The 68,174-nt window shown below is 59.9% G+C and overlaps 2 protein-coding genes across 5 annotated transcripts; one reads left to right on the top strand and one right to left on the bottom strand.

Annotated features, from left to right (window-relative positions):
- Window positions 1–38,773: 38,773 nt before the first annotated feature.
- On the top strand, window positions 38,774–54,366 carry SLC7A10 (solute carrier family 7 member 10). Of its 2 annotated transcripts, XM_033844658.2 has the most exons (11): window positions 38,774–39,108; window positions 48,011–48,215; window positions 50,315–50,466; window positions 50,727–50,852; window positions 50,942–51,095; window positions 51,850–51,973; window positions 52,056–52,159; window positions 52,516–52,612; window positions 52,814–52,963; window positions 53,567–53,744; window positions 53,987–54,366. In XM_033844658.2, the coding sequence occupies exons 1-11, from the start codon at window positions 38,958–38,960 to the stop codon at window positions 54,118–54,120; spliced, it is 1,575 nt and encodes a 524-aa protein (XP_033700549.1). In that variant the 5' UTR covers window positions 38,774–38,957; the 3' UTR covers window positions 54,121–54,366. The 2 variants fall into 2 exon arrangements, with proteins under 2 accessions (XP_033700549.1, XP_073651863.1); XM_073795762.1 differs by lacking the exon at window positions 52,056–52,159 and having other exon boundaries at window positions 38,838–39,108.
- A 1,054-nt stretch (window positions 54,367–55,420) lies between these two features.
- Window positions 55,421–67,796, bottom strand: LRP3 (LDL receptor related protein 3). Of its 3 annotated transcripts, none has more exons than XM_033844655.2 (7): window positions 67,241–67,794; window positions 65,291–65,338; window positions 59,828–60,002; window positions 58,268–58,482; window positions 56,692–57,808; window positions 56,315–56,447; window positions 55,421–56,076 (listed from the first exon to the last, which is right to left on the bottom strand). In XM_033844655.2, the coding sequence occupies exons 1-7, from the start codon at window positions 67,311–67,313 to the stop codon at window positions 55,492–55,494; spliced, it is 2,346 nt and encodes a 781-aa protein (XP_033700546.1). In that variant the 5' UTR covers window positions 67,314–67,794; the 3' UTR covers window positions 55,421–55,491. The 3 variants fall into 3 exon arrangements, with proteins under 3 accessions (XP_033700546.1, XP_033700547.1, XP_033700548.1); XM_033844656.2 differs by having other exon boundaries at window positions 59,828–59,966; window positions 67,241–67,793; XM_033844657.2 differs by having other exon boundaries at window positions 55,653–56,095; window positions 67,241–67,796.
- Between the last annotated feature and the right edge of the window lie 378 nt (window positions 67,797–68,174).

Genomic DNA, 68,174 nt, shown 5'->3' with positions numbered 1-68,174 from the left:
CTGTCCACGAGTGATGACCTGGGGCAGGGTGGGGCATGCACTGTTCCAGCCTTAGGTCTCCCTCCAAGACAGAATGCAGTCTAAAATCCTGGAGCTGGCAAGCCTTGGATTTCTGTGCCATTTCTTGCAGTGCACATGGGGAAACTGAGGCCCAGAGGGTCAGGGTCACACAGCGCAAAGCTGGAACTAGAACAGCAGCCTTTGGACAGCTGATCCTGACCGTCTACACGGGGGTGTTCAATGCAGCCCAAGCTGCATGTTGCCCGCCTGGGAGATTCTGATTTACCGGCCTGTGATGTCCATCCCAGACCAACCGGTCAGACCTGGGATGCAGGTCCCAAACGTCAGTGTCCACACGAATCACATCACAGAAGGTCAGCATTGATGGGCTGGAGGCTGTGCTGGGGGCTCTGGGCCCAACAGGTCCTAGCAGTGCTGATGCAGGGGCTGAGACACTCCATCAGCAAACCCTAGTCCAAGAAGAGGCCCTCACCTCAAAGGCCAGGGGCGTGGGGGGGACATGTGCAAAGCGCTGGGGCAGGAGAAGGTAGCAGGCCGATCTGGGGTGGGGGTCAGAGAGGCCCAGGCATCCAGACCACTGGCTGCTGCTCTAGCTTGCAGCTGAAGAGGGCAGGGGGGGCCTGGCCCATGAGGTCAGAAGAGGTCAAGGGGTGGAGAGGCCATGAGGGGCCCAGCGGGCTCCAGCAGGCTGAGGACGCTTGGCCAGAAAGGCCTGTTTACTCAGAGGCCCACGAGGTCAAGGCCCAGGCCCAGGGTTAATTATTAACGGCCACCCGGCTCGTGGCTGCCCGGTGTGGTAGAGGCCGGAGACGGGAGCCCAGGCACCACCACCGCCCCCCAGCCCCCTGCTGCCACCCTGTGCAAGGGGGGCCCTGGAGCGTTCCCCGCCCCTCAGCCTCAAAAGGCACTGCCTCTGCAGCCTCCGGCAACTCTGACACCCTCCTCCCCAGCTCAGGCCAGAGTGAAGCCTGTTTTTCTTGCAGGGGACAGATTTGGTGGCAGTATCTGAGGGGGAAGGGCACCCGAGGACTGAGCTGGAGGTTCTCCTGGACCGTCGCTTGTGTTGACCCTGCGCAGGGACAGCTGAGTTCCTAGTATCAGTGTCCCAAATGAGCCAGGGCAGGTGGCTCCCTGTGCCCTGGGGACGCTTCTTCCCTCTCCAGGGAGCAGGTGCTGACAGAGGAGCCATAGCCGAATTCGCAGCTTTCGAGCCACGAATCCCCACTTTGTCCCCACTTAGGCCCTCGCACGGGGCGTGGAGAAGGGAGTGAGCGCAGGGGCAGGGCTGGCTGCCCACCTCTCTGGCTCCAGCCAGGCCTCCCAGAGCCCCACCCTCTCAGCCTCCTGGCCCCGGGCGGCCTTGCCCTCATCCCACCCAAGAGACAGGTCTCACCAGGGGGACTGGGGTGACAGGGCCGGGTCACCACCCAATGCTTCTCTTGCAAGGTGACAGCAGCACCTGGAGGGAAGCCTGTTGAAGCCCAGGGGCTGACTCAGCAGGTCCGCAGCCCAGGACTCTGCATTTCTCAGGAGCTTCCAGCGGGGCCGAAGCTCCTGGAGCCCCTGAGAGCGGCAATGCTTCAGAGAGGCCCCCGCACGGCAGAGCTCTCCTGGGGCTTTCCACTCACTCTTAGACGGAGACAATCCGCCTCAGAAGTTTTTCATTTTTATGAAAAATGAATGAGCCTTTGGCGGATGGGGCCAGCGGAGGGATAAATGGGCCAGGGAACCAGATATCCTGGCCCAGTCTGGCGGGGCACCTAGGACAGCCAGAGCCTGGGGGTGTTGGAGGTACCCTTCGCTCACACTGTGCCATCCTCCCCTGCAGGCTGTAAAGGGGGCATCCAGGCCCAGAGCCCACAGCCTCCCCATGCACCCGCGGAGCATTGGGAAGGGTTTTAGGGCAAGTCCTACAGGTCCACTCAGGGGCGAAGCGTTTCTATAGCTGCCTCTGGAAACCCAGTCCAGGAGGGTGTGCGGCCTTGGGCCCCACGGAGCACTGCACAGCCCAAACCCTTCAGCATCCACTTCGGGATACAATTGTTCCCTTTTCAAGACACCACTTCTGCCCAACCAGGAAATCCTGAACTAAGGCTGCCGTTCCCTCCCTGAGTCAACACTTGCTGAGAAGGAGGGCGGGGGAGAAGGAAAACAGGCCTCGGGACGCGGCTTGAGCCACACCAGCCCCAGGAGTGCAGACCACACACACACACACACACACACACACACTGACACTCACAAAGATATGCACACGGGTGCACACAGACCCTCCTCATGAGCTCACAGTCACACGTATACACGAAGACGCCATGCACACTCGTAGCCCCCGCACCACTTATAGTCTCACACGCACACACAAACAGACACACACGCGCACACAGATACACAGATACAGAAGCACCTGTGCATCCTCACCATTCACCTGCACGCACACGCATACCCTCAGAGTCACACGTGTACACACAGACACACGCACACACGGGCCTTCCTGCCCCCAAACCCGTGCACACACACACAGACGCAGACCCACACACAGCACTCTGCCCTGCTTGCCCGGTGGCCTCCACACCGTTTGGTGCCCTCCCTTGAAGACACCAGCCACCCGGTGCCCAGGAGCCCACGCCTGGCAGCCTAGGAAGTTTGAGACCAGGACTGAGTACCTGAACCTCACACAGGGCTCTGTCTTTGGGGCCAGATGCTGTCCTGGATGTCCTGGCACCACTGGCGAAATGCGGACTGGGAGAAGGAGAGGCAGCAGCTGACGCCCCTCAGCTGGTACTGGGCTGGGGTTGGAGGTGCCCAAGACCCTGCTGTGGGAGAGGGCACCCATCAGACCAGACGCTCACTTCCTGCAGGTCTGCCTGGCTAGACAGATCCTGGGATGGGGCTGTGTCTGGTGCACAGTGGGCCCTTGTTACGGAGTGGTTGGACAGATGGACAACAGCCTGGTGAGGGTGCAGGAGATCTAGGTCCTCTGGGCTGGCTTCCGGCCCAGGGAGGCCTCTGCTGCCCTGCCACGCGCCTCACTCCGCAGTGCTGAGAGCCTGCCCAAGGCTCCTGTCTCCGGGGTGGCAGGCGGGCAGCCCTGGGACGTGCCCGTACACGGCTCCCTGGCTGCGGCACGCCAACCCAACGCCAGAGCCAGGCCAAGAGCGGAGTCTCAGGGCCTGCCCACCGCCCACGTCTCGCCCAGCCTTCTGTGCCTGCTCCGGCACGAGACCAGCCCTTGACTCCACTGTAGGACCCAGACTCCCGTCCACACACCAGCCTCCCAGCACACTTGGGGACAGGTGTCCTGTCCGCAGTTCCCACCCTCAGATCTTTGCAAATGTCAGTCTGATCATGTTCCTGGCCTGGCTTCCCCAAAGCTCTCCAGGCTCTTATATCTGCTGCCCTCCCCACAGTGTCCCGTAAGGTCCTGCGTGGCCAGGCCACCTCTCTGTCCCACGCCTGTCACTCTGCCCCTCCTTCTGGGCTCTCCCCCAAGCAGCTTGCTCCTGTCCTGGACTTTGTGCTGTGGTTCCTTCTGGGTCTTTGCTTGGCTGGCCCTTTTCCTCAATCGGGTTTGGGATCTACTGCCCCCGCCCCAGGGAAGCCCTCCTGAAGCAGGCCCCAGTCACTGCCCAGTAACATTGTCCTGCTATGCTGTACTCCCAGTTCCTCGTGCTCTTAGAAATGGCCCTGTTCTTGGCCTTACTTGCTTGTCCATTATCTGTCTTCCTGCTGGAATGTCAGTCCCATGAAACAAAGACCTTGTCTGTATCTTTTGAATCCCGAAGGGGGTCTGTCCGGCAGGTAGTCGGTGGGAGGCGCACCAATGTTTGCTGAGTGAATAAATGACCGAGACGGGGCAATACTGAACCCAAACTCATGAGTCTGAAATAGAAAGGGTCATGTGTCAGGTGTGGGGACAGGTCTACAACAAGCATGTTGGGTCTCCTGGGGGGGCCTCCTGGTTCACTCACACCACATGGGCAGACCCAGCCGAGTGGGTCAGGGCTAGGACTGGGATTGGGGCCCACGCCCTAGGCCCCTGATGGGACTAGGCTCTGCCCTGGCTGCTCCCAGCCCTGTACAGAGAGGATCAACTCCCCTGGATTTACTATGGCTCATGCATTCTGACAGCTCTTACCCCTGGAACCTTTGTCTGGAGTGTGTCCTCTGCCTGCCCGGACAACACTGCCCTACCCCCAGGGTACAGCCAAACCCCGTCTCAGCCCCAAAGCCCTCTCCCCACCACACAGAGCCACCCTGAGCTCCTCTGCCAGGCGGCACCCTTAGCCTGGCAGCGGTGAGTGCCCGTTAGAAGTTCCTGGGCACTTCCTAGGCTTCTCTTCACCACCTCGGGCAGCTTGAAGGTTGACGACAGGCCTGGCCAGAGGGCAGAAAGATGGCGGTTGGGCAAGAGGAGAGTGGGATAGGTCAGGGGACAAGGGATCAGTCAGGTCTAGAGAAGCCCAGAGATGAGAAGGGGGTTACTCTGAGCCCAGGAGATAAGGGCTTCGTTAACCGGTTAGTTGGTTAGTTAGCTCTCTCATTCGTTTGTTCCCTCCATTTGTTGAGCACATACCGTGTTTGAATGGGGGCCCCAAGGGACCACTGACCAGGCCGGGCTCAGAGAGGGCAGAGTTTTGTTCTCACCCTGGACCAAGGATCAGTCAACCACAGCCCCCAGCCTGAATCAGGCTTGCCGCCAGTTTTTACACAGCCTGTGAGCAAATGATTTTTTACATTTTTTAATGGCTAGAAAAAAATCAACAGAAGAATCACATTTCGTTACACATGAAAATGATATGAAATCCGTAAATAAAGTTTTACTGACGCACAGACACGCCCTTTCGCGTGTGCCCCGTCTGTGGCTGCTGTTACCCTGCGGTGGCAGCAGAAAAGTTGCCACTGCAACCCAGGGGCCCACAAAGCCCAAAAAATGTGCTGCCTGGCCTTTTGCAAAGAAAGTTCGCTGCTCGCTGCCCTAGACTCTCCACCCACCATCCGACTGGCTGCGGGCAAATCACCTCTGCTCCCAGCTCTCAGCTTCCCTCTCTGTACCGTGGCACGAAGGCTCTTCCGTCAGAGAACGGCCGTGAGGACTCCAGGGTTTACAGTCTGTCACTGGGTGACACGGCTGCCCCCTGCTCACTCTTCTTTTTATTTTTTCCCTTTAAGAAACTAAGCACTTAGTTAGCTGGCCTGACACCCAAGACCTGCCCTCAAGGGACACATACCCGGGGGTGTGGAGACCGACCGTTTAGCCGGGAGTGGATACAGAGGAGGGTCAGGGAACCTGGCCTGGAGTGCAGAGAAGGCTCCCGGGGGAGTGATGCCCAGGCTACGTCCTAAAATATAAGTCGACATTTGCTAGGGGAAAAGGAACAGGGAAAAGCCTTCTGGGTGGAAGGAACAGCTTTAGCAAAGGTGCAGAGGCTGAGAGAGGGGCAGGCCGAGACCTGATGGAGGTGGCACGGAGCCAGGTAATGCAGGGCTTTGGTCCATCAGAGGTCACCCCTCATCGCCAGTCCCGCCCCACCCCCACCTGGGTTTGGCTCCAGGCTGGCAGCAGTGCCCACCAAAGGCGGATGTCAGGATGTGGCAGGGTGAGGTGGGGCCTTGAGGGCAGGGGAGGGGCATCCTCAGGACCCCACACCTGGGGCCCTGCCCACAGCCAGCGGTGCCAGTGGGAAAGGAGGAGCCAGCTGGTGGTCGGGGCCGAGGGGCTCCGCCCAGCAGGTTGTGGGCTGCCAGGGCTGGGGCCGCCTGGTCCTTCCCCTGGCCAGAGTCCAGGGACCAGGCAGGCTGCCACAAGAGGGGAGCTGGCAACAAAAGCCTATTCTTCGCGGTTTAAAAAAGTCTTCCAACCCGTCCAACTTTCCTTCACTAGATGCTCGGGGATGTTTCCCTTTCGGAGGCTGTACCTGGCCGATAAAGGCCTGATCCTTGGAGTCTTAATTATGGCCTGGAGGCCTCAGTGTAAACAGTCATTGAGTGTTTGCTCTATGCCTCCTTTCAGTTTTCAGGGGAACACAAGCCAGGTGCCGAGGAGTGGAACCGGGTGACCCTGGGCTCTTGAGTTCCCCTTGCTCCCTCCCTGTGGAGCCGTCCCCAGGGAGGGAGGTGGCCAGGCCCTGAGTTTGGTGTGTATCCCTGTAGTGTGGTCACCAGCTTTGGGTCCTGGAGCCCCAGCCTCCTGACCACACGGCCTCAGCCTGCTCATCTGTAAGTGACAGTACTGGTCGTCAGACAGTGAAGGGGACCCCTGGCCTGTAGCTAGTGCTCAGGAAATGCCGGAGCAGAAGCTCTGGTGGAGTGGCACTGTCCTGACCTTGACCCCTGCCCCAGCCCCTGGGAGGAAGCATTTGAATCCTCCGCTCCATCCCCGGTCAGCTGGATGATCAGGGAAGTGGACGCTAGCCCGGCCTCTCAGCAGCGCTGCCCACGTTCACCCCGACGCCCCACCCCCGGCCCAGGGTGCTCACAGGTGAGCGTGATCTCACACCCTCAGTGGGTCAGGGTGGTCCCAAGGTGGCAACTTGAGGACTGCCCTGGGCACCCTCCCTGTGCAGGACCACGCCCCACCCCTCACCTTAGGCACACCCAAGGACTCCCTGGGGGAGGCAAGCCCACTGCCTCGCCCTGTGCCTCCCGAGGGTGAGCTCAGGGACTTGGCAGGACACAGCTCAGCTTTACGTGGCGGGGAGGCTACGCCCCCAGCATGCAGGATGCGGCTGGGAAGAGACGGTGCCCCCCAAACCTGCTCACCCAGAGAGACCCACACACGCATACACACGTGCACACCCCACTGGATCCTCCGCACACACTCACCAAGGCATGCGCACACAAGACCAGCCCCCAGGCCAGGCCTCAGCATCCAGGAGGCTGCAGCTCTGCTCCTGGTGGGGCCACAAGCATGCGTGTGTGAGTACGTGTGCCTGTGTGCGCACCGTGGGCCAGCGTGGTGCCGCCCCTGAGAGCCTGTGTCAAGTACGAGTGTGCCTGGGAGGAAGCAGGAAGAAGGGTAGGGTAAGAAACCCTCTGGGTCCTCTGTCTGAGGCAGGAAGGGGCCACAGTGACTGTGCAAGGTCACGCCAGCGGGGTCCAGCCACCTTGGCCTCAAGCCGTGCTCACAGCAGAAGCCCCGAGGAGCTGGGGCAGCCTTGTCAGGGGCTCCAGCTGCAGTGCTGTGGGAAGGACCACATCTCGGTGGGCCCCGCCACCTCCCGGGGACGCATAGCCACCCTCTCCCTCCCTCTGCTGATGTCCCTTGGTCTGGGGTGACCAGCCTCACACTGGGCCTCCGGCTGAGAGCAGCAAGCCATTTTGAACCGTGATGAGAAGAGGAAGTTCCTTCGGCCCCAAAACAGAAACAGGAAGCTGGGAGGGGGTGTATGGATAGGGAACGGGAAGGGGGACACAGGCACCCAGCAGATGCACCTAGAGAGCCCCAGCCTTCCTGGGTCCGGCGCGGCAGCCGTGTCTGGGTGTCTCTGCCTGACCCCGATGCCGTTGGGTCAGCCGCCCAGCTACACCCACCCAAAGGGCACACTCCCTGAGGGGTTCTCAGATGCTGGCTCACTGTCCACCTGGCTGTGTTCAATCACCCAGGCTTATCTGGTCCTGATCCAGAGGTCTCCGTGGGTCTGCTCGAATCTTCCTGTGCGCCCAGACCCTTGGGTCTGGCCACGCCACCTCTCCCTGGCCCCTGCGCGGGGTCATGTGGGACTCTCCACCAGGCTGGCCTGGCTCTCTCCGACCCACCCTGTCTATGTGGCCACCTGACCACTCCCCGGACCAAGCATGCGACCAGCCGTCTCCCTGGCCATGACTGATGACTCCCAGCCCCAGCTCTGTTTTCCCGGCTGCCCTGCGGGACGTGGCAAGCCTCCAGTCACACCCTTACTTGGTAACTGGACTCAGGACTGTCCTGGTCCCCTCAGCGGAGGCGGGAAGACAGGCCTCTGCCCCACACATACCACAGCCTCAGCCCGTGTCCTGGGGCAGGACGTGCTGGTGCCTCAGTCTCCCCTCTGCTGCTTGGGGTGGGAGATGGAATGTCTGAGAACACTGTGCCCTGAGCAGAGGTGCGGCAGCGCACAGAATCACGCGCCAACCTCCAGAACCAGGGAGTTGTCCGGCTCACGCAGGGCCCGGGCCGGGGGGTGGGGGGGAGTGGGGGGGGAACACAGCAGGGCGGCACTCACTCGGGGAGAGCCAGACCTGCTGTCGCTCCCGGCTTTGGAGGCTCCTGCAGAAAGACTCTGGGGCGAGTGGGCGGGGGCCGGAGCCAAGGGGCCAGAAAGGCAGATGTCACCAATTTCAGTTCTGCCCTGGCCGGCCTGAGGCAGCTTGGGACTTCCCAGAGTGGAAGGACAGGCTGGGGGGCCAGGCCACTTGGAGGCAGGGGCTGGGGGCAATGGAAGTTCTGGGGATGCAGGGTGGGCTGGGTGTGCCTCCCTGGGGTCCCCACTCTCTCCCTGAACCACCTGTACCCCATGCTAGTCAGCCCCAGCCCAGGATCCTGGCAACAGAAGAAATTATTGGCCTTCTTGTCTCCTCAAATGAAGGCTGCCCCCGAGGCATCTAGAAAGATTTCCAGGATGGGACAGAAGGGTGCCAAGCGGACGTCTCTTCCCCTGGCAAAGGGTGAGGCAGAGGCCACAAGAACCCCCCAACTGGCTCCATCGTCTCAGCACCTTGCGCTCATCCCCAGAGGGGGAAAGTGGGGAACGGACGGGGTGGGCGGGCGAAGCCCCCCGCCTCAGCCTCAGCGCTCCCCTCGCGACCCAGCCAGGCGGGCGGTCAGCACCAGAGCCAGCAGGGAAATGGGCCCCCCGGCGGGGAGCACATCTGACTGGACCGTGTTCTTGGGAGATCAGTTGTGAAACTTGCTTCAAACCCCCAAACCACAAAAACGGCCGATTTTCCCAGCCCTGTTCTCACGTTTCTCAGATCAGCCTAGGAGTCTTCAGTATTTCCAGCCGAGAGACGCCAGGCCCGCCACCAACCCCCCGGGGGACAAGGAAACGGTGCGCGAGGGACTTGGGTGCTGCGGAAACCCCTCCTGCCTCCCCCAGAGCGCACCATTCCCGCCAATACATCTGGAAGCATGGGGTCTGGGGAAGGGCAAGGCCTGGGCCTGAGGGAGGAAACTGGAAGTCGGGATAGAGAGACCTAGAAGCTGTTAGGCTGCCTGGGGAGGAGAATTCAAGAGTACCCTTCTCGGGCAGGGGAAGGTAGTGTCTGGCTGGCAGAGGGTCAGATGGGGGGCAACTGGGAAGATGCCCTTCGATTTGAAAGAAGATCCCAGCAGCTGTGCCCTGGGGTCTCTCCCCCACCAGGGGCCCAGCGCACATGGTACTAGTTCTTTCTCGTTCAGGGCTGGTGACAACCGAGAAGCAGGCTCTCACCGGGCAAGGACTGACGTGGGGACCCTCAGAGGTGAGCGGAACCCCAAGGAGGCCTCACTGCTTTTCTCAGCTGGGTGGCGATGATGACAAAAGCCACCTTAGGGACAGAGACGCTGCCTGGAGGTGCTTCGGATGACGAGTTGCCTCAACGCCTCAAGACCCCATTCCCTGCTGCAGGGATGAAAGCCCGTCTCTGCCCCTCACCTCTTCTGGCTTCCTGGGGCCAGATGCCCCATCCGCCCCGGCCCCCCGCCGAAGCCAACTGAGGCCCTCCCCGCTCCACGCCACCGTCTCTGGGCCCTGCCTGCTGCCCTCCTGCCATCTGTCTTCACCACCCACCTCTGCCTGAGGGCCTGCCCTCTCCTCGACCTGCCACCCCTCACCCCCGTCTGCCACCACGACTGCCTGTTTCCAGCTGCAACCTCCTTGAGCCTGGGACAGAAACCCTAACCCGGTTAACTTCAGCGGTGATTCCAAAAGCAAAACGTTGCTGAGAAAAACACCAAGCTTCAGCTTCGTGTGTGCTGCTCCAATCCTCTCCCTGGACTGTCACCTTTCTTTAAAATGCTATGTAAGGGCTTCCCTGGTGGCGCAGTGGTTGAGAGTCCGCCTGCCGATGCAGGGGACACGGGTTCGTGCCCCGGTCCGGGAAGATCCCACATGCCGCGGAGTGGCTGGGCCCGTGAGCCATGGCCGCTGCACCTGTGCGTCCGGAGCCTGTGCTCCGCAACGGGAGAGGCCACGTCAGTGAGAGGCCCGCGTACCGCAAAAAGAAAAGAAAAAAAAATGCTATGTAAGAGGTTAGCTGATGCTGTACTCCCGCTGTTAACCCCTCATGCTGGTTCATACTGGCTATGGGACTATGCGTAGGGCCTGAAAGCGACCTGTTGTAAGAACTAATATTTCTCAGCCAGGGCCCAGAGAATCCTGCTGGGGAGGCTGTGACCTGGGTTCGCTGAAGCCAAGGCCAGGGCAACAGAATCCAGGAGGACCCCACAGACAGGGGGTCCCACCTGAGGGGCAGGGTTGGGACCGCCCATAAGCCAGGCCACCCTGGCTGATGAGAAGCACAGGGGACAGTGGGGACATGTGCGTGTCTCGGTCTCTCTGTGTCTCTCTGTGTACGTAGGTTTGCAAGCCCATGTCTGTGAGTCTGGCTGGGTGTCCGTGAATGTGAGTTCCCGTGGTTTGCCCGTGGATGTGTTTGTGTGTTTCTCTGTGTGTGCACCTGCAAATGTCCATGTCTCTGTTCATTCAACAGCTGTCTAGTGTACCAGGTCCCGGGCCAGGTCCTGGACGGGTGGTGGAGGGCTCGGTCCCAGCCTCATCCCAGTCTGGTGAGAGGTGGGCGGTACACAAGGAATCACCCCTGAAACGCGTAGCTCAGTGGTGATGGGAAAGCCACGCCGTGAGGGCAGAGCGTGGGAGGCCAGAGCCCCTGAGACAGGGGACCAATGGGGACCCTCGATGTTCTAAGGAAGTGACATGAAAGTTGAGTGACACATGGGAGTCGGCCAGGTGGGTGAGAGAGGAAAGTGTTCCAGGTGGAGGGAAGAACATGTGCAAAAGCTGGGGCACAGAGGAGGGGTAAGGAGGCCAGGGTGGCAGGAGCAAAGACAGCTGAGGGGCAGTGGAGGGTGAAGGCAGGGGGTGGGGCAGGACCTGGACATAAAAGCTTGGAGGCCATGGTGACGCAGTGGGCTGGTCCTGAGAACCGAGAGAGGGCTCGGTTAGGAGAGGGGCCACCCTGTCTGCTAAGAGAAGAATGGGCTGCAGGGCGCCTGGGGCAGGGCCTGAGAAGCCATGTAGTGAGGAGGGTGGAAGGATGAGGTGCAAAGCTTGGCGACGGGGGAAGTGTGCCAAGGTCCAGGAGGCTTCCTGTGTATGTGTGTGTGCGCACGTATGCATGTGTGCACGTGTGGGTGTGCACACGCCTGCCAGGGGCTGGGTCCTGGCCCTCAGTCCTCTCCCTCTCCCCTGCCAACCTAGCACCCATGTCCCCCACCGCCTCACCTCGGACATGACAGTGACGGTAAGAAGAGCTCAATGTTGCAACTGCATTTCCTCTCGAACCCAGAGCCACCAGAGATTAGCTGAGAGCCCCGCGTGCGCTAGGCGATAACAGCCCCACTCCCCCGTTTCCTAATCTCTGATTCATTTCCAGCTGATAGAAGGTTGAGGGCCCATGGGGGACTAAGAAATGCCCCAGCGCGTCCTGCCAAGGCTGCGGCCGAGCTGCCTGCAGGGGCTCTGGACCGCAGAGCCTCAGGAAGATCAGGGTCGGGGGTGAGCTTGGAGGAGAGAGACAGGGCGGGGGAGGAAGGGGAGAGAGACAGAGAGAGAAGCAGGGAGACAGGGAGATGGAGACAGACAGCGGCAGACGCAGAGGAGCCGGGGTCAGGGTAGGGTGATGAGAAAGAGAGATAAGGAGAGAGAAACACGGAGAGCAAGACAGACAGACTGACAGATGTATAAATATAGGTAGAGAGGGGTTGGGAGTCCCGGGGGCTGCACGGACTTACGAAAGAGAGAGAAAAATAGAAGAGACTTAAGAGAGACAGAGAAAGAGAGAAGAGGTGACCCAAGATCAATAGAGATGCGGGTGTGGGCTGACCTGGCCTCCCAGGCACTGCCCATGCAGCCTGAACACAGTGGGTCAGAGCAGGGGGCTGGTCTTGCTGACTTGACTCCAGCTGGGAGCAGGGAGGCAGGGGCAACAGCTCCAGACCCCGCACCGCACACCCCGCCCCCCCACCAGAGCCTCTGGAGGAACACGGGGCTGTAGGCTGCATGGCTGTGGGGCTGATCGAGCCACAGTGCTCGCCAAAACGGGGGCTCAGCCAGGACAGAAGGGACAGAGGAGCGCCCCAGGGGTTACTTGTATCCTGCTGAGGTCTGGTGGGGCTGGAGTGAAGCTGGACAGTCCAGGTGGGGTGGGAGGGACTCAACTTAGAGGCAGGTGGCTGGGACCATGGCCGCCCTCCGGGCTGGGACTGGAGGGAACACATTCTCCCCTCAGCTCCCCTCCCAGGCCCAGCTCTCCTCTGGGGTCAGAGCCTGGGCTCACGCTCTGTGATGCTCGGAGGAGGGAAGGTGGGCTCCAGGAGCTATGGGGGCCCGGCCACCTCCCTCGCTCCCTGGACCCCACTCCAGGAGCCTCCCTAACAAGAGACGGAAGGACACAGACAGCCGCCCGCTTGAGCTGCATCCCTGCTGGGCAGGCTGCACAGGCTTCTGGGCTCAGGTCTTGGGGAGGAAGGGAGCTCCACAGAGCAGCCCAGCCAGGGGCGGGGGGCTTCCCAGACGGGAAGGGGCAGCAGGCCTCTGGGAAGGCCCTTCGTCAGTTCCTAGGAACCGCGTGAGCCAGGCAGTGTCTGGAGGTAATGAAGGGCAAGAAGCGACTCTCCAAGCCCTGGCAGACCTCATTCTGAGGGCAGAGCGGAGCCCTGGGAGATCCCCAGACAGGGGCCCCGTGGCCCCAGGGGCATCTTAGTAAGTCCCTTCTTCCCAGAGTCCCCCAGCCCTGACCCACGAAGGACAGCAGCAGGCTGCCTAGATGAGGTCCCCTGGCCCAGGCCTGCTCAGGAAGGCTCACCTCGCCCCCTCCTGGGGCAGGGCAGCCGCCCCTCTGATTTGCCATGCCTGCCCTGATGCCCTGACTGCTGCGACCACAGGAAGCGCTGCCCCAGCTCAGCACTTCCCTTTTCTGAAATCTGCCCCCAGCAGCCTGGTGGCCAGGGAAGGCAGACTTCCCGCTGCCCTCACCCTGGGCTCTTCCCACCGGTCACAAGTGGTTTGTTCCCGAGCTTCCCTGGGCAGAGGTGACCTTCTTGCCTCAACCACAGATCAGTTATTTATCAGAACAGGAAAGATGGCACCAGAGATATGTCCTCACCCCCTCCCAGGAGGGCCTGGCCTGCTCCAACGACCGCACGCCTGCTCCCCACATCACACGGGGCCTGTTCCCCACATCACACGGGAGTGTGTGGCTGGCGCGTGCAGGCTGCAGAGGGGAGGAAGCCAAGTAGAAGTCCTCGTGGGAAGACAGGGCAGGCCCAGATGAAGCTCTGTGTGCGAGCTGGGAACATTCCAGGCATCCGGGGTCCCTTGGGTCTGAGGAGACTCACTCTTCCTCCAGATGCACTCTCAGCCTGGGGCTGGTCCTGGGACTCCTCTGTCCCACTCACTGGGAATACCCTGGGGTCAGGGCCTCAGGCTGCTCCTCTACCCCTCCCTTCCATCACAGACAGGGCTCGGTGCCTGGGGATTCAGAACCCAGTTGTGAGAAAGGGAAGGAGAGGCTATCAGGGTTCCTCAACAGTGGCACTGTTGACACTTTAGGCTGGATAATTGATTCTGTGTCGTTGGGGGCTGTCCTGTGCATGGTAGAATATTAGCAGCATCCCCAGACTCTATCTACTAAATGCCAGTAACATTTCCCCACCAGCGCCACCAGTCACAACAATCAAAACTGTCTCCAGATACTGCCAAATACCTCGTGGGAGGACATAATTGTCCCAGGTTGATAACCAGTGATCTAGGTACCTGAGAAGGCCCTGGCTTCCATGGCTAGAATGTTCCAAGTCTCACTTGGCCTGTTTTACAGTTTTGTTCTAGAAGGTCACAGACTCAAAAGACAGTAATTTGTCAGAGTCTGGGGTTCTTGGGAGTTGCAGGGTGTGTTTGTCTGAGGGGTCTGTGCTATCGGGCCCCCTCTGGGGTTCTGGGCATCACTGTGTCCCAGAACCTGGAGCCAGAAAGGGGAGCCCTGGGACTGGAAAGGGGATGGTGAAGGTGGGGAGTTTCATTCAAAGGAAGGCCAAGGAGATGTACTGGGGAGGGCATGAATTGAGTCACCTAGAGGCACTCAGCATCCTAGACCAGAAAGTTTGGGAAAAGCTACAGAGTCAGGCAGAACACAGGGCCATGATATGCGTCCTGGACTCCCCAAGGTGGTGTGCCAGAACTGACATCCTCGTGTAAAGCCCAGGGCTGAAAGGGTTGCCCCAAACAGAGAAGACTTGTAAAGCTGACCCGAGAAGTGAAGTTTTCCATCCTACTGGAACAATGGGTTGGGAGAAAGGAGTCACCTTTGAGAAGCCAAAACCCTAGCCAGAGCTATAAATAGGTGTGGAATTCAAATGTACAAAATCCAGGGGTTCTACAGCCTCAAGTCTAGAAATTAACATAAAAACCTATAAAGAACCATGAGAGAAACTTAATTCTACCCACTTTGTATGGACACTTCCACCCAGAGCAATTTCCACAGAAAAAACAATCCCTGGTGAAGATGAGCTCACAATAAAAAGAAATTATGAATGACCTGAAAAAGCAAGCCACTGCATCAGCAGGAGATCTTAGATGCAGATACTAGAACAATTTGAAAAAGACTACATTATAAAATTTTTTAATTATTAAGGAGATAGAAGAGGGAGTGGAAGACATAATACAAATATTATTTAAAAACAAAGAACAGATAGATTTCAAAGGAAATCAAATAGTCATCGCAGTATAAAATAAAATCTCAGTGGGTGGATTATATAGCAAATTAGTTGTGGTGGAAGAGAGGATTGGAAAACTGGAAAACACAGCTGAAGAAATTTCATGAAATGCAGCACAAAGACATAAAAACAAGGAAAAATAAGATACAAAGGCTCTTGGAGGATAAAATGAGATAGTCCAAGAAGGTCCAACATGCATATAATAGGAATTCCAGAAAGCGAAAACAGGAAATATTCAAGACCTAAAGGTTGAGAAATTTCCAGAATTAAAGAATGAGTCCTCACACTGAAGATGCACACTGAGTCCTAAGAAGGGTAAATAAAAAGAAATTCACATCATAGTAAAACTACAGAACATTAAAAACAAAAAGACGATCTTAAACGTACCAGTAAGAAATGAGGAATTACAAAGGAATGATGATTAGACTGACAACGACTTCTCCTCAGCAGCAATGGATACCAGAAGACTAGAGAATCATATATTCCAGGTGTTTAGGGAAATAACTTTCCACCAAGAATCCTATACCCCACTAAACTGGAGTGAAATAAAGAATTGGGACACAAGAAGTGGGTTCGAGGCAGGATCTGCGGTGAGAAGATAGTGTTCATGAGATCAGGAGTAGGACTGAGTGTCTTCAAAACTATCGTGGTTGGGGGGCAGAGTGGGGAGGTAGGCCACTCTGGCCTTTTGGAGAATGGCTTCACTTTTGATGGACACTTTAGACAGGAAAGTAGTGAAAGACAAGGTCAGAAACTGTTCCAGAAAAGAACAAAAGGAAGTAGTAAGAGAAGCCCTGCAAGCCAGCTCCGTGTCTGGTTTTGACAAGGTTTTGAGGGTGAGGTCAAAAGTGACACCTTTAGCCCTGGAACCATGCTGGCTTCTGGGCACAGCCACATCTCCACCTGACCTACTCTGTGTTCCACTCAGATGCTACCTCTTTTGCCCTGACCCCTCACCAGATGCAACGTCTCTCCTCCATGAACACCCTATGAACTATCTTAGATTATTTTTATCTGGATTTCTATGTTCTTTCCCTATGAGACACCCACCCCAGGATCAGTATAAACTCACCTGTGCTTCCCACACAAGTCTTCCATGGCTCCCTTTCCCTGGTGGGTGGCCAGGAAACATGCCTTGCTCACTCATCAGAAGCTGTCCATAGTCTCAGCCACACCCCAGATGCCCTTGGCCAGGGCAAGGCTGTAATGGAGCTGGAGCATCAGAATGCCTACGGCTACCCCAGGATCACTCTGAGAAGCTGCCCTCCCAGTGCCTGAGACATGGGGTCAAGGGGTCCTGTGGGTCAACCTGGAGCACAGAGGGCAATGGATCAGCCTTCTACTGCGGTGGAGTCAAGCTCTCATCACTTCCTGTTATTCCTGGCCTGTTCTCTGGGAAGACATGGAGGAAAAGTTCTAGGACTCCACAGATGAATCCTCAGAGGCAGGAATTCTCCACCCACTGTGAGGCCCAGCACAGCTTCCCCGACTGGCAACACAGGGCTAAGGACAGATACCCAGCCCCACTCAGATCCACGGACGAGACAGGTCCTCTGTGTGGGGGGTGTGGCCTGCATCTTGGAGTCACTGTTAACCTGGCTCCTGTCTGTTCCTCAAATACTCCAAACCTGTTCCTGCCACAGGGCATTTGCACTGGCTGTTCCCTCTGCCTGGTACACACTTCCCCCTTAGAGTCATTTTGTTGACTCCTTGTCATTCAAGTCTTGGCTCAAGTATCACCTCCCAGGGAGGTCACCTCTGACCCACTTAGTTAGCTAAAACCCCCCAGCCACTCTCATCTCCCTCATCACTCTGATGCGTGTCCTTCATGGTTTTTCTCAAAAGCTGAAATTACATCATTTCCTTACTTGTTTACTCTTTGATCATCGTGTCTTCCCAGAACGTCAGCTCTCCAAAGGCAGGGCTGAGCCCGTCTTGCTCACCACCATGTTTCCAGTGCCTGGCACAACACAGAGCACACAGTAGGTCAATGCTTTGGGGTGGGGGGAGTGACTTTGAAAACCCAGAGGGCACTGAGGGTGGACAATGCCAGCCACTGACTCCAAACCGCAGGCCCCCCTGATGACTCCCTACCCAACTGGGCTCACTCGGCCTCACCCTCCCAGCTGCTCCCTGGCCTGGGCCTTGGAGGCTGGACCTCACTGTCCTCACAGTCAGACCCTGGGCCTAAATAGCCCCAACTTCAAGTCATGGCACTGCTGTGAGACCCTGAGCAGATCTCTGGGCCTCAGCTTCCTTATCTGTAACATGGGTCTGCCCGGCAGGGGTCCTGGGAGGATGAATAGGGATAACGAGCAGATGCCTTCAGCATGGTTTGGTCCCTAATGGGTGCCCTGGCAGGGTGGGCCCTTGAGCCAGCTGGAAGGCCAGCAGCGCTCCCCAGAGGCTGGGCACAGGGCTCCCAACAGCCGTTGGTGGGTGACTAAGGCCCTTCCTTCCTGGGAGCTGCCAGCCCCACACTCGGGAAGAATGGCAGACGGGCACCCGCCTGGCACGGGAGACCACTTCCTATTTTCATCCTATCCTGACTATGAACATGACTCCTGCCAGAACAGGCCAGCCGGCCTCCACAAGGGCCAGAGCCTGAAGCTGGGAGACGGTGGCCTACTGCTGACTGGGATGAGGGCCGGAGTCCAACCAGACCCAGGCAGGGGGCTTCCTGAGAGAAGGGGTCCCTCACCCTCAGGACTCCCCAGTTCTGCATCCTCCCCTAGGCCTTCTACTGGGCAGGGGGCTGCTGGCAGGGAAGCCTAGTGGGCACTGACTGGAGCAGACAGTGGTGACTCTCAGCGGCCAGCTGTGCAACAAGAAACACTGCGCGAGCCGGGGCCCGACACTGGCTCCACCGTTTGCTATCCTGTCGCCACCATACTGGGACCCAGCCAGGGAGGGAGTGGCAGCCTTGACACCACCACCACGCGTGACCTCTGGGAAGCTCCCCACGGGACTAGTGAAGACCCACTCCTCCTAGGGGCCCCCCTCACCCAGGCCCCACTGGCCTTCAGCACCCCACCCCCTCCACCCATCCACAAGCGGCCCAGGAGAGCCTTGGGCACTTTCCAGCAGAAGAATCCAGCTCCAGTGCTGGAATGTCAGGCAGACGCAGTGGGTCAGAGGTGTGAGAGGCCCTGCTCTTCAAGATGGGACCTCTGCTCCGACCAGCTCAGGCTCGGGGAACTGAGACTGGCCTGGCCACCGGGTCTGGGAAAGGCCTCATGCCCTGGAGCGGGTGGTGGGTCTTGGCCCAGGCCAGGGGTGACCCCTAGGGGCCAAGCCCCTTGTTCTGGGCTCGAGATGTCGGGACCCCTCCATTTGAATTCCCGTGTTCCAAGCCAGGAGGGCAGCAGGGTGGGGGCCCAGCCGGACACCCCAGATCTGCTATGAAGGGGTATGGGTAGAGTCAAAGGCCAGGGCCTCTTTGGGCCCACATATACCCCGGGGGGGTGGCAGAAGCAGTCCCAAGGAGGTGACAGCCCCCACCCTGAGGATGCAGGGAGTGTGGGGACATCCTCCAGCCTCAGGCCTCAGCAACCAGTCACCCACCCCTGAGTGCACCCAAAGCCCCCAGCAAGTCCTGGCCCTGCGGGAATTTCCCCTGGAAGCCCTGGCTTCCCCTCTGAATTTCTCCCATCAGGCATTCAGCCGAGGATACCCGGCCTCCCCTGAGCTCTGGCTTCTGCCAAGTGGAGGCTGAGGAACCTCAGAGACGGGGGAAGGGCTTTGTGGCCCCAGGGCTCCTGCAGGGTGACTTGGCTGGCACTGTGCCTGGTAGGGCGGGGCGTGTGGCAGGTGGGGCGGGGTCAATCGTGCTCTGTGTGTGTCTGTGTCATTGTGTGGTGTGTGGTGTCTGTGGGCCGTATCAATGTGCTCCGTGTGTCAGTGTATGCTGTGTGGGTCTGTGTGTGGTGTGGGGTCTGTGTGTGGTATGTGGGGTCTGTGTATGGTGTGTGGTTCTGTGTGTGGTGTGTGATTGTGTGTGTGGTGTGTGGGATCTGTGTGTGGTGTGTGGGTCTGTGTGTGGTGTGGGGTCTGTGTGTGGCATGTGGTTCTGTGTGTGATTGTGTGTGTGGTGTGTGGGATCTGTGTGTGGTGTGTGGGTCTGTGTGGTGTGTGGTGTGGGTCTGTGTGTGGTGTGGGGGTCTGTGTGTGGTGTGGGGTCTGTGTGTGGTATGTGGGTCTGTGTGTGGTGTGTGGTTCTGTGTGTGGTGTGTGATTGTGTGTGTGGTGTGTGGGATCTGTGTGTGGTGTGTGGGTCTGTGTGTGGTGTGGGGTCTGTGTGTGGTGTGTGGGTCTGTGTGTGGTGTGTGACTGTGTGTGTGGTGTGTGGGATCTGTGTGTGGTGTGTGGGTCTGTATGCGGTTGGGGTCTGCGTGTGGTGTGTCAGTGTGTGTGTGGGTCTGTGTGTGGTGTGTGGGTCTGTGTGTGGCATGGGTACTGTGTGTGGTGTGTGGGTCTGTATGCGGTTGGGGTCTGTGTGTGGTGTGTCAGTGTGTGTGTGGTGTGTCTGTGTGTGTGGTGTGTGGGTCTGTGTGTGGTGTGGGTACTGTGTGTGGTGTGTGGGTCTGTATGCGGTTGGGGTCTGCGTGTGGTGTGTCAGTGTGTGTGTGGTTCTGTGTGTGGTGTGTGATTGTGTGTGTGGTGTGTGGGTCTGTGTGTGGTGTGGGTACTGTGTGTGGTGTTGTGGATCTGTGTGTGGTGTGTGATTGTGCGTGTGGTGTGTCAGTGTGCGTGTGGTGTGTCAGTGTGTGTGTGGGTCTGTGTGTGGCATGTGGTTTGTGTGTGATTGTGCGTGTGGTGTGTCAGTGTGCGTGTGGTGTGTCAGTGTGTGTGTGGGTCTGTGTGTGGTGTGTGGTTTGTGTGTGGTTGTGTGTGTGGTGTGTGGGATCTGTGTGTGGTGTTGTGGGTCTGTGTGTGGTGTGTGGGATCTGTGTGTGGTGTGTGGGTCTGTGTGTGGTGTTGCGGGTCTGTGTGTGGTGTGTGGGATCTGTGTGCGGTGTGTGGGTCTGTGTGCGATGTGTGGGTCTGTGTGTGGTATGTGATTGTGTGTGTGGTATGTGATTGTGTGTGTGGTGTGTCAGTGTGCGTGTGGTGTGTCAGTGTGCGTGTGGGTCTGTGTGTGGTGTGTGGTTTGTGTGTGTTGTGTGCCTGTGTCCGAGAGGCTGACCATCAGACCAGCGGTGCGTGCAGCGTCTGCAGCTCCACAGGGAGCCTGTGGAGCCCCAGGAGCGGTCATTAGGAAGGACCTGGGTCCCCCTGTGCGGCCACGTCACAGGGGGTGCAGTGCAGGGTGCAGGCACCTCAGGAACCAGGGTGCTGGCACTATCTGCACCCACCCAGATGTTGCCCAAAGCCCCTGCGGCCCAGCGAGCCTGGGGCGCATTTCCCCTCTCTGGCCCTGACCCAGAGAGCCATGTGCCAACCAGACACCGGTGGAGAACTGTGTCTGCACTTACAGCAGGATTTCCCACCTGGTGCCCCGAAACTCCCTGCCTGAGGTTCAAGTCCAGCTCTGTCTCCTGAGTGTTCTCTGTGAGTCCCTCCCCTTTCTCAGGTTCAGCTCCCGGGGTCTGGGTGGGTGACCACGCACCAGCTTAGCTCATGGCGGGCGAAGAGGGGTCACCCAGCACATGCGACAACTACTGCTGTTGTGCCCCCACCTCCCCCTATCCAGGACCCCGTGGCTGGGTTGAGGCAGGCTGTTTCCACCTGACTGGTCCACGTCCCAAGCAGAGAAGGAACTGGCGGGCAGAGCTGTGGTCCAGGGCATGGCCAGTGCAAGTGTGGGAGGTGGGATTCAGATGCTGTGGTGGAGCCTCCTGGGTCCCCCAGCCCTACCCCAGGCCACCCATTGACCTCAGGGCCTGCTGCCAACGCACCTACTAGCCTGGGCCAGCACAACCAGTCTTCCATCCCAGGCCTAGCCCATCCCTCCTGGCACCTGAGAATGCCCCAGGGAGGCAACCCTGGTGTCAGGCCCACCTGAGTCCACATCTGGGCATGCCCCTCCTCCCTGCCTCCCTGTCTCCCCACCTCCGTGCCCTCCTCACCTGCATCTCCCATCTTAGTGGGCGGCCCCTGGTCATCCTCCTTCTCTGTTCTCCTCTATCCACTTTCTTTCCTCCTCAGCCTCCCCTTTTCTTCCTCTCCTGGGGGGAAGTCTCATTGCTGGAGATCCTGGGCCATCGCCCCTCCCACTACTGCAGACCCAGACGGACCCAGGGCAGAGGGCTGCTGGGCCCCATGGCCCCCTCAGAGCACCCATGTGGGGGAGGGGGTCCCCTCTTAGAAGCAGGAGCCAGTGTGGAGACACTCCAGGTGCCAAGAAAGGCAACCAGGTAAGGGTCATATGGTGAGTGCCCAGCAGGTTCTGTTGTCCTGGTCAGACCCTCTGGGGGCTGAGTGTATCTGCCTGGGAGCCCAGGACTCCCCAGATTGCATCCCAGGGTGGTTCAGGGGATAAGGCCCCCAGTTCACAGGGGATCTCAGTGGGACCATGGGCTAAACACCCCCAGGCTGGAGGAGGCTGGGCGGGTAGGACAGGGTGGCCAGAGCAGTGACACGCCCGGCTGAGCCAAAGGGGACCAGGCCCAGGTAACTCAGTAGGGGGCTCTGAGCAGCCTCTTCCTCATTCTCAGCTCAGGGCTGAGACACAGACCTGGGACACAGATTGGTCAGGGGGATGGCTGCAGGGAGGGGACCCTTTGGATGGGGAAGCCAGGGTCCCTCCATCCCCTAGAGGTTTATGGGAAGGTGCCCTGGCCATGGGGCCAACGTAGGCTACAAGCCATCCCTTGCTGCACTCCTTCCGGTCTTAGCCCCCTTCTCAGCCAGGACCATGCCAAGGGGAGGGGTCTTGAGCCTCAGGTCCCTGGCCTGATGCACAGCAGTTTTCAGGGGGCAGGGTAGGGGGATGCCTTAGTAGGCCTCAGATAGGAGATAGGAAGCCCAGAGTCCCTTCCCTGATGGCTGGACCTCAAAGGCCCCTGGGCCCCAGAAAGGAACCTTCGAATCCTTCATTCACACCCCTTGCCTTCTTGCGTATTCAGCTCCAAGGCCCAGCATCTTCCCCTGCCCGGCAGGGCCCCCTTGCAGAGCCGGCCGCCCGCCTGCCCCGGGCCAGCCGCTGACCGCAGCCCTGAGTGTGGAGTGAAGGGAAGAGGCTGGGCCGTGGAGACTGAGGGCCTCACACTCCCTCCCCTCACAGCCTGGGCTGGAGCCATGGGTCACCGCTCATCCACCCCAGAGACCAGGGCAAGGATTGGTGGAAATGCCGAGAGGTTCAGGGGTCACAGTGCATGGCTGGGTCGGAGGTCAGAGATTTGCTGACAGCAGGCTTGGAGGTATTGATCTGGTGGGGGAAGTGACAGAACTCTGTCCCCTGCCAAGGGCTATGGGCATGGGCTGGGGGTCAGCAAGCTGGACTCAGCAGAGCCCACCCCAGAGCAGGCTCCTGGGGGTGCGGGGCTGGGGGCTGCGGAGCCAGGTCCCTCGACAGGCAGGGGACCAACTGTCATACCACAAGTGATTTCCGTTATCATCCTTGGGCGGATGGTCCAGCGTGCCTGGGTCTGCGTGGCCAGGGGGACAACAGGGACCTGGGCGGCTGCATGCTCCAGCACCCAAAGCCCTCACAGGTTTGAGACGACCGACCTGGGGGAGCTGGGAACTGAGGAATCAAGAAACCCAACATCCTCTTCAAGGGCACAGCAGGCTGAGGGTCGGGCTGGCTTCCTGGGGGAGGGAACACAGCTGCAGGGACCCTCAGAAGTCTCCCCCAGTCTTACCTGTTCACCCCAGAATCAGGCAGCCCCGCACCTCGGGTCCTATACCCAGCTGGCTTCTGTGGGATGCAGGCATCATTCCAGCTCCCTCCCTCCCCAGAAAGATGTAGTGCATCCAGCCCGATCCCACCCCAGCCTCTGCCCAGAGCCCTCCCAGAGGCGGCCAGACACCCCAGCTCCGCCTCACTCGTCCCCCACACACACATCCACCAGTCCAGGCCGGGCCAAGGCCTGCCCGGAGCTGGGGAGCCTCCACAACCAAGAGGATGAAGGGCACCTCCCCAAACTGAACTCACCCCAAACAGATTAGACCCAAAGGTGTTTTTCCATGCATCCTGGAGGCTGCCTGGGGAGAGAGGGGAGTGTGTGTGTGTCTGTGTGTGTGCACATGTGTATTCGCGGGTGTGTGCCTCCGTGTGCTTGTTGCTACGTGTGCACATGTTATTTGTGTGAGTTTATGTGCACTGGGTACGTGTGTGAACATGTGATTGTGTGCATGAGTGAACTGTGTGTGATTATGTGCACGTGGGCGCATTGTGTGTGTGCGTTTGCGTGTACTCACATGTGTTTGGCTCAGGCCCGGGGCTGGGCTGGCCCCCTTCCAGGCGCTGACTGGAGAGACACTCCAGCTGTCCCCTGGAATGGCTTGATCCGGGCTTAGCCAGAAACCCTTACCAGTCCCTATGGCCCTGGCCCTGGCAGCTCTCCTAGAGCTGAGGGCTTCTGACCAACCCCTGCCAAGCTGGCAGCATGGCCAGAGGGCAGCTCCGTCCACTGGGAAGGCATGTGGTGGCCCCTGGCTCAGAGCATACGTAGGTTCGAGGTCACTGGCACTGAGGCAGAGGCACGTGGCACACGGGTCTGCAGCTGTCCTTGATGCCACCAGGGCCTGACTGGGGCCGCCTCCTGGCAGTGACCCCTGCTGGGAACATCAGGTACTGCAGACTGGCTCTACAAGCCATTGCGAGGGAAAGGGGTCCCCTTCACTTCAATGGATTCCTCCCTGCAGGGAGCAGTGGATTGATATGCATGGCTTTCAAATTGTGCACTAAGGAACCCTGGGGTTCCTTCAGGTCTCTCCAGGGATTCCCAAAATTTGATGCTCCCAGCTTCCCACCTTCCTCCTCAAAAGAGCATTGCTTTTAAGTACTGAGCTTTTGGAGATATTTCTCCAAAAATATTTTACATCTCCAGGCTGATTTTGACCTTTCAGCTCTAGGAGTTATTTATGAGTGTGTCTCACTTAGATCTGCTTTTCGAACAATTCACTGGGCTTTAACCCCATCATCTCCTGCCAGGCGCACAATATTACTTTAGGTTGGGTTCTGGTTTAAATACTTCTTGGAAAGCAGAAGAGGCAAAAAAGAGAGAGGGTCCACTTCAGACTGGGCAGGTTTGCGGTCCCCTGGGGCCCAGCCCTTTGGCGAGGGCCGAGTTCATGTCCTCCAATAAAAGGGCGTGTTATGTGAGGGGCTCCCAGGGGAAGTGCTGCCTCACCGCTCGGGCCTTGACACGGGGAGACCCTGATAACAGGGCATCTCCACCCAACAGCCCACCAGCTCCCCACTGCCCCAGAGGGAGCAGGACAGTTACAGCTGGTCCTACCAGCTGGTCCTGCATCCGCCCGCATGTTCCCACTGCCTGCACATAACACTTGGGGCACACCACGTTGCCCGCATTTCACGCCTTGCTGTGTTTGCCTGAAGTCATAAAATGTGATTTGCTGGATATGGAACATGGTTCACAGGGGCGTAAAGCGGGGTCAGAGGTGCGGTGGGCAGTGGCTCTGCCACCCTGGGCCCAGCATGGCCCCAGCATGGCCCCAGCCTGGCCCCAGCCTGGCCGACAACTTCTAGCTTAGATTGGCCCTAGGAACCTCCCCATGAGGGCCACTTCCCTATAATTTCCTCCAGAGGGTATGGCCACAACACACCAAGCAGAGTGTGACAAAGTCTGGGGACCTCTGGGGCAGACACACCTGGTTTAGGCCTTTGGCTCTGCTCCGGGGGGGATGGGCGCTAAGGCCCAAGGATGGTCCTGCGGTGGCCAGACAAGGTCAGGAGAGGTGGGGACAGCCTTGACCCACTCATCCCGATTCATTCATTTAGAGGTGGAGAGAATACAGACAGGAACTCTGTTGCCCTTCCCTCTGCCCTACTCCCTCTGACTTTGCTCCCAGCCAAGAAGACACTATCCAGGAGCCTGGAGACAGAACAGCCCTGTCCTGCCCTGGGGAGCCCTCAGCCAGCGGGGAAAGACCCCCTGGGGTTTTAACTGCTTCTCAGACCACAAAGATATGAGGTCCTGTTGGATCCACCACAAGCTGTGGTATCCACTCCTTACCAGCCACTACCAGCCCCAGATAGGACAAAACCCTTCAGCCACATCCCAGCAGGAAGGCTCCACTGCTCTGCAGAGGGGATAGTCCCCGAGGACCTCTCCACATCGGGTGTCCTTGGGGAGAAGAAGACAATGTAGCCCGAGGCCTTTTGTAGTCTGTTTCTTCCCACCCTCCGACCTCTATCACTTCATGCCATCCACACAGGCCTAGGTGTTTCACTAATAACAGGTTCAGCTTGTTCCTGCCTCAGGACCTTTGCACATACTGTTCCAGCTGCCCTGAATGCTCTTCTCTCCAGTTTTCACATGACTGATCCTCCTCATTGCCTCTTCACAAAAACCCTCCCTGGCCCCTCCAAAACAGCCACCCCCATGGCCCTCCCAGTTCCTCCGTGATTGTTTTCCTGTGTGACAGAGTCCCCATCACAAATTCTCTGGTTCGTCTATGGGAGACTTTAGCATTCTGTAGCATGCAAGCTCCATGGGGTGGAGTCCAGTCGTCTTGTGTGTGGCTGCATCCCCAGCATCTGGCACACAGTAGGTCCTCGCCGGGCATCGCACAAGTGAGTGCATGGCAAGGGGTGGGGACCGGGCCTGAGAGGGCTGGAGTAGGGCTGTGGGAATCTAACTGCCGAGCTGGACAGGGGCAGGCAGGCAGGCCGGTGTGCAGTCAAAGTGCTCACCTGGAAGTGCTGGCAAAAAGGTTCCCCCTCCCCCCATAGCAAGACAGCTGCACCACGGAGGGGGAGGGGCCGGGTGGCTGGGAGCTCATGCTGCCTCCCCACCACTGACTAGCTCTGTCCTCAGCTGGGTCTGTGTGGGAAGGAGGTGGGGACAGGGTGGCCTCCATGGAGAATGTCTCCTCCTGGAGGGGGCAGTGCCACCCCACAGGGTAAACACAGCTAGTGGATGCTCAGATGCCTTGACAGACCAGGGAGCGCCCCTTGCCCGTGGGAGGGGGCAAGCCTGGGGGCGAGGAGGGACTCTGGCCCCTCACCTGGGGCCTTTCATCTGTCCCTTGGGCTCCTGGTGACACCTAGTGGCCAGCATTCCTGATACACTGTTTCCCCCATTCCCTGAACTCTCTCCCCAGGGGATGTCCCAGATGACAAGGGCACCCCTGCCCTCGGTCTCACCCACTCACATTCTCACGATCCCTGTCTCTGGGCCCACACCACACACTCACTCTCACATCCTCTCTCAAGGCTCGTCTCTCCCACACACAGTCACAGAGCCACATGGGGCCCATGGGGTGTCCCTGGGCCTTCCAGGCAAAGGGTCTTCACCGGAGCCCCACCAAGGGTCAGCACCCACCTGCCAGCCTCCCCACACCCACCCAGGTGCACCATGACCAGCTAGTCCCCCTGGGGAGGAAGGCCTGGAGGGGGGACTGCAGTGCCACCCTGGGCTCCCTGCCCGTCCCCTCCCGCTGGGCCTCACAGATACTGTTGATAAAAACAAACCAGGGCAAGGGCACAAAACCAAGGTCGAGAACCAGCAAGAACCCAGGAGATCACCATCCTGACCAGAAGCCCAGGAAGAACCAGCCCATGGGCAAGGCCCGCACAAATGAACGTGGTGACCCTTGAGGACGCCAGGAGGAAAGGGGCCTGGGAGCCAGGCCCGGCCCAGGAGTGGGCATGTCTGCATTGGCCAAGAGATACCTCAGCTGAGCCAGGGCCAGGCTGCCTGCATCACTGAGAGAAGCCCGAGGAACTGGGGGAAAGGCCTGGTGGACACTTCCAACAGAGGCAGGGGGCACGCGTGGCCAGCAGCCCAGGGCGGGGCCTGGGCCCTGGGACCCCAGACTCAGTGGAGCTGGAGGGCCCCATTTCAGGTATGCTGCCGGCCTTCTCCTGCAATAGCCACCAGGAGAGGAGGGCAAAGGTCACTTTCCCCATTTCCCAGTTCGGGGCACTGAGGCCTGACAGGAACTGACAGAGACAGGAGTTGCTGGTGCCTCCCTTCCTAGACTGTTGAGTATCAGGGCCTCCACCTCCTGTATCCTCCCAGGACCCGGGCGCCTCTCGCCGCCGTGCGCCCAGCTCTGCCTGCTTGGAGATGGCCTCATCCATCAGCGCGCCCCTCCCCAAACCCCCTCCAGTCCCTGCACCGCAGACAGGAGGTGTCCCAGAAGCCAGGCACCCACAGGACAGGATGGGGTGCCAAGGGCTGAGAGGTGGCCAGGTAGGGGTGGTTGCAGCCTTTCCCTGTGCTGCCCACGGCCCTCGCCTGCTTGCAGGGCATGAACTTTGCTCAGGGACGGGCAGGCTTGTGGGGAGACAAGGACTGAGCTGAAGGCCAGCTCAGGATGCCTCTGGCTGCTGTCTGTGCCCTGTGCTCCACGTCCCAGGGACACCTTAGGGGCCGGAAGTTCCGGCTCCTCAAGGGGTGGATGCCAGGAGCTGGACTGGGGTCCCCTTTGCCCCCTCCCCCCTGTGCTTGTCCTCAGCCCCAGCTCCACTTTGGACTGCAGCAGCCCTTCCCCAGTAGACGCTTTTGGGTAGAGAAATTCTAATGTCCCCCCGCCGCTTCCAGCCACCACCCTCCCACAATCCTGTGGGAGAAGGGGCAGAAGCTCCGGGCAGGGAGACGAGATTCCGGGTGGCCCCCCGCCCAGGGCCGTAACCCACTGGCCTCCCAGGCCTGCCCCTCAGCAGGCGCCTCCTCCAGTCTGTGGGGTGGGCCCTGGAGGCCTCAGTGGATGCAACCAAGATTGAAGTCAGTCGCAGTCTCAGTCACGCCACCTTCTTGGAGCCAGACTCTGGGGATGGGGCGGGGGCAGGTGGGAAACGTGTGCTGGGCGGATGCTGCCTTGGGGGCTGGGACACCCGGAAGGCAACGGTGGCCCAGGCCATGCAGGGGAGGGGGCGGTCAGGGAGGGCTCCCTGGAGAAGACACCTGGGCTGAGAAATCTCCTCCAGACCAAGGACGCAGGAGGAATTCCAGGGTAATGACGCAGAGGAAACGGCACTGAGAAGGACGAGACCCTGGGGAACTGGAAGGGAGAGGCAGGAGGGGCGACGTGGGCAAGGCTGGAGCACGGGGGCCCCTCGGGCCATAGCAGGGACGGGCCAGATGTCCCTACAAGGGCCAGTGAGGCAGTGGTGACTGGGCCCCAGGGAGAAATCAGGACGCAGGTCTTACAGTGTGTGCGGGCAAGGGGAAGGGGCTTCTCGGCCTGGCTGCCCCCCCCCGGATCAGAGAACCAGGTGGGTGAGAGGCCCTCACAGTGGCTGTGCTTCTCCCACGGGGTGTTTGAGAAATGGAGGGGAAACTGGGTGTTGTGGTAATGGGGGTGCTACTGGCATTGTCGGTGGGGACTGGCTGTGAGGGCCGTCCTGCCCAGCAGCACGTTGTCCTGTGCCCACACGGTGTCTGAAGATCCCACCGGACACTCGGGTAGGCGGGTAGTTCACAACTGGGGGTGATTTTGCCCCTGGGGGGGACCTTTGACAAAGTCTGGAGACATTTCTGATCATTACCACCTGGGCTGGGTGTGCTACTGACATCTAGTGGGTGGAGGCCAGGGATGCCACCAACATCCCACCGTGCACAAGAGCATGTCAGTAGTACTGAGACGGAGGAATCCCGGCCAAGGTGAAAAGCCTGTTGGTAATGATCAGAGTCCGGAACCTGCTTTCTTTTTACGTGGTTTCCAAATACAGAATTTCCTAGGGACGCAGCAAGCGTGACGATCTAAGCAAAATGGAACCTTGCTTCGTTCGGATGTTTACCAGGAGTTGTTTGCCATTTTGGAAAATCGCATCCCTAAGCCATGGCACCAGCAGCCGTCTGAGCCTGGAAGGATGCTCTGACCCGTCTGCGTCTGCAGCTGCTACAGCCTCGACGATGCTACACAACCAGTATCTTGAGTCCTCTGTAGGTCATACGCAAGCATTTTTTCAAATCAAATACACATTTGAAGTTATAAATTACATTCCTTTTATTTCTCCCTTGTTTTAAAGATAGGTCATTATATTGATTTTTTTTAAATTATGACTGTAGGTTATACTATCTATGAATTTTATTTGGGGATGGCAAGAATTATAAGATTCTTTATAGAAGGGGTAATGAATCTGACTGGATTGACCAGATGTAAGTGCTCACGGGAGGTGGGGGTTAGGGGAGAGATGAGGAAGCCCCAGTGTTCTTGCCTGAGCAGCAGATGGGGGTACCCACCTGGATAAGGAAGGATAGGGGCCCTGGGTGTGAAGGAAGATGATGGATACTACTCATGGGACCATTGGCTTGAGGGGAGTTGGGTCTTAGGGTGGGGCAGCGAGGAGTGGAAACTGCAGACCGCAAATCACCGAGTGAGGGATGGTGGCCCTGGAGGGAGCCCCGGGGGCATTGCAGGGGCAGATGGAGGACAAGGGCCATGGACAGGACAGGGAACAACCAGGCAGTGTAGTCCAAGGCAGGGGTCTGCGAGTAGCTCCCTGAGGGAGGTGTGAGCGGTTCCAGGGCGTGGTGAGAGCACAGCAGGGGTCAAACATCCTCTGACCTATTTGGGGGCCTCCCTTCAAGACCACAGGCAGCTCTGGGAAGAATAAGCCTTGTGGGTCCAAGCAGGGCCATCAGCAGACCAAGGTCTCTGCCCATCAAACTGACAGGCTGGGCTGAGTGCCAGGAGGGACCCCAGGGCAGGATGGAGTGAAGAGCCCCAGGACCAGGAGGCCCACGCCTCCGGGGGGTTGCAGTTTCTGGATCTGACTATCCCAGCTCCACACTTATCAGCTATGTGACCTTGGGCTGATTATTTCCACTCCGTGCCTCAGCTTTTTCACCTTTAAAATGGGAAGATAAGTCAGAAAGAGAAAAACAAATGCTGTATGCTAACACATATATATGGAATCTAAAAGAAAATGGTTATGATGAGCGTAGGGACAGGACAGGAATAAAGACGCAGATGTAGAGAATGGACTTGAGGACATAGGGAGGGGGAAGGGTAAGCTGGGACAAAGTGAGAGAGTGGCATGGACATATATACACGACCAAATGTAAAATAGGTAGCTAGTGGGAAGCAGCCGCATAGCACAGGGAGATCAGCTCGGTGCTTTGTGACCGCCTAGAGGGGTGGGATAGGGAGGGTGGGAGGGAGGGAGACGCAAGAGGGAGGAGATATGGGGATATATGTATATGTATAACTGATTCACTTTGTTATAAAGCAGAAACTAACACACCATTGTGAAGCAATTATACTCCACTAAAGATGTTTAAAAAGAAAAAAAGAAAATGGAAAGACAACACACTGCCGGCCCCACTCCCATCTACCCCCCAGACAATGCCCTGATTCTATCCCATGGCCTGGCTAGGCCAGCACCTCCCTCTTAGCAGGACCCACCCTTGGCCAAGCTGACCCCCACCCACGAGGCCCTGAGAATCACAGGTCTTCCTCCCTGTAAGATGGACCCAAGGGAACGTGCCATCTTCCTCTTGGGAAAGAGTTCCAATAGCCGTTGGTCCCGAGGGCCCTTGGTGATGGTGCTGAGTGGGCCCGAGGCTCCCAGCCCCACTGGTGACTCATATCAGGACATGGGTGGCAAAGCCAGGTTTGAATCCTCCCCTAATGGAGATCTCAGCCCAGCCCACCCAGAGTGGCTGGTGTCTTGGGCCCAAAGAGGTCGTCCCAGGAAGGTGGCCGGGAGCCAGGGGTTGGGAGACCCCTCTGACATTGAAATGGTTCCTCCCCGGACCCTTCTAAGGGCACCCAGGATCCAGCAGGCCCATCTGGACAGGGTCCCTGGAAAAGTAGGTGGGCCTGCGTTTCTCCAGAGTGGAACACCGTCCACAACCCAGGGGAGTCAGACCCCTGCCCTCTCCACCAGCTCTGGCATCAGTCAGCACAAGGAGTGCCCCCCCAGGAGGGGGATCCAGGTGCGGGGGGCACCCAGAGAGCCATCCTGTCCACAGGGGCCCCATGTTCAGACTTTCTGTGTGGTCCCCCAGTGTCATTCCACGCATGGTCCCCAAGCCGCCCGCAAGACGGAGGACAGTCCCCACTCGTGGAATAATAAGGTCCTGCAGTGTCCCAGGGGCTGATGTGTCTCAAATCCAAAGAGTATCTGGTGACGTGCAAAGTCTTGTTTTCACATTAAAAGCATTAGTTCGTTACAAGTACACGCCTAGATTGCCCCAATGTTTTGAAACTGGTTTTGACATTTCCCGGTATTTTGAGGCACCGGGTCTCCGAGGGGCCTGCCTGGGCACCCCTCTCCACTGCACCCACTCCTGCGCCCGCACCTTTCCCAGGCTCACTGCCTCCCTGCCTATTGGGCAGGTGGGGAAGCTGGGCCCCCGGGGCCTGCAGAGCCCCTGCCCACCAGGCCGTGGTCGGCCTGTCAGGGCAGCTCCGCTCAGCTGTGAGAAAGGCCAGGGCCCATCAGATAAGGCTCTGGGCCCTCCCGCCACCGCCACCGCAGAGGCTCTATCGCCTCCCAGTCCCTCCCCAGCCCTGCCCCGAGGCAGGTGTGCTGCGCGGAATGAATTTCACTACGAGATCTCTCTGGTTTCACTATGAGTTTCCTGACCCAGGCCAGCACCTACGGCCCCCGGGGCCTCCCCTGCATCTCTAGGGCCAGGAGGCAAGTCTCCCCACTCAGGCAGCTAACAGGAGGGAGCCTGGGCAGCCCTTGGGAAGGACTTCCCTGGCTCCTAGCTAACTCGAGTGGTCCCAAGGGAGGCTGGGTTCTGGTCCCAAGAAGCCTGGCCAGCCCGGGCCAACACCTTAGGACAGGGTCCGCCAGGGGCCTGGATTCCTTGATGGCGGAGTGGGGCAGGACACAGGGTTTATCCCATGGTGAGGGAGGCTGCCCTCTGGTGGCGCCTTTTGGAATGGCAGATGTCCTTGGCCAGGGCGGAGGGTCCCGGTTCAGGAGGCTGGCCCCGTAGGATTTGGGGCTGGGACAACCAGAAGGGAGAGGAGAGCCCAGTTCCAGAGCAGAGGCCCAAGCCCCAGCTTCTCATGTTCTCTACTGGTTCCTGCTACCCACGGCCCCCACCCCACCTACAGGGGGCTGCACAGGGCTGTGCTTATGAGGGTCTCAGGGGAGGGCATGGGGTGACCCAGGAGGATGCGAGAGTCCCAGACTCCCCAACAGGTCACCCATCCCCTCCTTTTCCCTCTTCCGACTAGTAGGCCCAGGAACCCCAGGGCCTGGGCAAGCTGCCCCCCAGCATGGCTGTGGCACTGAGGGATGAGAACCCGTCCCCGCTCCCTCCCCCTCACAGATGTTCAGTGACTCATCCAGCTCAGAAGTCGGGGGCAGAGCTGGGGCTAGAACCTGTATCTCTCAGTTCCCAGGCCAGACACCTGGGAGCCTGCACTGAGGGCTATGCTGGGAGGAAGGCCAGGTGGGCTTTGAGGAGCATCTGGCCCAGCGGGGAGAGAAGCAGTAAGGAGAGGTGGCGAGGCGGGCACAGAAGAGGCTCGTGGTCCAGTCTGGGGACCAGGACGTCTTCCTGGAGAAGGTGGTGAGCTGGCTGACTCACAAGGGACGCACGTGAGCATGAAGGTGTGTGTGAGGGGCTGCAGGCCAGGCAGCCAGCACAGGCAAGGCAAGGTGGGGACTGACATCTGAGCATGCAGAGCCAGGGACAGTGGCTTTAAAGAGGGTGACCACACATCCCAGTTTGCTCAGACATCTGGTTTACACCTGTCATCCTGCTGTAATTATTAACAGCACCCCTTTGCATTTTCAAAAGGGTCCCCGTTTGGACTGTTAGTTAAATGGTCTCCCCACAGAAACATCCCCGTGGAGGGGGTTGATCCTCTCCCCCAGGGCTGCACTGAGCAGGGACAGTTTGGGATGGGGGAGATTTGCATTTTGGAGCAACGCTGGGGTGACAAAGAAGCTGTCGTCAGTCAGGCTCGAGGATACGGTGGGTGGTAGAGAGTATTGGGGCGGGGGGGGAGGACGGTGTGGAGGATGGAGGCCGTCAGAGCTCTGGGAGTGGACACTGGGATCTGGGTCCCCATCCCAGGAGGGAGTGGGTGAGGGCTTGGTGTGGTGACACACTCTTCATTTGATCATTCTAGAAGCACCGATTGTGCAGGCTGAGCCCCGGGCAAGGTGGTCCCTGCCATGGACCCTCACACCATGCAGATCCAGAATGTCACCAGAACCAAATACAGAGATTTTTTAAAAAATTTTAGTCTCACAGAATATTTTAAAGTTTGATAACTAACTGAACAGAGGAGAATTGTGGGAGAGGAACAGGTGTAATACAAGGGCCCCCCAAGTCAGAAGATGCTGGGCTAAGAGTGGTGGTGGTGGTGGTGGTGGGGTGTGTGTGTGTGTGTGCGTGTGTGTACACACACATGCACATGCATGTAGGGGGGCAGTCATAGCCTCCGCCCTGGGAAACCAGAAAAAGAGACGAAGATTTCATTTAAAGTTGGCTGCCCCAGATCACCAAGGACAGTGTCCAAGCAGCCCGGTTTCCCCATAACTGCTTTCTCCACTCTGTGCTCCATAGTGACCTTAGGAGAGGGGATTTTCACTAAATATTTAGGCATATAGCATGTGGAAGCTTCATTTGGACTCCTGCCCTGGGCCTACCAGCGTTAGGGCTGTACGTGAGCAGTGGCTGTCCAGGGAGGGTGCAGAGAGGGGAGAGAGGAAACACGAAGGGGCAGCAGCTATGTCCAAGGCTGAGAGCCCCACGAGACAGAAACAGAGAGGGGTTCCCAAGGACCATCAGCAAAGAGATGCTTGAGAATTAGGGAATGGTTTGGAATCAGGATGTGGAAACCAAGGAGAAACAGGCTGCCTGAGTGGCTACCTAGGTTAGAATGTGAGTAACAGGAGAACGGAGTTAAGGCCAGAACAGGTATGGGGGTGCCAAGCAGGTTCAATGACCTTGAGGAGCTGGTGGAGAAAGAATAGACCCAAGGGCCCCCCCCACCGCCGCACTCGGATCCTGTCCCACCCAGGGGCCCTGAAAGGACATGTTTAATGGCCTATTCTTGTTGAAGTGAGCATAACCTACATACAAAATATTGTATAAATCCTAAGTGTTCCACTTGATGAGTTTTCACAAACTGCACATACTCGTATAACCAGCACCCAGTTCAAGAGACAGAACATGACCAGTACCCCAGAGCTCTCCTTGTGTCCCTCTCCAGTCTCCACCTCCAATGAGCACCTCTATCTTAACCTTTAGCCTCATACATTAATTTTGCCCGTTTTAGCACCTCTCGTGAATGAGATCATCCCAGCATTTTATATCGTATTCGGCTTCTTTTGCTCAATATTATGTCTATAAGACTTATCCAGGTTGTGGCATGGTAGTAGTTTGTTCATTTCCCTTGCAGTACAGGACTCCAGGATTTGAATGTACTCTGACATATTTGTCCATTCTACTAATAATGGTTTTTCCGGGTTGGGGCTACCGTGAAGAGTGGTGTTATGAATAACGTTGTAAACGTCTTTCAGTGCGTTGCTATGTTTATTTCTGTTGGGTATATACCTGGGAGTGTATCTTAGCCCAGGCTCTCCAGAAACAGAGCCCGAGGCAAAAGCTTAGGTGGTGCTTTTCGATCAGGGGGTGCGATCACAGGGAATCGAGAGTGAGGGGAAAGGGGGTGAGGCAGGGAAGACAAGAGAGCCAATACAAGGATGAGTTTCTGAACTGACCACAGCTTGGTGCCAAAAGCATCTGATTGCTGGGCTGTTGGGACCCTTTTGCAAGAGGCTTTATAATGAATAGGGTTCATGACAGTCCATCTGGGATGAGGAATGGGGGAGAATTCGTCCACTGGCTTCCACCTGCCATCGTCCAAAGATGGGCCAAAGTGTGTTAACTCCCCTGCATTTTTGGTTACAAATTGGTGGGTACCAGTTTCATCCCTCACTGTCTCATGCCTCAAGGGGTAGCAGAGAAGCCCTGGGGAGGGGGGGAGTGATGGGAGGTGTCCGCAGGTTGTACTCGAAAAGGAAGGAAACGTAACCAAGGCCTCCAAGGTGAGGCTGGAGGATCTGAGGTGGTACCCAGCAGGTGTCTGACACAGAACGGAGAAGCTGGGCTATAGGGATTTAGAAATATCGCCAAATCGTCTTCCAAACTGGTGGCACCAGTGCACACTCCCTCGGCAGCGTATGAGAGCCTCAGGTTGCTCCACATCCTTGCCGACGCTGGTGTTTAATTTTAAGCACTCTGGTGGATACACAGTGGTATCTCATTCTGGTTTTAATTTGCATCTCCCTGATGACTAATGAGGTTGAACACCTGTTCAAAAGTTCACCAGCCATTTGGACATCCTCCCTTGTGAGGCACCTACTTAAAAGTCTTTTTCCTTTTGATCTGTAGTTTTCATATTTTTAAGATACAAGTCCTTTATCAGATGTATGTATTGAAATAACTTCTCTCAAATGTGGCTTACTTTTTCCTCTCTCAATCATGCCTTTTGATTGACAGAAGTTTCTAATTTTAATGGAGTCCGATTTGTCACTTTTTTACTCATCATGCTTTTTGTGTCCTGTGTAGGAAAATGAATCTATTCTTTCCCCTAAGTCTTCTTCTAGCTGCCTTGTTGTTTTACCTTTCACATGTACATTTTCTTTTCATGCGCACATCCATGGAATTGGTTTTAGGGGATGGTGTAAGGTAGAGATGAAGAGGTTTTTTTGTTTTTGTTATTTTCCAATATGGATACTTAATTGTTCCAGCACCGTTTACTGAAAAGTCTGTCCCACTTCTCTCCCCTGCTCTGCGATGTCAACCTTGTGGTGATAAAACAGGAGTCCATAGATGGATGGGTCTGTTTCTCATTTTCTATTCTGTTCCTAGTTGATTTGTTTATCCTTGCACCTGTCTCCCTAACTGTAGTGTAAGTCCTCCAACTTTGTTCTTCTTTATATATGTTTTAGAGTCAGCTACTTTACTAAATTAACTAACCTTAAGTTTGCTTATAAATTTTGTTTGGATTTTCTACCCAATCATGTCATATGTAAATGACAGTTTTATATTTTCGTTTCCTAGCTTTATACTTCTTCAGGTCGGCTTCTTTCGCTTAGTAACATGCATTCAAGTTTTCTGCATGTCTTTTCATGGCTTGATAGTGCATTTATTTTTAGTGCTGAGTATTATTCCACACGTGGATGTACCACAATTTATCCACTCACCTACTGAAGGACACCTAGATTACTTTCAAGTTTTGGCAATTCTACATAAAGCTGCTATAAACATCCATGTGCAAGTTTTTGTGTGGATATAAGTTTTCAACTCCTTTGAGTAAATACCAAGGAGCACGATTGCTGGGTTGTATGGTAAGAGTATTTTAGATTTGTAAGAAACTGCTAAACTGTCTTCCAGAGTGGCTGTACCATTTTGCATTCCCACCAGCAATGAACACCTGTTACTACACATCCTCACCAGCATTTGGTGTTGTCAGCATTCCAGATTTTGGTCATTAAAAGGTTGCGCCTTATTCCTTCTTTTTCTTGCCTTATTGCACCAGCGAGGACGACCAGCCCAGTGGTGTATAGAAAAGCTAACCTTCTTTCTCATCTCCAGTCTCAGTGGAAAAGCATTCAACATTAAGCACAATGTTAGCTGTAGGGCTTTTGTTTGCTGTTTTTTGTTTCTTGGAGGGTTTGGGGGTTTGGTAAGATACCTTTGTCAGATTGAGAAAGTTCTCGTTTTTGTTTTTTTTTTTAAAGTAGCTGTGCCGGGTGTGAGGGGGCGATGGACAGTGTCAAGGTTCACAAACCTACAGAGTGAGCCATGACAGAGACAGGCCTTCAGGAGGGCATGAGCAAGTTCTCTTCTATGTCTAATTTGCTAAGAGTCTTTTGGTTTGTTTAAAACGTGGAAGACTGTCTTCTGAATGTGTTGAGAAGATCCTATGGTTTTCCTTTTTTTCTTCTTCCTGTTTACGTGGTGACTTCTACTGCTTGTCTTTCGGATGGTAAAACAATCTTGCCAACTCTTTGTTCCCATCAGGGTTTGCAGGTTCTAGTTTATGCCACTAAAAGCACCTCCTGAACTGTGGGCCTGGAAAACAACATGCAAATTCCATCCTGTGCAGTGCCCTAGAGTCACCGCTTCTCCTCGAACACTGACCACACATTTCAGGTGCCGTGAGAGGCTCCCCTTCGAAAACCACCAACCCCCGGGGGCACCAGCCCCCGCAGGACCCTCTCCCAACAGACCCTAGCGTTGCAAGGGCAAGTGCGTGCGGAGAGTGAACGGGTCAGACACCCCCACCCCCCCAAGACAATTAAGAGTCTGCACAGCTCGTGCGCCTCCCCCGCCCCACGCCTGCGCCAGTCTCCTTTAAGAGAGTCGGCCTGAACGCGTCTCTGGGGCGGGAGGCGGAGGGCGCCAAGAATGCCGCACTCCGACGCGAGCGCAAGGGCTGAAGCTTCGCCGGGCGGCCTCCCCCTCCAAGTCCCCCCAGGGTCTTCCCGCCCCTACTCCCAGGTCCCCGCCCCCGACTTCGAAGGTCCTCCTCGCCCGCAACCCCCCTGAACCGCCACGCCTGCCCCCCATGCTCCTCCCACAGCCCGGGACCCGACCCCAGACGCCGCCCCAACCCCCGGTCCGCCCGTCGGACCAGGGCGACCCCCACCCCCACCCCGCAAGCCCCGAGGCCGCGGGCGGGGGAAGGACGGGGCGCCCGGCGCGGCCTCATCCACATGCAGGGGACGGCGCGTCGCGGCGGCCGCCAGGAAGGGACAAAGGCTGTTCCGCCGCCGGCCGCACAGTGCCAGGCTCGCCCCGCCCCGCCGCCCCGGTGGCCCCCGACGCGGCCCCCCTTGCGTCTGTCCCGCCGGCCCGGCTGCACAGTCCGGACGGCTTCCGGGAGGAGGAGGCAGCCTCCCTCGGACCCTGCAAGCCCTACCTCCTCCTGCGACCCCAGGGGCCACAGCCCCTTCTCCGTGTCTCCCGGGCAGTTGAGGTGGCCTCGTCTCTTGAACTGAAGAGACTCAAGAGACGAGGGGCCTTCGCCAAAGACCCGAGTTCTAGTCCACTGAGCCCCGACTCTGTGGCCAGGCGTCTGCGGGCAGAACCTGCCGGACCCAGTCCAGAGCCGGGCTGGGCGGCGGAGGGCGGGGGAAGGTAAGGTTTAGAGCAGAACCCCTTCCAGGACCCCCACAGGCACTGGGTCCCCTCTGGATGACGGTGAGGGGCTCCAGAGTCTTCACCCCAACCCTGTCTCCCCAGACTGTTGATGATGGGGGCTTAGGGTCTCGTGACTCCAGGGGATCCTGGACAAAGCCCCCACCCCTCCGAGAGCTATACCTCACACACCCCAATCAGCGTCTGGAAGCCAAGGAGGCATCAGACAGGGTTTGCACTTGCTCTGTGACCTTCCTTACTGTCCCGGCGCCTCAGCTCTCACCTGTGGAGCGAGCCCAGTCTCCACCCCTCTCCCCGTACACACACTCTAGGGGTCCGCGCCAGGATTTAAGGAGTATGGCCGCTCTGGCGCACAGCAGGTCTCAATACACAGACGGCTATTATTTTTGCCAGCTTCCTCAGTCTCCTTGAGGGCAGGGAGAGTCCTGCCTTTGAGCCCTGCTCCCCCGCCCCCACCCCAGGCCTTCTTCCTAGGCCTTCTTGGGTCCAGGAAGTTCTTCCTAGGTCTGCCCCAAGTCCTCTCCTTCCTTCCAGGCCCGCGTTGGGAGGGTGGGGGCCACGGCGGGGAGTTCCCTTTAAGGAAGGTGGGGGAGGGGGCTGCTGGCCGGTCCTCCTTCCGCCCCTCCCTGGGCCCCGCGGGCCGGGGCTCAGGGCCAGGGCCCCGGGCCAGCGCATGCGCCCGCCTGTGGGCGCTGTCCGGCCTGCGGGAGCGGCGCGCACCGACAGCCGGACGGACGGGCTGCCTGGCGGCTGGTCGCACAGACGGGGCAGCGCAGGGAGCTGGGACGCGGCGGGACAGCGACATGGCCGGCCACACGCAGCAGCCGAGCGGGCGCGGGAACCCGGGCCCTGCTCCCTCGCCCTCCCCTGGCCCGGGCCCCGGGCCCGGCGCCTCGGAGCGGGTGGCGCTCAAGAAGGAGATCGGGCTGGTGAGCGCCTGCACCATCATCATCGGTGAGCGGGCGCGGGGCGGGCGGGTGCCTGGGGCGGTAGGGCCTAAGGGAACAAGGAGCACCCCTCTCCGGGCGCGCCTACCGGTCTGAGACGGTGGAACATGGATGAGGGGATGCCCGCCCGGGGCACCTGCGGTGTCTCCCCTCACACAGCAGCCACAGGGCTTCTTGTTTCCACCTCCCCAAGTGCCCCGAATTTTTGCGCTTGAAGGAGGTGCAGGTCCCATCCACCGCTGGAATCCTCCTCCCACCTTTACTTCGCCATGGACTTCCGCAAGGCAGTTACCCTCAGTCTTCTCGTCTGTAGCATGGAGATGGCTGTGGTCCTGCCTTGAGTGCGGGGGTCTTGCAAGTGTGGGAACTCGGTAAGCTGACCCCCGCTAAGGCCCCAAGTTCTGAGTCTTGTGGCTTAAACTGAGTTCCTACTGTGTGCAGGGTCCAGGTGCCGTGCCGTGTGAATGATTTATTCTTCGCAAGCAGGAGGGACTGTGGGTAGCCTGGACAGGTAGAGCCAGCCCAGAGGGGAAATCGGTTCAGAGTATATAATTAGTGCAGAATTCTGCAGCAGGACCCTGGCAGAGGCGGAGGAGCAGCCAGTGACTGGGGGAGGCCCAGTTTGGGTGGGCAGACCCAGCCTGCGAAAGGCCAGCTGCTTCCTGGGCTGGGATCCCATCTGCATCCTCTCACTCTCTAGCCCAGCTTCTCCACCTGAGAATGAGTCTGTGCATCCTTCCCCCACTTGGGGATTTCTGGGTAGGCAGAGGGCTCAGGGCACAGTGAGACCAGTGGTGGGGTTTTCCTCCTTCTGTCCCAAGTCAAGAACGCTGATGCCTTAGGAACTGGCTAACCCAGACCTGTGCCTGTATCCACACCAGGTGCCTCAGAGACCTTCGTGGTGGGAGGAGTCTGTTCCGTCTCCTGTCTCCCAGGAGACACAGGCTGCAAGGATGAATGGCAAGGGTCTTGACCACTCTCACTTTACCAACTGCCCAGTCTTCCCCTCCCCAGCCAGCGGGTGCTGCTTGTGCATTCACTGCCCACCCATCCTCAGCCCCTTGGAGATGGAAAAAGCTGGGGGCTCAGGAGGGCAGACTGGTGTCTTCACCTCCTCCTCCTCTGCCCCCACACTGGGAGCTCCTGGGCCAAGGTTGGGGTCTAGATCTTGGCCACCCCCTGCACTCGCACTGAGAATTGCCCCAGCACACAGCCCCTGTGCAGGTACCTCTCTGTCTCACCCACTTGCACCTGGAAAGGTGTCTTCTAGGAGCTGGTCCCGATCTGGTCCAGAGACCTTCTTGGACAAGAGTGCCCCTGCTTGACCGCTGAGAGGAAGGGCTGGTTCCAGGGATTTGGCCAGGGTACTGGTTAGAGCTTTGCCCTGGCCCACACCCTCTCCAGGAGCTGTGCCTTCAGGAAGAGGAAGCCCCATACATCATGGGTGGGCCTTGGGGTCAAGAGGCTGACTGTGTCTGGAGCCAGCCGCAGTGCCCGGCAGGTGCAGGGAGAGACGTGGTCCTTGCTGGGCTGCCTCAGCTAAACCCAGCACCCTCGAGCTGTATTCCTACTCTTTCTCCTCCCCGCCTCCCATCCCCCTCAGGTCAAGCAGAGGCTGCTGGCTCCTCTCTCCTCAAAAGAGGGCCCTGGTGGTGATGGTGGGAGTGGATGAGGCTAATTCTGCCAGAATTTTTCTGTGCAGCACAGCTCTGCCCTTACAGCTCCCCCACTTTTCATACCATTTTTGCTGTTCCAGGTCCACTGCCCCCTTGGCTTCAGGCCTTGAAGACTGAGCTGGGGTTAGGAGTGACTTAGCCAAGAGTGGCGGACTCAGGAACAGAACCCAGATGACCTGACTCCAGCCCAGGACACTCAGGGGTGGTCCTACAAGCCTGCCTGGGGAGCTTTGAGGGGTTTCAGCAGGCAGGAGGCTGGACTGGGCAGGAGACAGACAAGGGGAGAATGGACCTGGTCCAGAAGGTGACAGATGACGGAGGAGGCAGGGGTGGGCTGAATCACTGCACTGCCCTCCCCAGCCTGATGCCCAGAAGGCCCCCACTTCCTCCCCTTTCACTGTTCCGGTAGCCCGGACTCCCACATCTTTCCCCACTTTCCTGCCCTGGGGAGCCTGGTCAAAGTAAAAATTGTCTGCCAAGTGTCATAGTTTAGCCTTAACAGTCTTGAAAACTTTATAGCTTCCTCCATAATCTTTCTTGTTTGATAGCAGCTTATTATCTCCAAAACTTCCAAACAGACCCTCCCAGCAGATCCGATAATTCTCTCCCTTTGTAACCCCTGCCCCAGGCTGAGGAGTAGGAATGGAATGACATAAAAGGGCTTTGGGCTAGAGCAAGACTCCACCTGAAATGTGTTTAGGACAGCACCTGCTGGCTACAGCAAGCACAACTGCAGGGGAACGGGCCAGCCTGGAGGAAAAAGAGCCTTCTGGGGCAGACACTGCGCAAGACATCACCACATCCAATGCCTATTCAGAAAAACGCACCTTACCACATTATGAAAACATGTTCTCCCTTTATCTCATTTGATTGCCTGCTTGCAAGATGGGAATTTTTATACCCATTTTACAGATGTACAGACTGAGGTTGGAAGTTAAATGACAATGCTGCAAGTGGTGGACTCGGAATTTGGAACCAGAATTGGACTCTTCTCCCAATCCAGTGCCTTTCTTCACACTGCTCTGGTGCAGGGCAAAATTGGGGCCAGATGCAGAGCCCATGATGGGAGAAGGTTGAGGATTGAGCTGGGAGCTCATCCAACCGGGATTTAGTGAGCTCGCCACTCTACTATGGGTAGATGAACAAACAGGTGGACAGAGAAATAGCCTCTGACTCCCCCACCCCCACCCAGGGCTGTATGTACAGGGTCTCTTGTCCTGACTCAGGGACCACAACCAGCTCCCTCCCCATCCACACCCAAGGAAGGGTCGTGCCCAGGTTCAGCAGAGCGGGAATCAGCCAGGTCTACTGACCAGACTGTCCTGTCCTTCGCTCTCTCCCTTTGACTCAAATATCCAGCCCATGTTTGTGGATCAGGCTCAAATATGTTCTAGAACTCAGGGACCTCCTTCACGAACCCTGTCTCCTTAGGAGCCAATCTCTACTCATCCAGCCATGGCCAGTTCCCTCCGTTGTCTCTGGGGCTGGAGGTGCTGGGCTGCTCAGAGGATAGCCCTCTCCAGAACCCCAACCCATCCTCCCCGGGACCCTGAGGGGACATAAAACCACACAGGAGGCTGTCTGTACCTCACCATAGCCCCAATTTACAGATGAGGAAACTGGGGACCTGAGGCTGCAACCAGCCCGGGGTCAGATGCCCTTGGTGTGCTCTAAGACACCGTCGGGGGCTGAAGCAGCTCTGGCTACAAGGATGGGGCCTGCTAGCTCTGCTCACGCTCATTCATCTATTCAACAGGTAGGTACTGGACAGTGCTGGGCACTGTTCTAGGTGCTGGAGACACAACAGGGAACAAGACAGACAAAATCCCTGTCCTCCTGGATCTGACATTCCAGCATGGGAGTCAAAGAGCAAACAGATAAGCAAGCTGAATGTTTAGCTGCCAGGGTAATGTAAGCGCTAAGGTGAGAAAATGAAGGAGGGAGGATTGTAGGTAGATGAGTCAGGAGTGAGATGGGGTGCAGTCTGTGTAGGCCTTGCAGCCGCAGTAAAGACTTTGCCTTCTTCTCTTTGTCAGGTGGGAGCCTGGGAGGGCTTTGGGCAGAAGAGAGATGGCATGAGATGGCATGGGGCGGGATGAGATGGGATGGGATGGCGTGGGGTGGCACGGCACGGCATGGCATGGCCTGGGGCTTACTGTGGAGAAGAGGCTGTGGGCAGAAGAGGCAGAAGCTGGAAGCCCAGTCGGGAGGGTGCTTGAGTCACCTGGGTAAGAGATGATGGTGGTTCAGAGCAGCGTGGCAGCGGTGGAGGTGCTGAGAGGAGGTTCAGTCCTAGGTGTGTTTGGAAGATTGAGCCAAATATGTTGACCTGGACACAGGGTATAGCAGAGTGGAGTCTGGGTGACAGCAGGGTGGGGCCTGCGCAGCTGGGGGCATGGTTTGCCATTAATTGACCTGGGAAGACTGTGAGATGAGCAGGTCCGGGGGAGAGAGTTCCACTCTCCTGCTCACCCCTCTCCCAAAAGGAAAGTGGGTTAGGCCGGAGGCGCACGCTGACCAATTGGCAATTCCAGGCATGTCCTGGAAACGTCCCCACTCACCTCCCTGGAGTTCTGCCAACACCTCAGCGGCACTGCTGTCCCCCTGGAGGGGTGCCTGACATGCTCACCGTAAGGACGCTGTGCTGGGAGTCATAGGCTTCACCCAGAGCAATAGCAGGGCCCCCAAAGCAGGGCTCTGGCTGCTGACCCCAGGGTGGTGAGGTCCCAGAGTGTTCAGATCCAAGGGCCAGCTTGGGTGGCCTGGGGTGTTTCCAAGGTAGATGACAATAGTGAGACCCATAAGCACTTCCTGGGGCCTCTGATGGAGCAGGCAGTGTGGGAACAGACCCACATCACTGCCTCAGTTCCCCATCTTACAGATAAGAAGGTTCGGAGAGTGAAGTACCTTGTCCACAGCCTCCCATCGTGAGGGATCTGGGATTCAAACCCAGATGTAGGGGTTCTCAACTAATAATTGGCCCCGCCCACGGCCTCAGGGGCCTTGGGACTTACCAACGGGGATTTGGAGCTCTTCCCCAGAGCCCTCATGGGTCACATCCTAACAGGGAGGTGCTGGGACTCATTGCCCGGGGCAAACGGAGGAGGTCTGGCCTATGGCCAGCCCCTGATCAGACCCAGGAGCCCTGAGCTACTCTCTGCCAGGCCAGCAGGCCAGCGTGGCAGGAGGAGGCCCCGCCATGGCCCTGCTCGCTGAAGAGGCAGGCGATAGGCCAGGTACGTGTAAGGGGACCTAGGCCCTGGGGGTTCCCTGTCCTTCTAGGGGGCTTGGACTTCTCATCTCAGCAGGCCAGGGCACAGACCCCGCCCTCTGGGAATGCAGGGTCCGCCCAGGATGGCAAATAAAGTAGTCACTTCCTGGCCATACTCCAGGTACCATGGGAGCGGAGCAGGGGCCAGGTTATAGGAATCAAGATGGGAGATCAGGGAGGGCTTCCTGGGGGTGGCGTTGCTTCTGGGAAGCCATTGAGCTGCAGAGAGACCTGCCGCAATGCGGGACAGAGGGCTCCAAGCAGAAACTGTGTTTCCTCGGGCCCCGTGCAGATGTGCAGGATGCGTCCCTCCTGCCCAGCAGTGCCTCAGCCAAAGTCAGTGTTGCACCAGCCCTCTGCTGCCCCCTAGCTCAGTGGTCCTTACTGGCACAAGGGGAAACTGAGGCCCAGGGAGCAGCACGGGCCTGAGGTCACACAACAGACTCCTGAAAGTGTTCTAGGGATGAGGGGCGGTGCCAGCAGCCTGACAGGACGTCCCTGACCCCTCCCCCAGATCCAACTCTGCACGGTCCCCACACACACACCGAGGGCAGCTGGCCCCTTCCACCCACACGACCTCCGCAGTCCACCCCTGTGACCTCCGTGGTCGGCTCATGCCTCCCAGAAGTAGGTCAGCACTCACCGCGGCAGCCGGGGGAACAATGGCTCTTTCTTCGTTCCTTCACGGAGCCGGGTAAGCCCCATCAGGCCACACATCTTAATGTGATAAAAACCACCCAGCTTGGCCTGAGGGAAGAGGGGCGGGAGGAGACTGGAGGGGGGCCCCCTAGTTGAGGGACTCACATCCTCGCCCACCTTCCTCGGAGCTCTGGCCCCGCCAAGGACCTGCAAGGACCACAGAGCAGCCGTCCCACTGGGTGGATGGGAACACGGAGGTCTCGGAACCCACATTTCTCCAGCCTGCCGTCAATCAGACACCTGACCGGGTGCTCAGCAGTATCTCCCGGCCCATCCCACAGTGTGTGGCTCCTGCCCCCCCTCCTCTTCCTCCAGAGCAGGATGCCCCAAGGGTTGGGCTTGTCCACTGCAGTTCACCCAGTCGGGCAGAGCTGATTCTGCTGGCCCTGAACGTGAGGGCTGAGAAGGGAGGCCTGGACCCACCACCAGGAGGCATGGGCGGGCTCGCCTGCAGCACTGCCTTGCAGCTCCGTGGTCCCTTCTCCACAGCTCCTGACATCGTTCAGTGCTGGAGACGCCCACCCCTGTCCTCAGCAACATCCCTCCTCCTCCCTACCCGCTGCCCCTCACCCAGGCCTGCCGCCCATCTGCTCCTCGCAGAGCCCAGGCCAGCCCACACAGTGCCAGAGCAGCCAGTGGACCTCGATGGGGTTTTCTGCCACCTTCCAGCACAGACCTGAGGCAGATGCTGGAGGCTGTCCAGGCCCAGAGGAAGAGGCCCCCAGAGAGCTCAGAGCCACCTGCTGGCACGTGTGTTCCTTTGAGCCACGTGGGGAGAAGTCCTGCACTGTAGCCTGCAGCCATGTGTCTAAAACAATAGCGATCCTCACCCCGGCCCAGCCGCAGAGTCTTCAGCCGCTGGGCACAGACGAGTGATGTGTCCCTTTCAAATCCCAGCCTCGGAGGACGAGGCGCCAGGCGTGGCTTCCCCGAGGGCTACCCTCGTGAGGCCCCGTCAGGCTGAGTTGCGTAGGGTGGTGGGCGTCCCCACGAGGTGGGTGGCTCAGGGCCCTGGATGCACCCAGCTCCTTCCAAGGCCACCCAGCCCCCACTGGCTTACAACCTCCCTGGCTTTTGGCAACTCCCACTCCACCAGGTCCTGAGAACAGAGGCTCTACTGCTGGATAGAGCGACCGCCAAGTCTCTTTAGAAGCCGAGCAGCCCACCCAGGCCCTGGGCCCCGTGGCGGATGAAGGAAGCGGCCCCTCTCTCCCTGGAAGCGAGCTGAGGACACAGCTTACCTCTGGGGCTGGGAGACAGGAATTCTTTCCTCCTTATCTGGATGTATTTAGGGCTCCTGGGACGTGACTAGAAAACCAAGTGGGGCGTCGTGGCCGTCCAGACTGGAAATCTGTGCCGGCCGGGTGGGGGTGGGGTAGGACTGTGGACAGGGAACGCATGCAGATGGGCCGCCCCAGCTGTGTCCTCGTCCAGACCCGCCTGTGGGCCTGGCAGGTGGAGCGGGCAGGGTCTGCCCTGACGGACATGCGCTCCCCGCCCCCGGGCCCCGGCAGGTGGGGCCCATCTCGTGGAGGGGCTGAGCCCCGGGTCCCAGCAGTGTTGCTTTTTTCTTCATGTGGCCTGTGGGTTCTGGGATTATTTCCTCTTGGGCAGGCCCTAGTCCAAATCACCAGTGATGTGGCCTGATTCATTTGCAGAGATGGTGAGACCCGGGTAATGCAGAACATTGCCCACTTTGCCCTAACTGCCAGGGACCTCAGGGCTAAGCGGGTGCTCAGCGTTTTACTCATCCTGGGAACCTGCTCTGCAGCCCACAGCGTGGCCCTCGGAGCGTTTCCCATTGTTCTGCGCCCAGACCCCATGAGTGCCCCACAGTGCCCATCCTTCCAAAACTCAGACTCAGCCCATGGGCAGGCCAGGCTTTCTGTGACCCATGACCTGGCAGATTCCCCTGGCACCCACGTCTTGGAAGCTAGCCACCCTCTCTGCTACTGCCCACAGTCCCCTTCTGGGGGGGTCGAGTGGAGACTGCTGCCCCCCACTCCACAGAGGAGGAGTTCAGTCCTTCCGTGGCATTGGTGCCACTTTGGGCGTCGGGCCGTTCGCTCATCCTGTGGTTGGCTCAACAGATGTGTATTGAGCACCAACTGTGTGCTGGAGGCCCAAGGCGAGGTCGCAGACGGTACACACAGAATCACGCAAAGATGCAAAGGACATCTGGATACAGCTGTGAATGAGCTGAGGCTTCCCGTACAGTACCTTGCTGAATCCTCACAGCAGTCCCATTGTATAGACGGGACTCAAGAGGTTCCCTGTCTCCTGAGCCCCAGCCAGAGTTTCCCACTGTGGTCCTAGGATTAGAGCAGTGACCCCTGTTTGCAACCAGTGAGCTGTTCCCAAGGGAGAGGCGTCTGTGTCCAGACCCCAGGCTGAGCCAACTGAGTCCTGCCAGCCTGCCATCATCCACCCCATCCCTTCTGTGACGGCGGCTAAGCAACCCCCAGCCCTGAAGATGCACCAGCTCCTCTCCCTCACCCCACTGACCCTCGCCCAGGACCTGAAACATTTAACAATGCCAGGAAACCAGGTCTCTTCCGAGTCTGTGTCCACAGCATGGGTCCTAGGTCAGGGAGGAGCCCAGCGGGCAAAGGGCTCTCTAATAGGGAAAGAGGAGATGGAAGGTAAAGAAATACAGTACGGAGCAGGGTCTGGGGCTGTGAAGTGGGAGGAGGAGGAGCCTTACCGGTGTGGTCAAGGAGGACTTCGTGGAGGAGGTGCCAGTCCCCAAGCCACTCCCTGAGTTTGGATTTCGGCCAATAGGAAGGTGGCAAGAGAGTATCATGGTCAAGGCCTTGCTTTAGGTGGCCAGCTCTGGCCAGGCTGGGAGGAAGCCAGGTGGCTGGAGGCTGACAAGCCTGGAGGCCTTGGCCAGGGGCGAGGGCCTGGGCCTGGGCCCTGTGGGGATGCGCTGGAGTGGCTGCCACTCTGCCACTGCTTGTGCTTGCCCCACCTCACGGCTGTTAGTTGGGGGCGGAGGAACTCAGAACAGGACCCATCTCTGGCAGTGGAGCCTGTCTGGACAAAGTGCCACTCGCCATGCCAGGGGCTGGGGAGGGGAGCTGAGGTGGCCAGAGTGGGACTTGCAGGGTTTGAGGGACCCAGGAGGGTGCCTCCAGGCCCACCCTCCTCCTTGAGGGAGCAGCCCGGGCTCCCCTCCTCACTGCAGCATCTGGAGCTGCACAGAGAGGCTGCCCTGCTGGGGGCGCCCAGACCTGATGCCTCCCCACCTCTTCCCCCCACAGGAAACATCATCGGCTCGGGCATCTTCATCTCCCCCAAGGGAGTCCTGGAGCACTGTGGCTCCGTGGGTCTGGCCCTCTTCGTCTGGGTCCTGGGTGGGGGCATCACTGCCTTGGGCTCACTGTGCTACGCGGAGCTGGGAGTCGCCATCCCCAGGTCTGGTGGGGACTACGCCTATGTCACCGAGATCTTCGGGGGCCTGGCTGGGTGAGTGTGGGGCACCAGCAGCTGTGGGGTGGTGACAGCCTCTCCAGGATGGACGGCCAGCTGGGCCCAGGACCCCAGTGTCCTCCTCTGCTTCTCACATTGCAGGGAGGTCATGGGAGTAGACGGAGGGAAGGGGAGGTGTTGGGCAGCCTTCTAAGGCCAGGGTGGGCGGGACCAATGCCCACCCTACTCCAGCTGGCCCCTTGACCTCTCTGTGCTTCCTTTTAAATAGAGCTCCTCTAAGCCCCACTCCCCACCCAGGTGCTTATGGGTGGGGAGGACCTCACTATGGAAACCTCTCTAGATCATGCCGACATCCAGTCAGGGACACCTTGACGTTAGTAAACTAAAGGCAGGGTGGGGGGTGCATAATAGTCCTATCAACGCCCTGCGAGACGTTCCCTTTAAATAGCTCCCGAGTTTCCTTTATTCACGTGAACGTTGGCTGAGCACCTACTGTGTGCTGAGGGCCAGGACGCAATGATAAAAAGATCCATCCCGGGCTTCAAGTTGCTTACAGTGCAGAAGGGAAATAATCCTTCAAATGTGATTAAGACCAGGAGGATCCTTGCTTTGAAGATGTGTGAGAGGCTGCAGCCCAGCAGCTAAGAGAACGGGGTGCCCACCCCCCAGAGAAGACTCCCAGGAAAAACCACACTTGTGCCCAGGCTTGGAGGAAGGGTGGGGTTTTGTTGGCCGACCAGGAGGGGTAGCACATACAGACGGTGGTGGCCTGGGCGAGCTTGGTCTGTCTGCCACGGCCACGGGTGAGGTCAGATCCATCATAGACGCCAGGGCTTGTCGGGGACGGGGCAGCCTGTAGGTGGAGGGCCGTCAAAGCTATTGCAGCTATCCAGCTGAGCCATGCTGAGGGCCAGAACAAAGGTACAGGAAGATTCCAGGACCGTTTAGGAGTCTAAATCGGGAGGACGTGGTGGCCAGTGTGGCATGAAGGAGAGGCTTGGAGAGACTCCATAGATGGTGGTTCCCGGGACGGGGAGAGGGAGATTTTAGGTTGGGGTCTCACGCATAGGTGGGGTCGGTGGCATGTCCGGGGAGACGCTGAGTCAGGCCTCGGGTGGGGGATCTGGAGCGCAGACGAAAGGTCTAGGCTGAAGTATTTAAAGTTTGGTTCTGAGGGATGTGGTCAGGGGCCTTTAACAGGGCAGTGGAGGATGGGGCCCCGCTGTTCTCCTCTGGGGAGAGGGTCCTCAAAGGGGCCTGGACCCGAGAAAGCAGAAGAATTTTGCTGCGTGGCAGAAAACTCAAGAAGATGGAAGGGAGAGGAGGACCCGAGACCCACCCCAAGGGCACCCAGCATCGAGGGTGGGCAGCGGGGAGCACCCAGTATGGGAGGAGGGTCATGGAGCTAGGATGTCCCAGAAGCCAAAGGGGGAGAGGTGGTGCAAAGCAAGAGGTAAGGAAGCAGGGCTACAGAGCAAAGGTGAGGACCAAGAGGAAGCCACTGAGCTTGGTGTCCCCGGATGAGGCAATCCCTACCCTCAGGGTGGTACGGACAGGGGACTAGGACCACCCCCACGGACAGGCACTCCCCTGGGTGCAGACGGAGCCCCCAGGAACAGGTCGGGCCTCACTCCCACGTGGGCACCCTGCAGAGGTGAGATTCTGGCGGATGGGATATAAATCCCTGTCACCCCAGCCAGGGGTCTTTGCAAGGTCCGGTCCCTCGGGGATCACAGCTCAGAGTCAGCCACCTGCAGCCACAGGGCTCTGCTGAGAACTACAGCTGGAGCTGTGACTGGAGGTCGCGGGACAGCCCACCGCAGCTCAGGAGCAGCCTGTGACCGGGGACTAGGCGGCCATTAGAAACGTGCTTGGTTCCCGAGTCTCTCTTCACACCTGCCCAAGGGCAGCCCGTAGCTGTTTGCGCTGAACGCTGTCTCTGTTGAAACAGTTCATAAATAGAGCAGAGACCTCAACAAGGTTGGCCCTGCCTCCCTGGACCAAAGCTGGTATCTGGCCCCCACGGCAGCTCCGGGTGCCGGGGCGCAGGGTGCAGCCCCACTCCACATATCTAGGCCCCCTGGGCTGGGAGGGTGCCGGGAGGCCCCAGCCACTCGGGCCCTCACTCCTTCCAGCTTCCTGCTGCTCTGGAGCGCCGTCCTCATCATGTACCCCACCAGCCTAGCCGTCATCTCCATGACCTTCTCCAACTACGTGCTGCAGCCCGTGTTCCCCAACTGCATCCCCCCGGCCGCCGCTTCCCGTGCGCTCTCCATGGCCTGCCTTAGTGAGTGTCCACCGTGGGGCCGGGCTGGGCGTCTGTCCCCAGGGCCCACCCTGCTCCCTGCCCCCGTGGGGGGACTTTCAGGGGAGGTCCCTCCAGCTGTCAGTCCCCGTGAAGTCGGCCTCAGGGGTTGGGCTTCTGGCACTCCAGCAGCTGCAGGGGACACCGCCCTCCTGCAGCCTGGGCTGGCCTTGGCTGTGGCCCACCTCGAGGGGCTTGGCCTCGGGTGCCCGCCCACCCAGCCACCCGCCCCTCCTCCTCAGTGCTCCTGACGTGGGTGAACAGCTCGAGCGTGCGCTGGGCCACGCGCATCCAGGACGTGTTCACCGGCGGGAAGCTGCTGGCCCTGTCACTCATCATTGGCGTGGGCTTTGTCCAGATCTTCCAAGGTAGGGCCGGGCTGTGGCGGGGGGGGGGGGGGGGGGGCTGGGCACAGGGCCAGGGAGACGACGCTGACCCTTGACCTCCGGACCCCCAGGACACTTCGAGGAGCTGAGGCCCAGCAATGCCTTCGACTTCTGGATGACGCCGTCCGTGGGTCACCTGGCCCTGGCCTTCCTCCAGGGCTCCTTTGCCTTCAGCGGCTGGAACTTCCTCAACTATGTCACCGAGGAGCTGGTGGACCCTCGAAAGTGAGCGGGGCTCCGGCCAGGCCCTGGGAAGGGGTGTGGCGTGGGGTGGGAGAGGCGGCCTCCCCACACGGAGCCTCTGTCACCTCTGGCCGGCCTGGTCATCTGCCTGACCGCACTGCTACCCACCGGGAACGGCTCTGGAAAGGCAGCCGGGACGCTTGTGTTCCAGCCTGACCCTGTTCTGTATGGCTGTGGATGAGTCACGGCCCCTTGCTGGGCCTCAGAAACACTGAGTATCATTGTCTCGCTGTAAACGGATCCAGCTATTCGCATTTGGCCAACAATTACACATGTGCGCACAACATGGTCCCTAAAAACGAAGCCAATGGCTCCCTCTGACGCTCAGCTGGGACCTTGACCGTGAACAGTTACAGCTGGAGCTGGGGCTCATGGGAGTCCCGGGGGACCCTGGTCTGTGGACTGAGCTCTAAGGGCGCTTTGAGGATTTTCAAGTCTGATTTTGGCTGTATGCAATGTCCCAGACATTAGATCCGCCCCCCTCCCCAGGATATGAGTGGCCCCTTCTCCATCTGCCCTTCCTCCCACCAGCCTGCGCCAAGGCTGGGCTGGGGACTAGGGGGGAGACGGACAGCAGTGCTGCCCCCTTCGCTGCCCCAAGGCCCCCAGCAGACCCAGGCGGTGGAGGCTCAAAGCTGCTCCCGTTGCTGGGTCCCCTGCCACGCCCCACCACCCTGAGGCCCCGTCCCCCAGCCCCGCAAGGGCTGATGCTGACACACTGCACCACTGTCCCCAGGAACCTACCTCGCGCCATCTTCATCTCCATCCCCCTGGTGACCTTCGTGTACACCTTCACCAATGTCGCCTACTTCACTGCCATGTCCCCCCAGGAGCTGCTGGCCTCTAACGCAGTGGCCGTGGTGAGTGGGGCCCCGCTTGGTCCTGGCTCCTGCCCGGCCTCCACCCCGCCTCACGCGCCCCCTCTCTTCTGTGCCCACCCAGACCTTCGGGGAGAAGCTGCTGGGCTACTTTTCTTGGGTCATGCCCGTCTCCGTAGCACTTTCCACTTTCGGAGGGATCAATGGCTACCTGTTCACCTCCTCCAGGTGACTGGACTGGGAAGAGGGTGGTCAAGGTGAGGCAAGGCAGCTGCCCTGGTGCACACGAGCCGTGCTGGGGGCCGGAGGAAGTGAAGTCCTGCCCGGTGGGGCCCACCTAAAGCTGGGACCATGAGCTCCCCGGAAGCAGATGTCTGATCCCAATTGCAAGGAACAGAAAGCAAGAGGGAGGTGGGCTAGATGAGGGGAAGAACTGCCCAGTGGGGCTGCTGGGGCCCAGAGCAGGGAGTCAGAGGTGACGGCTCAAGAGGGCCATCAGGTCTAGACTGAGGTCGGGATCTGGCCAGCAGCGAGGCCCCAGACTGGGCTCATGGCTCCCACCCACCTCTGTCCCCACCCCCCAGACTGTGCTTCTCTGGAGCCCGAGAGGGACACCTGCCCAGCCTGCTGGCCATGATCCACGTCAGACACTGCACCCCTATCCCTGCCCTCCTCGTCTGCGTAAGTTGGGGGACCCAGGCTCGCAAGGCGGGGAGCCAGGGCCACGCAGCAGCATGGGTAATGGCAGGGATGAGGCCTGGCCCTGGTGGGGGCGGGAGGGCCGGGCTCGCTGACCTCCTGGCCCCAGTCGGCAGGCCCGGGTCCCCTGCTGGGCTGACAGGAGGCAGGGGGGAGTCAGCCCTCAGCCCAGTCCTCTTCCAGGGCGGGGCCACGGCAGTCATCTTGCTTGTGGGAGACACGTACACGCTCATCAACTATGTGTCCTTCATCAACTACCTCTGCTATGGCGTCACCGTCCTGGGCCTGCTGGTGCTACGCTGGAGGTGGCCGGCGCTCCACAGGCCCATCAAGGTGAGGCCCGGAGGGGACCAGCCAGCCACGTGCCAGAAGCAGTCAGGGCCACCCCTTTACCCGTGTGGGCACCCGGGGCGGCGACGGCAGCGATGGTGAGGCCAGCCTTTGCTGTGTGCTGGGCCCTGCCCAGGGCCCTGTGTGCACTAGCATATCCAGTCCTTAAGGCAGCCCCGTGGGGTGGGTGCTGTGAATACTCCCACTTCACGGACAGGAAAATAAGGCTCAGACATTACGGTCACACAGGATTCCCACGAGTCCACAGAAAACAGAAGACCCAAAACCGAGCTAAAAGGAAAGTCCTCCCGTTTGCATATAAATCCTTGAGCTGGAGAAGTGCTCAGTGCCTGGAATGTGAAACACCCCAAAATCATTCGCCTTCAGCCGAGTGCGAGTGGCAAGCGCACGTACAGTCGCTGTGTGGAGCTCAGAGCCGCTGAAATTGACAGGCCCTCGACAATGTGGCCAGTTGGGCTGCTGGCAGAAGGGGGCCCCTTGGGCCTCAGCTCCCAGGAGAGGGGGGAAAGGGCCTCAGACCCCCGGGGCGGTGGGGCAGGAGAGCCGGGGTCCCGCGCCATTGGCACTGCCGCTCGCTGCCCCCAGGTGAACCTCCTCGTCCCCGTCGCATACTTGGTCTTCTGGGCGTTCCTGCTCGTCTTCAGCTTCATCTCGGAGCCCATGGTGTGCGGGGTGGGCGTCATCATCATCCTCACGGGGGTGCCCATCTTCTTCCTGGGAGTGTTCTGGAGAAGCAAACCAAAGTGTGTGCACCGACTCACAGGTGAGCCAGGCAGCTCCCCGACGGGGCGGGGCCTGGAGATGGAACCCTCTAGGGGCTCACCCTAGAGCGGGGTCTCCCAGCAGCTGCGGTGGCCACAAGAGGCCCAACCGCCACCAAGTGTCTCCCCGTGGCTTGGCCCAAGTGTCCAGGTCCCATGCGCAGAGGGAGCAGCTCCCTGAGGACCCCTGTCCCACAGGGTCAGACCCCAGGGTCCATCTGTCGGCCTGTCTGTCTGTCCTCAGAGTCAATGACACGCTGGGGCCAGGAGCTGTGTTTCGTGGTCTACCCCCAGGGCTCCCCGGAGGAGGAGGAAAATGGCCCCTGCCAGCCCTCCCCACTGCCCGCCGCCACGGACAAGCCCTTGAAGACACAATGAGACATTGTGGAGCCTTGAAGCAGCTGTTTCTGTTTACATGTTCTTTATGAGGAGGTGTTTTTGCAAAAAAAAAAAAAAAAAAAAATTTTTTTCCTGGGGAAAAAAAGAGATCCTACTCTTAGAGGCCTGTGGTAAGGAGCCCTGAAGATGTGGGACTGGGTCCCCTGTCAGCGCTGCCCCGCTAGCTTTTCCTGGAAAGGTCTACGAATAAAACAGGGCTGGTGGTGTACCTGTCTCAGGTGAGTCCCTGGTGGGCACCTCTCGGTGGTGGGCACCCCTCGGTGGGGGGCACGCATGGAGCTGGCTGGAGAAGGGGGCCCGGCAGGCCCAGGAGGAGGCCCTTGGCATTCGGGGGCTCTGCCGCTTCAGCCAGGCACTCCCTCTCCGGGGCTGGCACCGTGGGGTCCGGAGCCGCCCCTGCCCCAAAGGGACATGGAGGATTGGGAAGCCGCTGGGTGTGCCCCTCCCCCAGGCCCTGCAACACCTGCTGGAGGCTCGGTCACCCAGGAGAGCCCGGGATTCCCACTGGAACTGCCTTTCTTCCCATAAACCCCCACGGAGTGAGTGTCAGGACTTCAAAGCCCACGGCCTGGCCCTGGTTTACAGGTGGGAAAACTGAGGCTTTGAGACAGGACGGGATGGATTTTCCTGTTGGCAACTGGTGCCTCAGCCTCTGCTCCCTGAGAAAGCATCAAGTAACATCTTCCGGGGCCCTCAGGACCTGCAAGAGACCCCATGGGCTTTCTCTACCCTGTGCCCACTTTCCCAGCCCCGCAGTACTGCCTGGGAGATTGACCCCTCAGCCAGAGGGCAAAGGGCATCAACCTGGCCAGGCCCGCGCTGACCCCACAAGCATGAGGTTGGGGGCAGAAGCCTCCTAGCCCAGCTCCTCCGGGGTCTGCTGTGAGGATGCAGGAGGGTTCAGTGCCACCAGAGTGCGCACCATGGACTAGGTCTGATGTACCCGTGTCCCTGTTCAGTCCAGGGACAGCTCTGGTGCCCCACAGGGTGAATAAAGGGAGAAGCCACAGGAGACATTCCAGGGAGCCCTGCCCTGGCCCTCCCGCTTCTCTGGAAAAGGATTCCCAGAATAGAGTCAGGGGAGGTAGGCATGGGCCCCAAGGTATCTTGTGTACCCTGGGGCCCTGCAGAGGGCGGGCTCATCACTCCACCCTCGCCCCACGTTCAACCCCCTGCAGTGCCCTGCCCACCACGCCCAGCAGGGGGGCCAGGGCGCTGATGCAGGAAGCTGGCTGCGCTTCTGGGTGGGCCTTCTCCGTAAGAAAGAAGGACACGGAGGCAGGGTAGAAACGACTGTGTATTCCCTGGTTACAAAGCGGGGCTGTGGCGGTCATCAGCGTGTCCGGCGGGTCAGCAGACCAGCAGGGCCTCGTCGTCACTGGCCTCCAACGTTGGGGAGCAGGGTGGCGGGGGGCTCCTGCAGACACCCAGTGGCTCTGGTGGGTGGGGGCCTAGGGTGCTGCCGGCAGTGGGGGCCGGGGGGTGAGGGCCCTGGGCCGAGCAGGACGCCCGAGGCATGTCCACAGGGGCTGGGTTGTCCACCAGAGGGTCCCTGCCGGCCTTCCTGTCCTTGTGCGCTGGCCTGGCCTCTGGGTCCCGCAGGCCCGAGGTGGGCGGCACAGAAGGCCCCACCTCCGGTGCGTGGCTAGGGGCGCCGGGGGGCCCCTCCCCGGCTGCCCCTGGGCTGCCTGTGTCTGTTAGGGGTGCCGGGGGGTCTAGGCCAGCCCCCGGTGCCGGCTGGAGGAGCCCATCGCCCAGCACCGTCTGTGAGGTGCGCGCAGCCGTCAGCAGCGGGATCTGTCCGCGCGGTGCCCGCGGTCGGTGAAAGAGCCGGTTCCAGAGGCGGCCGAGGCGGCGGCGGGAGGGCCCGCGGCGGGAGGCGTGCCGGCGCATCTGTCGCCGCATGGCCGTGCGAAGGTTCTGTAGCACCGAGGCCTGGAGGGTGGGGCGGCGGCTGAGGGGGCAGAGGTCAGAACGACCCCCGAGGACCCAGAGACCAACTTGTCCACTCCCCGGCCATGGCCTTCTATGTCACCCTGTCCAGGCCTCATCTCCCGCCTCCCTCGACCCCTGGACCAGCCTGGCCGCACGCTTTCCGACCTGGTCCCTCGGCCTCCCTGTCTTGGGTGTTTTCCGAGGTCTGGCCGGTGGGGTCTCACACCCTCTGGCTCACCTGTGACGCACTGTAGACGGGAAAGTCCTCCACAGGTGGAATGAGGCCCTGTGCAATGAGCTGCCCATAGGACGGGGGTGCCTCTCGCCGCACAAACTCAGCCTCCAGGCGTGTCATCTGGGTCTCAAAGGCCCTGAAAGCAAGGGCAGAAGGGCAGCATGGCGGGGCTGTGGGGACCTCCCACTTCCCGCCTCCCACGGGGGCTCCGCAGCAGGACGCGGGACCCCGTCCTTCCATCCGGACATCCCGAGGTGCCCAGACCCGAGAAGCCCCGTGTGGATGAGCCCCAGCTCACAAGCCCACAGCTGTACGAACAGTGAGCCCAGGGCCTCGCTCCAGAGACAGGAGGAAAGCGAGGCCCTGGCCCCGCCGCCCACCTGTACTCCTGCGTGCGCAGGGAGTAGAGCTTGAAGGCACAGCCCAGGGCAATGACGAGTAGCAGCCCGCAGACCAGGCTGCCGATGAGCGCGGCGGTGATGACCTTGCGGGGCACGGCCGCCAGGCAGCCGTGCTCGTCGCTGCCGTCCTGGCAGTCCTCCTGGCCGTCACAGCGCCACGTCTCGAAGATGCACAGGTTGGTGCCACAGTGGAAGGTGCCCGGCTGGCAGGAGAAGCAGTTCTTCTCGTCAGCGCCACCGGGGCAGCTTTTCTGATTGTTGCAGCGGTCGGCCGGTGTGTAACAGAGGCCGCTGCCACCCTCACAGGGGTACTGGTCGGGGGGGCAGGCGGGGCAGCCCTGCTCGTCCCGGCCGCTGGCGCAGTGCCACCAGCCGTCGCAGCGCTGCGGCTCCGAGAAGCAGCCCTGCTCGCCCGCGTCGTCCACGTCGCCCTCGCGGCTGCTCCCGCACGGCTGCTCCCACGGAAGGCAATAGCCCTTCACCTGGTAGGTGGCGTTGAAGCCGTGGCCGGCGCTGCGGGCACGGGCGTGGTAGGCCACGGTGAGGCGGCCCTGGGCGGCCTCGAGGCTCACGGGCCGGTGGTTGCTGCGGTAGGAGAGCGTCTGCAGCAGGCGGTCCCCACGCTCGCCCAGGCCCTCGTATACCTGCACGTAGTCGTCATAGCCCAGCCGCAGTTCCAGCTGCAGCAGCACGCGCCGTGGGTCCTGTGTGTCCACCAGCCACGTGCAGTGAAGGTCCGAGGGCCCACGGGCCGCGCCGAACAGGTCTGGGGAGGCGAAGGAGCCGTAGAAGCTGCCCAGGCGCCGGCCGCAGGCCAGGTCGGGGCAGCCAGCCTCGTCGGAGCCATCGCCGCAGTCCTGAGTGCCGTCGCAGCGCCGCTCGGCGGGCAGGCAGCGTGTGGAGCGTGCCCCGCTGCAAGGGAAGGTGCCCCCGGGGCACAGGCTGCCCGGCGGCTCGGAGGCAGGCGCCGAGCAATTGCCCTCGTCGGAGCCGTCGCCGCACTCATCCACGGTGTTGCACTGCCACGGGCCCGGCAAGCACTTGCCGTTGTCACAGCGGAACTCGTCAGCCTGGCAGGATGCCTGGCCCAGCTTCCCTGTGGGGTGAAGTGCGTAGTAGACACAGTCAGGGGCAAGCAGAGCTGCCCTCCAGCCTGGGGCCAGCAGCCGGCGTGTGGTGCCCCATCCCAGCGGGGCCTCTGCAGGGTCCAGGGAGAGGCAGGATCCCAGGAGAAGGGCCCTGGACTCTCCATGGCCAACTGAGGGGCAGAGACCCTCCAAATGCCAGGGCAGGCCCAGGTCCTGACCTGAGCTGGGGGTAAGGGCTGAGCTCCCCACTCTGGCCAAGTCTATGAAGTGGGGTCAGTGACCTCGAGGGGCTCCAAGCCACCCTGAGGCAGCAACATGACCAGTCTCCGTCCCAACACTGGGTTCCAGCTGACAGGCCTGCTGGGGGAGACCCTGCAGGGAGTGGGTCGATGGAGGGTGCCGCCCTGGCCCCCAGGAGCCCACGTGCACACACTGAGGCGCCCCGCCCGCCCTACCACCGGCATCACCTCGGATGTATGAGAGACGGAAGCCCTGGGCCTGGCCGGAACTGGAGGCGTCCGAGTGGAAGAAGATCCAAACATGGTCCCGGGCAGAGATGAAGGCGGGTGGGATGGCGGAGCCGCAGAGCCGGAAGGCCTCCTGGCGGGGCGGAGCCGCTGGGCCCAGCATGAGCCAGTCCAGGGAGCACTGGTGGGACTCCTCCACGTCAAAGTTGCGGAAGCTGCGGGGGGCAAAGAGGGCCGCCGACATGGGTGGGTGGCCAGGGGCCAGCAGGGAACGATCATGCCTGAGCTCACGGCAAGGACGGCCAGCCCCACTGTCCCTCCTCTCCTCCACTCCCGGCTGCTCAGTGGGCCCTCCAGGGGTCTGAAGGTGGCTCCATGAAGAATCAGGACAGTGTGGACAGCCTGGGTCACGTCAGCCCCAGTGCAGCCTCTCCACCCTCGGTCAGCACACACACACACACGGCACCCCAACCCAAGGCCAGAGTGGAGGGGGAGGCAGGAGCCCCATCGTAGGCAATTCCCTCCACTTACACTCTCCCCTGAAGGACAAGGCCCAAGGGTTCAGATCCCCCCCACGCTGGCTCTGCTGGGACAGACCCTGCACAATCCCAGGCTTGTGCACCGAGGGGACCCGTGCGCACCGGGCTGGCCTAGGCTGGGGCTGGGGCACAGCTCAGCACCTGGGGAGAAAACACTGGCCCTGGGCCCCCTGGCCCAGGCTCTGGGATAAACAGCGCCATGGAGTTCTCTAGAGGGGGCCAGGAAGGGTCGAGTCTTTGAAGAGACTCCCAGAGGCCACAGGGAAACGGGCACAGACCCTGACGGTGCCCATCACATCCCTGTGCCTTGGAGCGACTGCGGGCTTCCGGGCTTTGCATTTAGGAGAGTGACTCCCCGTGATCTCCCCAGTCCAGGGGTCCAGCCTCAGTTCCACCATCTGATCACCTCACCCCGTTTCCCTCTGCATGTCCCCGCAGCTCAAGCGCCTGGGCTCCTGCCTGGTCCCCGTTCCTGCCGAGACCACCCCAAGGCCCCTGGGGAAAACGTGCTCTGGGCTCAGTGCCAGCCTGGCCTCAAGCCACCCCTGCAGGACAGACAGGACACCTCTGCCACCTCACAGACAGCTGGGCCATGCCCACCAGTCCCAGGGCTCCCCTCCCTGACAGGCCTGAGGTGACGGACAGCCCCGCAAGCCCATGAGAGAGGCTCAGGGCAGGACGAGGCCCAGGTCTGGGCGGCCAGCAACAGAGGCCCACACTCACGTGCTCACATGCACACAACTCATACATGTAGACTCACACACGTACTTGCACACATCCACATCTGCTCACTTGTGCCCACACCTACCCACACACGTGCTCACACATGCACACACACCTGTCCCTTATGCCTGCTCAGATGGGGCTCACGCACATAAACAAGCACACGTGAGCGCTCACACGTGTGCACACGCATCTGGTCACTGGCTTGCCACATGCCCTCACATGCACACCACCACACTCACATTCAGTGTGTGTAGGCCCACATCGGTTCCCTCTGACACCCCCGGAGCCCCCATACCTGATGGTGATCATGTCCCCACGGTCACCCTGGATGTACCAGCTGCAGTTGGTGCCCGGTGGGTAGTTGAGGGGCCAGGCTGGGCTGTAGATGACACCGCGTCGTTCCGTGTGCTGCTCCAGTTTCCCGCTGCAGGCGGCTGTCAGGAGAGGAGGCTGAGAGGTGCTAGCCTCACCTTTGGGTGGGAGGGGGTAGTGAGGGAGGGGGACACTTGAGCCCCCCATGGCTTGAGCACAGGCCTTCCCCGGGGTGGGCTCAAGTCCAGCCAAGGTGATCACGGCCAAGAGGAAGGCCACAACTTGAGACTTCACGGAAGTGGTGTGTATGGCGTGGGCCAAGGAGGGCCCACCTTGTGCCCCAGAGCCTAGGTCTTATCCCTTATCCCCAGCAGGGCTGGGAGCGAGCCCACCAACTCCCCTTGGTGCCTCTGGAGAATCTTGCAGCCCTAGGCAGAGGCAGACCCACTATGGTTCCCTGCCTGTTCCCCTCCTCCCGCCCCGGGGCTGACTAAATACAGGCCTCAGCCCGGGAGGGAAGGGGCTGTGCTCACCCAACACATATTCACTGAAGACCTAATATATGGCAAGCACAAGCGGTAGGCATGCTCGTAAGACAGGCAAAAGCCTGGCTCTGTGGAGCTCACAGGCTGGGGAAGGAGCAGACTCTGCAGATACCCTGGGTTGAGTGAAGATTATAAAACAGGCCTGAAAGGAGGACCCGATGTCCCAAGGTGGCTGGAAGTGCAGGCTGGGTCTGATGGTACCTTGTGTGGCATCTGGGTTCTATCCTGAGCATAAGTGGGAAGCCACCAGGGGTGGATGTTGTAACCAGATGAGGAAACCGAGGCTCAGAGAGGGTAAGTGAGCTGCCCATGGCCACACAGCAGGTAAGTCAGGGCCCACGCTGGTCCTCTAACGGGCTTGGCCTCTCGCTGCCAGCCTTGAGCCGACGCACTGATGAAGTGTCTACCGTACAGTGTCAGGGACGAGCTCAGGGCATCATGCCAGCCAGCACGGGTGACGAGTGCCTCTGTGCCCAGCCTCACCGGCCTCACTTTACCCACATCATTACACATGCCCTCTGCTTCCCAGCTGAGCCCACCCAGCCTAAAGGTGGCAAACCCTGCCCCGGTGTGCCCTGGCCTTCCCAGGACCAGGAAGGCCCTGCACTTGGCTGCCCCCAGCCCTCACAGCCCCTCGGTCATACTTCTTCATCTGATCTTCCCGACAGCCGGCAGCACAGGTGGGGCCCGTTATACAGATGGAGAAACTGAGGCTGGGGGAGACAAATGATGACGCTTTTCCCGAGCCCAGCAATACCACCTCCTCTCTCCCACTGCCTGGCCCCTTCCACCGTTGCCCTGGAAGTAGGGTCTCTCTGCTAGCTCTCAACAAGACTCTGAAACCCCAAAGGGCTCAGGTACAGGAGGGAGAGTGAAAGCCCTCCAGACGCCTCCCACAGTCTTAGGAGGGTACGCGCTGAGGTCCGGGTGATCCAACACTGTGACTAGCAGGGAGTTAGCCCCCGGCCATGGCTCACAGGAGCATCAGGGGACTAGAAGAGAAACACCCGCCCTGACCCAAAGCGAGGCTGACCACGCTCAGGTCACCATCAGAGCGACGGCCGTGGGTCGGCGAGGTACCAGCCAGGGTTCTCCGCTGGGCACTCAGCGTGGCCTGGGAGGCCAGCCTCCCTGAGCCGCAGATTTCTCACAGCCCAGGAGGGTAAGGACTAAACAAACGGAGGGGCGGCCGGGGGCCTGAGCAACATGTTCCCTCTGACGGGTGAGGCCGCCGGCTTTATGGGCCTCACAGAGACGCTGGGTGCTGACCTGGGGACACCCTGGGAGGCGTGAGGTTATGAAACCCAGAAGAGGCTTCTCCTCCTACAGGGTGCTGGGCGGGAGGCTCCCAGGCAGGGCTGGGAGCACATCTTCCCCCCACACAGAGTCTCTAAAGCAGAGGTTACACCTGGAGTTGGAGGCTTCACCAGCCAGTGTGGGAGTCACCCCCTGTCCCCTCCGCCCCCAGGACAAGGCCTGAGGCAAAGCAATACCTACCCTGGCCCAGACGCTTCCCCTGTGGGATGCAGCACTCACGGAGGCCGGGTTTCCCACACTGGCCAGGGAAAGCCAGGCCCGCAAGGACCTGTGTCTGGCCCTTCTTTCATGAGTAGGGAGGCCTGTGTCTCCAACCACCAGCCTAGTCAGGAGCAGATGACTGGACAGCTGCCAGCCCAGCTCTGCCCCTCAGCAAAGCCCCTGACAACACATTCCCCAAACAGCCTCACCCCTGAGTGCGCCCTGGCTGCCCCAGAAATTCCCACGTCGGGGGCAGCAGTGTCACTCAGTCACTGTTTATTCTTCTCCAAAGGGGGCCACAGAGACCATGATTTCTGCAGCCGTCGGCCTGGCCCATGCAAAGTGACCATGGTGCAGGAGGGAGGCCAGAGTCCGTGCAGGGCCCCAGACTGGACGCTGCCTGGCCATGGGCCTGGAGGGCATCATCCGCTCAGACCACCGGCCCCAGGCTTTCTAGTTTCTAGTTTCTAGAATGCGGGGCAGGCCTCACCCGCATTCCACCACCACCCCAGGACCCAAGCACAGGCAGGGTAGAGCCTCGTGAATCCATTCCGGGGGTCCACACTGCCAGATGCACCGTTGCCCCCTAGGCCCCAGCTTGTCCATCAGTGAAATGGAGTCAGTGGGCGCTGCTTGTCTCAGGGTGGCTGGGAGATCTGAGGAAGCGGCAGTCTCTAGGCAGACATGCACGTGCTGGGTTGAGGAGGGGGGATGCCCAGGGGAGGTGAGGGTAGTGATGGGGTGTGTGATGATGGGCGGGCAGCAAGGGGAGCTGGGAGATACCGATGCAGGGTGGAGGGTCTTGGGGGGTGTTAGGGGCAGTCAGAGAGGTCTGTCTGAGTTTAACTGGAGGTGACCTATGTTCACTCGGGCAGAGGATTACTCGGCCCTCGGGTCAAGGTGGCCTGCTCAAGGGGGCAAGGGATGACTGAGCACTTTTAGACCAGTGTCCTTCTTTCCTGGTCCACAGGGACGTCAAATACTCCTGAGAGGGTACAAGCAAGGCCTGAGGACGCGCAGCGCACAGATCTGGTTTCCAGAGGCCGTCGTTACTCCGGACACCCTGCTGGTGTAACCAATGACAGGGAGCTGGGAGCCCCACCAAAGCACGTGGGCACAGCTGCCAGGTGAGGGGAGGACAGACTGAAGACCCTGCCCAGGCTCACCACCCCACCGGGTCACAGTGGCCACAAGGCGGAGCCCAGAGGCTGGGGTGCGGGAGGTGGGTGGCCTGACCCAGTTAGTGCCTGACAACCTGGGGCAGGACGGGGTCTGAGAGGCAAAAACCCATGAGGTTCCCGGGCAGCCCAGCTGGGCCCTGCGGGGGGTCTGAGCCCAGCGAGGGCTGGGAAGGGGCAGGCCAGACAGTGATGATCTGGCCTCCTCACAGGAGGAATCGCAGGGGAACCCTGAAAACTGCAGCGGCATGAAGCTTTGGGTGGAGGGAGGCACCTCTGGCAGCACAAACTGGTCTCCACTTCCCTCAGCAAAGCTAGAGGGTCAGCGATGGCCTCCAGGACAGTCCCAGCCCCAGATCACTACCTGGGGCCGCACAGGACACCGGGGGGCGCCATGCACAGGCAACCTGGACCCTGCTGGCGGCCACACATGAGGGTGGACCCGGATGGCTGTCTTTCCCGGCTCTAGGAGTAGACCTTGTCCCTGGAGCATTTCTTTTCTAAACGTCTAGCCACATGCCCACCCGCTACACCAGCAGGAGGGCCGGCCTGGGTTCACATTTGTAAGACCTGACGCCCTCACGTGCCCTTTCCCCATGCCCACTCTCTGCCATAGCCACAGACACCTGACCCAGGTGAGGCCAGTCAGTCTTCTCCTGGAAGTTGGGGTGGAGAGACTGGGTGGTCAGCTGTGGGGGCCAGGACGCCAGGCAGGGCCGAGGCTGGCTCAGTGCTGAGCGAGGCAGGGCCCTGGGCCAGCAGAGTCAGCAGAGGAGACCAGGCTGCCGGAAGCAGGAGCTGGTGGGCAGGGAGAAGGGGGCCGAGGGTGCGTCTCAGAGATGGGCCCGTGAGAGCGGCTTCTGTGGACCCTGAGCCTCCCCCTCCCAGGGACCGCAGCCAGCAGAGAGCCCTCTCCCTGAGCCGGCCTCCGTGGGTTTCTGCTGCAAGCCGGGCCCTGAGCAGAACTAGAAATCCCGGGTACCTCCCGCCCCACGATGCAGCTCAGCACACAGCGAACAAGTCCGCGGCGCCCCAGACTCCAGCTCCCAAGGCCCTTCAGATGTCTCACAGGGGCACCGAGGGCCACAGGGGCCTGGGCCTATGCATTCACCAACCCCTGGCAGCCCCCTCAGCAAAGGACAAATGCTCCTGATGGCCTCAGCCTCCCTGCCGCTCCTGGCAGCCTTTGCTGTGCTCAGCACAAGGCCCAAGCACAAAGACGGCCAGTGGATGGACGGACCCACGCGGACAGGCAGGAGGCAGCCGCGGACTTCTAACTGTGTTTTCTTAGACTCCATATGTCTATCTGGCATCCACTAACCACAGGGCCAAACTCTCAGCCAAAGTGTTTACCTCTCTCCTGCAAACCAGTTTGCCTGAAACTGGTCTTCCCTGGGCAGACTGGCTGATCCGAGGCTGAGTCTCCTCACTGCCTTCTTACCTAACTCACACACCAAGCCAGTATTTCATCCCAGGGTCAGGTACCAGGCACCGAGAGACCACTCCCATAGCCCAGAGCCCTCGGGAATTATTCAAATTAGCCAGTCCTAAGCTGCTTCCCCTGCCCTGCCCTGCCTTTCCCACTGAAACGCCAATCAAGCCTCTGGCCTGGGCCTTCCCCTCACTCCTATGTCTGCCTTGACCAAACCTGGTATTTCCCCTGTGACCCTATGTGGCATGGCATGTGCCCTCCTCACAAGACACATAAGCACTAAATCCCTCCATCAACGGCTTTGGTCTCTCGGTGCTGTCACTCAGCCATATCTTTATCAGCTAAATCCCAGGTATAATTTTAAAGCAGGCAGGCATCTCATGGCGCCCCATGGCCCTCTGGGAACCCTACAGGAAGCACAATCTGTCAATTGTGTGGGCTGCGACAGTTTCCTAGCGGTATTAGACCACCATGTGCCAATGCTGTGCTGAGCACCTTACCTCATTTGCCCATTTAACCCTAATAAGCAGGCTTTGGGGTAGGGCCTGTTATTGCACCCATTTTACAGAACAGGAAACTGAGACTCAGAGAGGTGTAAGTTTGCCCAATGCCAAACAGCTCCTTTGTGATGCAGAAAAGATTCCCAGGGATTGAGGTAGAAAAAGGCCAGGTGACCTCCGGGGTGGAGCCAGGATCCTGAAGGCTGATACTCAGAGGTCACTAAGCCGGGAGGGCAGGGAGGAAGGGAGGAAGGGGAGAAGCATCTTACTCACCTAAGGCAGGAACGGCGCTGCTGAGCCGCCCGGTGAGAACAATGTTCACTGCGGGAGACACAGAGAGAGTTCAGTGGATTGGGGGAGGGGGGTGGCTCTTGGGTCTCAAGCACCTGGGGCACAGGTCAACACAGCCCAAACTCCAGGCTGGTTCTCTTCATCTCGCAGGGTAAGGCCCAGAGTGCTGCCACAGAGACTTGTGCTCCCACCCCAGTCCTGCTGGGATGGGCAGAAGCGAGAACCTCGGGGATCTCAGCACCCACCTGAACACCCACAGCGGAAGAGAGCAGGGTGCAAGCCTGACTGCACCAGACAGCTCCTGCCACTCGCCACACTTGGGAATTCTAAGTTACTTGGGAGGGGGTGTGTTTCTGTTTCCTCTCAGGCTTGGGAACCATGGGCCTGGACCATCCTTCAGAGAGAGGCCCTTGCTCAACCTGGGCTTGTCAAGGGCTCTCCTACCACCCTGTAGGGCTTCCTCCCTCTGAGCGGCCTCTCCAGCCAGGGAGGGAGGGAAACAGTTCTGATTACACCCATTTTACAGGCACTCACAGCTAACAGGGTTCAAGGTCCTCCTCACTGTGCCATGCTGACCTTGAGAAGAGAGGCAAAGAATTTGCCTGCCACCTACCCCTTCAAGTACCCACCACCATGGGATTTGCCCTTTGCTTTCATCTACTGCTTTCCCGCAGGGGTGATGGGAACGGAAGATATGGGCAAACTCAACTTTCAGGGGTTCAGGGTGCCTCCTTCCCCAACATCAAGGATGCCAAGGGAAGCAGAGAGCATCTCTGCAGGGGTCAGCCCCCATCTGGTGAGGAAGCAGGGCCAGCTGCCGCCTAGCAGGACACCCAGGCTCTGCTGGGCTATGCCCCATCTGGGCAGGGAGGGCCTTGGGAAGGCTGGAGGGTCTGCCCCTTGCCTTGCTCCCCGGGGAAGCCCAGCACCCAGCAGCACGTGACCACTGACAGATTGGAGAGTGGGCACTCTGGGGGCCGTGGCCTTTACTGAGACCCGCTCACACAGCTAAGGCAGGGGCCTTCCCCCAGCTCCTGGGTTCTTGGGGGTAGAGGAGGGTGCAACCTAAAATGAACAGGCTTCTTTTTTACTGTCATTTCACTGGCTTCAGCCAACCTATTGGGGTTACAGAGCCTTCACTAATGACACCATAGGGTGTCCCCTAATGACCCGGGACTTAGATAATGGCCTCCCTCCTTCATCATGGTAAATAAAGGAGCCATGTGGCTTGAGGATTTAACTCCTTCCTTCCCCTCTCCCCCACACAAGGCCCTGGAAAGGTGGACAGAAAAACTCTGGTAGGGCTGGAGGGGTGGCAGGCCTGGATGGGTCCCTCGACCCTCCCCAGACACACCACCTGGGCTGATGAGGCCTGCCCCGCTGGGTCTGTGAAGCCACAAAGGGAAAACAGGAGTCATTCTAGCAGCTGCCTCCTGCCCGGCATCCTGATCCCGGCTCCGGCTAGCTCCCGCCCCCAACCCACTCTGGGCAGGAAATAGTTCCTCGTTGAGGGGGCCACCGGCCCCGGCCCGGCTGGCTTCGCCTTTGTCCGCAGCTCCGGAGGCCCCCGACCCCCCGTCGCCACCAGGCTAAAGCACGGGCAGCCCAGGCAGAAAGCCACTGCCTGCCAACCCCAGGCGCCTGCACAGCGGGCCGCCCTGCGCACCGCTCACCCGGGCTCCCGGACGCTCTTCCGAGCCGGGCGGGAGCCGGGGCTCCGCGGCCGGAGGCGCCCTCCCAGGCCTACGACCCCAGCAGGCCGGGGTCCTGGGAGCCGCAGTCTCCGCGGCCTCCGGCGGGAGCTCTCGCAGTGCCCGCTCCGGGAACTCCAGCCGCGACCGGGGAAGAGGGGCGCCGCGGGTGCGACCAGGGAGAGGTGTGGAGCTACAGAGGCAGGGGACAAACCCCGGCGTGCCCGCGCGGCCCACTCACCCAGGCAGACTACGGCGAGCTGCGCCCGGGCGCCCGGCGCCGCATCCGGCCCCGCGGCTGCCCGCTTCTCCATGCCGGGGCCGGGCGGCCGCCCGTGGACGCCGCCTCCTGCCCCGCGCCTGCGGCTCCGGCTCGGGCTCGGGCTCGGGCTCCCGCGGCGGCTGCGGCCCGGGTGCGGACGGCGGCTCCGGCGGCGACTTTGTGAGGTGGCGGTGCAGGCCCGCAGCGCGTGCGGGGCCACATCGGCCGCGGCGTCACGGGCCCCGCGGGGGCTCAGCGGCGGCCGCCAGGGAGGACCCCTGCCCGCCGCTGCCCCTGCGCCCCGGGAGCCGCGCCGCGGCCGGCCTGTGCCCGGGGGCCCCCGGCGTGCCCATGCCCCGCGCCGCGCAGCCCGCCCGGCCCTGGCGCCCCCTGGCCGCCCCGCGCTGCTCCCAGCCCGCCCGGCCGGTGCCGCCGGTGGAGCGTCAGCGGGTCTGTGGGTCCTGCCGCCCGGCCCCTCGCCCGCCTGAGCCCGGAGGCCGCGCCGCGCCAGCCACGTGACGCGCCCGCCGAGCCGCAGTGGCGCTGGCAGGACGGTTGCTGGCTGCTGGGGCGGGCCGGGGGTTGCGCGCCCCGCCTCGGGTGCTGGACAGCTCCGCGCAGGCGGCCCCCGGCCAGTGCGTGCCCTCCGGCCCCCGAGCCTGGCTCTCCAAGCCGCCCTCCTCGCCGCCCAAGATTCGATCCCTCCCGGAGCCGGCTGTGATGGGAGGGGAGGGAAGGGATAATGGGTAGAGGGTGGCAGAGAAAGGGGCTAGCGGGGCTGATTAGGGGCTGAGGGAAGGACGGCGCGTGGTGGCGCAGGACTAAGGCCTGTCTTCCGCGTGAGGTTCTTGCCACTCCGACCTGCCCCCCTCATTTGCCCTGCCCTACCCAAGTAGCCCTGCCACATGCCTGA

Source organism: Tursiops truncatus, chromosome 19 (genome assembly GCF_011762595.2).
Source record: "Tursiops truncatus isolate mTurTru1 chromosome 19, mTurTru1.mat.Y, whole genome shotgun sequence".
Lineage (NCBI taxonomy): Eukaryota > Metazoa > Chordata > Mammalia > Artiodactyla > Delphinidae > Tursiops > Tursiops truncatus.
This window is presented reverse-complemented; position numbering and strand designations above follow the sequence as displayed.

What these genes read in the sequence shown, in the direction of transcription:
- SLC7A10 (XM_033844658.2), top strand. Translation starts at nt 38,958, where the DNA reads ATGGCCGGCCACACGCAGCAGCCGAGCGGGCGCGGGAACCCGGGCCCT. An exon ending in CTTTGTCCAGATCTTCCAAG is followed by an intron (nt 50,853 to 50,941) that starts GTAGGGCCGGGC and finishes CCGGACCCCCAG; the next exon opens with GACACTTCGAGGAGCTGAGG. An exon ending in CGCTCCACAGGCCCATCAAG is followed by an intron (nt 52,964 to 53,566) that starts GTGAGGCCCGGA and finishes CGCTGCCCCCAG; the next exon opens with GTGAACCTCCTCGTCCCCGT.
- LRP3 (XM_033844655.2), bottom strand. Translation starts at nt 67,313, where the DNA reads ATGGAGAAGCGGGCAGCCGCGGGGCCGGATGCGGCGCCGGGCGCCCGG. An exon ending in GCTCGCCGTAGTCTGCCTGG is followed by an intron (nt 65,339 to 67,240) that starts GTGAGTGGGCCG and finishes TGTCTCCCGCAG; the next exon opens with TGAACATTGTTCTCACCGGG. An exon ending in CTGCGCACGCAGGAGTACAG is followed by an intron (nt 56,448 to 56,691) that starts GTGGGCGGCGGG and finishes CCTTGCTTTCAG; the next exon opens with GGCCTTTGAGACCCAGATGA.